At 46.8% G+C, this 71,060-nt stretch overlaps 1 protein-coding gene across 1 annotated transcript; it reads left to right on the top strand.

Annotated features, from left to right (window-relative positions):
* The first annotated feature begins 22,390 nt into the window (after window positions 1–22,390).
* Vangl2 (VANGL planar cell polarity protein 2) lies at window positions 22,391–50,363 on the top strand. Its single transcript, XM_075989146.1, has 9 exons — window positions 22,391–22,690; window positions 27,238–27,355; window positions 35,990–36,251; window positions 36,384–36,504; window positions 39,245–39,852; window positions 40,598–40,734; window positions 41,219–41,354; window positions 45,509–45,740; window positions 46,608–50,363. Exons 3-9 carry the CDS (start codon window positions 36,181–36,183, stop codon window positions 46,866–46,868), a joined length of 1,566 nt encoding a protein of 521 aa, XP_075845261.1. The 5' UTR covers window positions 22,391–22,690; window positions 27,238–27,355; window positions 35,990–36,180; the 3' UTR covers window positions 46,869–50,363.
* The last annotated feature ends 20,697 nt before the right edge of the window (window positions 50,364–71,060 follow it).

The following is a 71,060-nucleotide window of genomic DNA, read 5'->3' as shown; positions in this document are numbered from 1 at the left end:
ACACAGCTCAGTTCATACTGCTCCAGAACCCCGCTCCAAAACAGGGCATGGTGACTCAGGCTTGGAATCCCAGCACCAGGAAGGCAGAGACAGGATGATCCCAAGTTCGAGAGGCCAGTTTGGGCTATATAGAGAGTTCTGGGCCAACCAGGGTTACATAGCAAGACCCAATCTCAAAAAACCAAAAGAAGAAACAAAATGAAATCACAAGACAAAAAGCAAAACCCGGGTCCAGAGCCGGCAGGATGTGAGCGAAGCGGGCTGTCGGGTGAGGGGGAGGTTACTTGGAGCCCCAGATGATGGACAGTCTGACACATCATCCCTTTCCTCTTCGAGGGCCCGTGCACAGCGCAGTCTCTTGCAGTTGTTCATCCCCTGGTGGCCACAGGCCCTAATCTTCTAGTCCTGCCTGCAATATAATTGCGTCCCTGCCTTCTATCTCAGAAAGCCTTAACTCAGTGACAGCAGAAGGCAAGGCCCCAAGGGCTTCAGAATGGGGTCTCTGAGCCAGTCCTCTCTGGACGAGCGCGCGCTCGCGTGCACACACACACACACACACACACACACACACTGAGGTAGACTGGCAGACATATGGCTTCTTTGTGCCCTCACAATGGAGTCCCTGTTTGTACCCCTTTACAGCCTGGGCATAGAATGCGGTGCTTCTCTCTCTCTCTCCCTCTCTCTCTCAGCTCACCCACCCCTTCCTTCTCCAGGCCCCATAGAGCGCTTGTCTTGTTAACTCCTCTCCTCTCCCTTCATCTTTCTGCTTCTTTCTAATGATCTTTCCTGTGCTTTCAAATTCGACCAAGCATGGAGGGTGAGTTAGCAAGAAAGTCGCCACCGCAGGTCATTAATACAGGAGAAGAATACACAAAACCATTTGTCTGTAAGATTGGGAGGCATGGGGTGCCGGGGGTGGGGTGGGGTGGAGAAACAGGGCCAGGCAGCAGCAACACTGTGCAGAGGGCGAGAGAGCCCAGCCCATACCCGACAGCCAGGGGACTGGTGGTGACCCAGTTCCCTTCCCTCTCTCCCTGTCTTCCTTCCCCTCCTCCTCTTCATCCTAATTAGTGTTGTTGAGATAGAAAACTTGCTACCATCCTCCTGCCTCAGCCCCAAGTTCTGGGAATACAGGTGTAGGCCTTTGCTTCATTTTTACTGTTTATTACTTTAAACTGTAATAAACAAACTGTCTTCATCTGTAAAGTGGGAAGGCAGTTAAGACCTGCCAGAGCGCTAGGAGGATTAAATGAGATTTGCATGAAAGTGTTCCATATGCCCGCCAGTGGTGGCACCTGCTTTTAATCTCAGCGTTCAGGAGGCAGAGGCAGGTGAAACTCTGTGAGTTTGAGGCCGGTCTGGTCCATAGAGCGAGTTCTCCAGGACAGGCTCTAAAGCTACACAGAAACGCTGTCTCAAAGGTCAAAAAAAAAAAAAAAAGAAAGAAAGAAAGAAAGAAAGAAAGAAAGAAAGAAAGAAAGAAAAAGCAAGCAAGCTGAGGGATACACTAAACTAAGACTGGAGAAATTATAGCCAGGGGAGTGGGGGTGGGGCTGGGATGGGGGCTTAAGAAATAGAATAGGGAGTCAGAGAAATAGAAAAGAAAAAATGAAATAGAAAAGCGTTTGAGAACCCGTTTTGTTGGTTTCCTTCTCCAGGCCCAATTTCTGTAAACCTTGACCATTGCTTGTTGAACACTGCCCCCTGCTGGTCACTAACAGAGATGGTCTTCAGACTTCATCTTCCTGAAGGAGAGCAGCTAATAAACCGAAAAAAAACCAAAACAACAACAACAACAACAAAAAACCGAGGAAACTATCAGACTTGGGGAGAAAGAGCAGAGAAAACGCTGGTGGGGTGTGCAACACAGGATTCTGTTCTTGGACGATAAGAGAATGTGGGGTGCTGACTAGGCACATAGACTAGACCTCGTGTTTTATTACATCTATTCATTGACAAGAATTTCAAATCATTTTTGTCTGTGGCTGTATCATTTGGTGTGGGTACACACCTGTGCCTTGATGCTTGTTTCTTGTGGGTGCATACACACACACACACACACACACACACACACACACACCCCAGTGCAGATGCTAGTGGAGGCCAGAAGTGCTGGATGCCCCGGAGCTGGAGTTCCAGGTGATTGTGAGCCACCTGAAGTGGGTGCTGGGTACCAAACTCTGGTACTGCACAAGAACAGTGTGCACTCATATGCTCTGAGCCACTGTCCAGTCCCTTCATGCCTTTCTTTATGTAGGAATCTGGGTGGTGGCTGTTAGGTGGGCAGCAAGAACAAGGCACTGTTTTCTCCTCTTTCCTGGAGGCCCCTTCTTTCTCTGAGTTTCACTTCTCCCTTCTGAAAGGCTCTATCATCCATGTGGCTGTTTGCAGGTTGCAGATTTTGTTTTTTCTGATCCCTGTTCCACTTCATTCTCAGCTCAGATACTTGATTTCCTCTAACATGAAAGACTTGGATCTTCCAAGAGAAGCAAGGGAGAGATAAGAGTCTGAGAACACAGTCTGTCTGCTAGCTACCTTTCCCCCCCTTTCTTTTATCCTTTATGGCATTCAAGTCCAACTTTCCCATTTATTTATTTGTTTTATTTATTTATTAAGTATACAGTATTCTGTCTGTGTGTATGCCTACAGGCCAGAAGAGGGCACCAGACCTCATTACAGATGGTTGTGAGCCACCACATGGTTGCTGGCAATTGAACTCAAGACCTTTGGAAGAGCAGGCAGTGCTCTTAACCTCTGAGCCATCTCTCCAGCCCCCCATTTATTATTTGTTTATTTATTATGTTTTTCGAGACAGGGTTTCTCTGTGTAGCTTTGGAGCCTATTTTGGAACTCGCTCTGTAGATCAAGCTGGCCAAGAACTCACAGAGATCTGCCTGTCTCTGCCTCCTGAGTGCTAGGATTAAAGGCATGCGCCACCACCACCCGGAAAGCTTTCCCTTGTATAATCTTAGAGGGTTGTCTATTCCATCCAGTGCAACACATATCTACCGAAACTCCAAGTGCATCCAGCATGGCTGCAGGTTCTCATACAGGCTCACAACCACCTTTGATGAGATCTGGCGCCCTCTTCTGGCTGTCAGGGACACATGCAGGCAGAACACTGTATACATAACAAACAAATGAATCTTAAAAAAAAAAAAAAGTAGTGGTGTGAGGAAGACCGCTGAGGATGGGAACAGGTAAATCCGTGCTGGGTTCTGAAGGTCAAGGGCCTCTCAGGTCAGCAAGGTGATTAAAGTGGCTGCTATAGCCAAGAAGCCTTCTTCATTGGACAGAGGCACTTTCTTCCTAGGTGTAGGCATGTGGGTGTAGGCGTGCTGACTCACAGGTGAGTCTCTCCAGGACGTGCCCTGGGAGGAAGATGGCTCTCTCCTGGGGGCATCTGAATGCAATGATTGGCCGGTGTGGGCTATCCCAAGCCCGAGAATCCTTGCGGGATCACCAGAGGCCTCTGTAGCCATCCTGTCATTACCCCACACCTGAACAAAGTTCACTCCTGCGAGCCCTTGCCTGCGTTCAATGTCAGAATCAAAGGACCCCATTCCCACCACAGGTGTGGTTCAGTAATAGGATGCTCACTTACGATGTCTGTGTGAGGCCCTGGGTTCAGTCTCCAACAGTGAAAACAACTAGCAGAAAACATAGAACAAAACCGAAACAAAACAGTGTTTTGGCATGGTGTGGACAATCCCAGTGCTTTTGAAGCTAAGGGGGGAGAAACAGGAGATGGATGGACAATGGTCAGTAGGTAGGTAGCATCCAGTCCTCTGCTGTGCACGGATGGGAGAGCAAACAGTGGAAGGCTCTAATAGGGTACATAGGTGCCACCATCATCTCATATCTTAAAAATGTCACTTTAAGAGGCTGGGCAGATGGTTCAGCAGTTAGAGTACCTACTGCTGACTTCAAACTCTACTACAGAGCTACAGTGCTGAAAACAGCCTGGTATTGGCATAAACAGACAGGAGGACCAATGGAACCAAATAGAAGACCTGGATACCAATCCACACACTTTCGAACACCTGATTTTTGACAAAGAAGCAAAAAAATATCAAACGGAGAGAAGAAAACATTTAACAAATGGTGCTGGCATAACTGGATATCAACATGTAGAAGAATGAAAATAGACCCATTTCTATCACCATGCACAAAACTCAAGTCCAAATGGATCAAAGACCTCAACATAAAGCCAGCCACATTGAACCTCATAGAAGAGAAAGTGGGAAGTACACTTGAACGCATTGGCACAGAGAGCCACTTCCTAACTAGAACCCCAGCAGCACAGAAAGAAACAATTAATAAATGGGACCTCCTGAAACCGAAAAGCTTCTGTAAAGCAGGACATGGTCACCACCGCCCAGCTCTCTTCTTGGGTTTGTACCAGAGATCACTCCAGAAATCTCCAACTCTACATGCCCGGAAGGAGTTATTTTACCTTCTTCCCGCTCCCTGACCGCAGTGCTGCCAGTACACCAGAGCTCCATTGCCCTGGCTACCACACGTTCCTTCTCTCTCCTCCCACCTATGTCTTTTCACCTCCCCAAAGCAGTTGTACTCGAATCTACTGCTGTTTTAGCCAGAAGTGTCGTTCTGCAGTTACTGGCCTGTGTCCCACCTGATCCCCCTCCTGCTGTTGCTACCACCAAATGTAGTTTTTAACCTAAATCTCTATTGTTCTATGTATTAATAAGACTCAGGAGTCAGAGGCTGGGATGAAAACTTGCTAGCTCAGAGAGGCTGAGGGACAGCTAACTGAACTTTCCTCTTCACGGTTGTCTTAGAAGGGGAGCCTCCTGCTCTGCCAAACCAAAAAAGGACCGCCATACTCAAAGTCCCTCCCTACTACTTCCTGTGTGTTTCTCTACCCATCTTCCAGATCCCCTCTGACTCTCTATGGTTACTTCCTGTCAACTAGTTGCTGACTCCGCCTCCTGACCGAAGGTTGATTTTATTTAATTAATGCAAACTCAAGCTCAGGGTTTATAGTGTGATTGAATATCCTGTAACACCTGCAGCCTGTCATCACAGGCTACATTTTTACCTCTTAAATGAGGCTTGAACCGTCTTATATATCCGTTAATACCTCTCTTTTCTTTCCATAGAGCTTTAGCGGTTGCTTAGATGCCCACCCCTTACTTCCCAGGTCCCTCTTCTTGAGTCCACAGTGCAGTCTGACATCACACTTGCCCCATCACAATGCAAATCTAACCAGGATTCATCTGTATCAGGTCTTTCCCTTGGCTCCCCATGATTTCCAGAAGAAAACTCATTCTTCCACTTGGGATGAGACTTCCTTCCGGGTGCCTCTCCTGCCACTCTGCCCAGCCTCGCATGCCATTCCATCCTTGTGCTTTAGGGTCTGGCAGTTCTCGCGAGATCAGCATCCTTCGGCGTATTCCAAAGCATTTCCCACTTCTGTGTCTACACTAGCATGGTTTCTCTACCTGTCCTTTACCCAGGAGTTCCTGTGTTCTGTCCTTCATCTCCCATGCTCTGCACTTCCTCTGTGGCTTGCTCACCTTTCAGGATAACACAGATGTCTTCATCTCCAAAACTCTCTTAGAAGGGGTGTGGTCCCCCAATAGCCCCAAGTCTGACCCTGCTCCTCTGTGCTCCTTTCATGGAACACCTGTTTCCATGACTGCCCTCTGTCTTAGGGTGTCTATTGCTGTGAAGAGACGCCATAGCCACAGCAACTCATCCAAAGGAAAGCATTTAATTGGGGCTGCCTTACAGTTTAGAGGTTTAGTCCATTTTTGTCATGGTGCGAAGCATGATTCCATGCTGGCAAACATGGTGCTGGAGAGGTAGCCGAGACTTCTGGATCATCAGGCAGCAGGAAGAGAGAGAGAGAGTTACACAGGGCCTAGCTCGAGCATCTGAAACCTCAAAGCCCACCCCCCATTGTCACACTTTCTCCAATAATGTCACACTTTCTCCAGTAATGTCACACTTCTTAGCAGTGTGACTCCCCATGAACCTCTGGGGGCCATTTTCACTCAAATGCCACATTCCACTCCCCAGCCCTCATAGACTTGTGGCCATATCATAATTGAAAAACTGCATTTGGTCCAACTTCAAAAGTCCCCATGATCTGCCACAGTCTCAACAATGTTTAAAAAGTTCAAAGTCTCTTCTACAATTCATACCATCTCTTAACTGTAATTCCTAGTAAAAGCAAAATAAGAAGCAGATCACACAGTTCCAACACACAATGGTGCAGGAAACATATTACCATTTCATCAGGGAGGAAAGGGAGCACAGTGACCCGGATCAAAGCAAGACCGAAAAACCAGCTGGGCGAACTCCAAAGTCTGCATTTCCGTGCCTGATGTCAAAGCGCTCTTCAGATCTCCAAGTCTTTCAACTCTGTTGACTGCAACACATTTCTTCTCTTAGGCTTGTTCCATTCCTGTTAGCGGCTTTCCTCTGCAGGCATCCCATGAATCTGGCATCTCCAGTTTCTTAGGGTCTCCAAGGCTTCACAGCATCACGCAGTGACCTCTCTAGGCCTCTTAGTTGCAGAGGGAAATTCTATAACCCCTTTTTTGTATCCTTGACTCTAAGCCAGAGCCATGTGGCTGAAGCTGCCAAGTTCTGCTGCTTGCTGGGGCTGGAACATGGCCCCCTCATTCAATTACATCGTCACCAGCGTTCTGTCTTTTGCTAAGTTTGGCTGTCCTGGAACTTGCTCTGTAGACCAGGCTGGCCTTGAACTCAGAGATCTGCCAGCCTTTGCCTTCTGAGCTCTGAGATTAAAGATGTGTACCATCATATCTAGCCCCAAACTTTTTTTAAATTCCTTTTTACTTTTCTTTAATTCCTTTTCACAAATTGGAAGCTTAGCTAGGTGGGGGGGGGGTCTCACTTTGAGGTCACCACTCCCTTTATTCCATTTAACATCAGGATTTTCTTTGTTTATCTCCTTGAAGACAGCATTTAGCTCCATTCCTCTTCCTGGTACCCCTTTGCTCTTCAAACTGTACATTTTGTGTTTTTACTTTCTTAGCTTGCTCCTTTTCACTATAGATCTGCATAAGAGTGAACACTAATAACGACATGACCGAGTTCATACTAGGCTGTTTTGAGATTTGCCTCTGCCAACACGGTTAATCCAAAACTATTCAATTCAGCCTCAGGCAGACTTTTTGAACAGGGGCAAAAAGAAGCTACATTTTTTTTCATCAAAATATCACATAACAGTCTCTAGGCCACACCCTAAAATTTTTCTCCTCTGAAAACTCTTGAGTTGACCCCCACCATTCAAATTACTCTAAACACTACTATCTTTCATGCTTCTACCAGTACGGCCCATTAAGCCCTGTGCTCAAAGTGTCCAGTTGCTTTTCTAGTTCAAAGCCTTAAAGTGTTCCATTGTCCTCCAGGCAAAAAAGGAATTATGTCTATCACAACAAGCCCCCACTCCTGGTCCAGCTTCTGTCTTAGCTACCATCTCTATTGCTGTGAAGAGACACCATAGCCACAGCAACTCTTTCAATTTAACAGTTTAATTGGGGCTGGCTCACAGTTCAGAGGTTTAGTCCATCATTGTCATGCCAGGAAGCATGATGGCGTGCAAGCAGACAAGGTGCTGGAGGGGTCGCTGAATGTTCTACATCTGGATCCACAGGCAGCCGGAAGAGAGAGGGACACTGGGCCTGGCTTGAGCATCTGACACCTCAAAGCCCACTCCCACTTCTTCCAGCAAGGCCACACTTCTTGATGGTGTCACTTCCTATAAGCCTAGAGGGGCCACTTTCACTCAACCACTACACCCTCACCACATGGAATTTTATTGACATCACCTCTATACTCACACATGGATTTCTGTGTGAACCAGAATAAATTATTGAGATACCATGTTCAGCCCTATGCTGGTGCAGAATGGTGCTCAACAAATGGCATCTGTGTTAGGTAGTTAATGCTTTTACTGTCTAGAGTTTCAGTTGCTGAGTTGTCCCTGTATCTGCCTGTTGTCATCCACCTTGAGAATATGGGTTTGTTTCTCTCTTCCAACATTCATTTCAGATGGGGCTTTCGTAAGCTATTTCCTCCAGAGCTGTGTTTTGTTCTTTCCACTTCATTGGAATCTACATGACCTAGAGGGATGAGGATTTTCACCCCCGGTTCAAATAGAAGACATGTAAACCACCATGATTGCATCTCCCTACAGTCTCAACGCTTGGGAAGCAGAGGCAAAGGGCAACCCTGCAAGTCTGGCGCTGTCCAGTGCTGCACAGGGAGACCCTGACTCAGAAAAGATAAAATAAAATACTGTTCTTTTTGAGGAACGATTGTCACCACCTATCAAAATTTTAAATGTGGGGTCAGGAAGGTGGTTTCAATAACACGGCCTGATGCTTTGAATTAATCCCCGGAATTCGTGGAGAACGTTGGAAGTGGTGGCGCAAATCTGTCATCCCAGCACTGCCTCAGCAAGATAGGAGGCAGACTCAAAAAAAAAAAAATAGACCAGAAGCTCCTAGACCAGGTAACCTGGAGTGTACGATACAGCAACAGAAATACAACAAAGTCTGCCTCAACAAGGTGACCAACAGTTGTCCTCCACAAATGTGCCGTGTCATGTGAAGGCCTGCACACACACACACACACACACACACACACACGAACAACTAAATTTAAAACTTTAAATATACATTCTTTGGTGGTTTGAATGGGAATGGCCCCCATGAACTCATGTGTTTGAATGCTTGGTCACCAAGGAGAGGCTCTATTAGGCAATGGCTTTGTTGGAGTAGTTTGTCATGGGGGCAGGCTTTGAGAAGTCCAATGCTCAAGTCAGGCCCAGTGTGGCAGTCTCTTCCTGCTGCCTGCCAATCTGGATGTAGGACTCTCAGCTCCTTCTCCAGCACCACGTCTGCCTGCACACTGCCATGTTTCCTACCATGATGATAATGGACTAAATGTTTTTCTTTATAAGAGTTGCCATGGTCATGGTTTCTCTTCACAGCAATAGAAGCTATTCTCTCTGGGCAGTGGTGACGCACGCTGTTAATCCCAGCATGCAGGAGGCAGAGGCAGGCGAATCTTTGTGAGTTAGAGGCCATCCTGGTCTACAAAGCTAGTTTCAGAACAGCCAGGGCTACACATAGAAATTGTATCGAAACCACCTCCCCCCAAAAAAAGACACATTACACTCTTATGTTATTGTGACATGTTGGCCATTGTTGTGGTTCATAGGTGTCATAACTGGGTAGGACTGTTGGTTTCTTCTCTCTCTTGGAGGCTTGGATGACACATTCTGGTACTCCGAAAGCTGTTCTTCAGGGAGGAGACTTTCAGGTCAGATCCAGCTCAGGTCCTCTGAGTCCTGTGTCCAAAGTGTATTTATCTCCAGCAATAGGGACTTACCTTTCATCTCTGGGAGACACCCAAAGGCAACAGCAAATAGCCAATAATGTTTTGGAAGTCTTTTGGACAGCTCTGACCAGCAATTCAAAGTGAACCTTGTAAATGGAGACTTTTCTCCCCACTAGACCAGTTTCTCTCTCCACCCACCAGTCCCCACAGCTGCTGATGAAATAATCTCTCGAGGCTAACATATTAAATATAATTGTTTGGCCAATGGCTGAGGCTTCTTACTGGCTAGCTCTACCTATAAATTAACCCATTTCTACTGATCTATGTATCATCACATGGCGGTGATGTTACCTCTGTTCGGGCATCTTTCCCCTTTGGCTGCTACTGGCATCTCTCTTTTCGGGTGATTACATGGCATCTCTCTCAACTCTGACTTCTTTGTCCCTGTATTCACTTTGGCTTTCCTGCCTAGCTATATTCTGCCCTGCTGTAGGCCACAGCAACTTTATTCATCAACCAATAAAAGCAACACGTATTCTCAGCCTACAGAAGGGCATTCCATGTCAGAGTCTCTCATGCCCGCTATTGAGATTTTTGTTAGTCTATGGATTTTTTTTTTTTTTGATTTTCGAGACAGGGTTTCTCCATAACTTTTGGTTCCTGTCCTGGAACTAGCTCTTGTAAACCAGGCTGGTTTCGAACTCACAGAGATCCGCCTGCCTCTGCCTCTCGAATGCTGGGATTAAAGGCATGCGCCACCACCGCCTGGCTAGTCTATGGATTTTTTAAATTGATTTTTATTGAGCTCTACATATTTCTCTGCTCCCCTCCCTGCCTCTCCCCTCCCCTTCAGCCCTCTCCCAAGGTCCTCATGCTCCCAATTTACTCATGAGATCTTGCCTTTTTCAATTTCCTATGTATATTAGATCCATGTATGTCTCTCTTAGAGTCCTCATTGTTGTCTAGGTTCTCTGGTATTGTGATTTGTAGGGTGGTTTTCTTTGCTTTTTTTTTAAAAAAACCACTTATGAGGGAGTACATATGATATTTGTCTTTCTGGGTCTAGGTTACCTCACTCAATATGATGTTTTCTAGCTCCATCCATTTCCCTGCAAATCTCAAGATGCCGTTATTTTTTTCTGCTGTGTAGTAAGTACTCCATTGTGTACCTGTACCATATTTTCCTTATCCATTCTTTGGTCGAAGAGCATTTAGGTTGTTTCCAGGTTCTGGCTATAACAAACAATGCTACTATGAACAGATTGCTGGCTCAGTCTTACCTCCGCAAATGTCCCTGGTCTAGATCCACTCCTGATCCCATGGAGTTCACCTCTCCAGGCCTGCTCTGGCCTAGGTTGCTGGCTCAGTCCTAGTCTATGGATCTTTTTTTTTTTTTTTTGGTTTTTCGAGACAGGGTTTCTCTGTGGTTTTGGAGCCTGTCCTGGAACTAGCTCTTGTAGACCAGGCTGGTCTCGAACTCACAGAGATCCGCCTGCCTCTGCCTCCCGAGTGCTGGGATTAAAGGCGTGCGCCACCACCGCCCGGCCTAGTCTATGGATCTTGAGGAGAACATTATTAACCCAACAATTCTCTTTTTATACAGGAGATGGAATTTCAAATGTAACATATGGCATAGAGTTCATCTTTTGTATCTCTATATACTATGTATATGTTCTGCAATCTACCATATAAGATTTCCCTCATTTTCTGCAATAGACACCCTTGATTGTGCTATTTTGTGTGTCATTTGCAGGGTTGGTTAATAATATATTCCTAAAAGTGGAACTGGATCATAGACTATACATGTATTCAATTTTAATAGATACTTCTAAATTGTCCTATAAAACATACAGATTTATATACACACCAGTAGCTCATTTTGGGATCCATTTCCTTGGTAGGAAAACTTCATTAACATTTTATATTATTCAACTATTAAATTTTACTACTTAGGTAAAGTGATATAAAGTGAAAGATATTATTTTTCTGTTTGGTTGTTTGGAATTTTCTAACTCACTCTAAGATCTTTAGGATTATAAAATTGCAGGAGTCACAGGATTATAGATAGTAACCTTGCCATGCCAAATTTAGTTAGATATTAATTTATGTGTTGCCTGGAATTAAAAGCAGAAGTAGACAAGTGATGTGAAGTAGATATCCAGTCCTATTTTTATTTTCTATTTTGAGTCAAAGTCTTAGCAAGTTGTCCAGACTCGACTTAAATTCACACAGCCCAGGTAGGCTTTGTACGTGAGATCTTCTTGCCTCAGCCTCCTGAGTAGATGGCATTGCAGGGTAGGGTCACCAGTCCCAGTTTAGAAAGAAAATGGCTGCCGGGCGGTGGTGGCGCACGCCTTTAATCCCAGCACTCGGGAGGCAGAGGCAGGCGGATCTCTGTGAGTTCGAGACCAGCCTGGTCTACAAGAGCTAGTTCTAGGACAGGCTCCAAAACCACAGAGAAACCCTGTCTCGAAAACCGAAAGAAAGAAAATGATTGCATTTTGGGTCTTAGTCTTCTCTGCTCTAAAAATCATAACAGAAAAACCCTACATATTCCATTATAATTATTATTATTGTTTAGCTGTTGTTCTTGTCCTTTGGCACTTGGGGTGGAACCCAGATCTTTATGCCTGCTAAGTACGTGTTCTACCACTGAGCTTCATTCTCAGATCCACTATCTGTATTTCATTAGATGTAAAATCCAGGCAGCAACCCAACTTTATTTTCTCCACAGGTCACCCAGTTATCCCATTCATATAATAAAACATCAACACTAAAAAAAAAAATTTCTTCCATTGTATTTTTTAAATAGTTTTGCCATTTTCTAGCCTTCTTATTTTAGTTTTTTTTTGAGACAGGGTCTCATGTTGTCCAGGTTGGCCTCTAATTTCCTATGTAGTCAAGGATGCCCTTGAACTTCTGATTCTCCTGTTTCCAGGCCTGTGCTGGGATTATAGGTGCACAGAGCCATGCCCAGTGTATGCAGTGTCACAGATTGAAGCCAGGGATTCACTCACGCTGGGCAAGTACTTTACCACCTGAACCACATCCCTAGCCCCTGTTTTAGTTTTGGGATATTAAAAAATGTTTTAAAAATTTTAAATATTTGTTTTGTATATATGCACACACACACACATATGTGTACATGTGCCATGGTGAACATGTGGTAAGACACTCTCCTTCCACTCTCACTTTTCCATCACATGGGTTCCATGAATCAAACTCAGGTCATTAGGCTTTGGCAGGCAGTAAGTTCCCATGCTTCACTGAGACGGGACTGTAAGCAAACTTGTAGGGCATTTTCTTTATTAGTGATTGATATGGGAAGGCCCAGTCCATTGTGGGTGGGGCCATCCCTGCCTGGGCTGGTGATCCTGGGTTCTATGAGAAAGTAGACTGAGCAACCGTGAGAAGCAAGCCAGTAAGCAGCACCCGTCCATGGCCTCTTCATCAGCTCCTGCCTCCAGGTTCCAGCCCTGCTTGAGTCCCTGTACTGACTTCCTTTGATGGTGAACAGTACTGTGGAAGTAAGTGTAACCTGAGTAAACCCTTTCCTCCCCAAGTTACTTTGGTCATGGTGTTTCATCACAGCAATAAAACACTAAGTGCTCTTACTTGCTAAGCTATTTCACTGGCCTTTAAGAATTATTTTTAATACCGCAGTTATATGCTCTATTAAATGTGCTCTTCACCTCTCTTCTCCCTAGTCTGCAGCCGAAGTGTCTTGACCTCAGCACTCAGGAAGCAAAGACGGACAGATCTCTATGAGTTTGAGGGCAGCCTGACTCACGTAGGGTTTCCAGGCCTGTTAAGAATACATAGCGAGATTCCATCTGAAAACAAATCAACAAACAAAACAAGTGGCTTGAGAATAGAAATTCTTTTTGGGGTTTTCAAGACAGGGTTTCTCTGTGTGGCCCTGGCTGTCCTGAAACTTGCTCTGTAGACCAGGCTGGCCTTGAGCTCAGAGCTCTGACTGTCTCTGCCTCCTGAGTGCTAGGATTAAAGGCATGGGCTACCATTGCCCTGCTCAAAAATGGAAATTCTTAATTTAGATAAATTCTAATTTCTCATTTTCTTTTGTGTATCCTGTTCTTAGCATCGTAGCTAAGAAAATTTTGTCTATCCCCAAGTTACAAAGATTTTCATCCTACTTTTTTTTGTTGCTGTCTTGAGGCAGGGTCTCCAGTTAGACCTGACTATCACCGGACTTCAGATGGTCTTCTGCTTCTGCCCTCATAGTGCACTAGAGGCGTGGCCTACCATGCCTCTTCTCCCTTGTTTTCTTCTAGGAGTTTCTGTGTGTGTGTGTATGTGTACTTGCATACACGGTGCTGGGAGCCTAGCCCAGGGCCTCACGCATGCTGCCTGTCACTAGACTAGACTCCAGTTCTAGTTTTGTGATCAATTTTGGGTTAATCCTTATGCCTGGGGTGAGTTATTAATTTCTGCATGTGGATGTCCTTCTGCCTTAGTAAAAAATCGGCCATTTGTAGGTGGACTTGTTTTTAGACTTCCTATTGTACCCTGTTCAACTTGTCTGTCTTTATACTTAGGCCCCTACTGTCCTGATTCGTTGGTTACATAAGTCCACTTTATTCTCCCTCAAAGTTGTTTTGTTCCTTTGAATTTCTATGTTGTTGTGGAATAGTCTTTTTGTACACTATAAAGATGTGTCACTTGGATTGGTTTAATAAAAAGCTGAACCGCCAATAGCTAGGCAGGATTTTTGATGCAGAGGGGAATGCTGGGAAGAAGGTGACGACCTGAGGGGAGACGCCATAAGACGCAGAGTGAACATGATGGGTAAGTGCATAGATGAAGTCGATGAGCCTCAGGGAAGCACATAGACTAATGGAAATGAGTTAATTTAAGTTATAAGAGCTGGTGAAAAACAAGCCTAAGCTATCGGCCAAGCTTTCATAATTAATAAGTTTCTGTGTTGTTTGTTTGGGAGCTGGCAGGCAGGACAGAAAAATCCGCCAACTCTATGTCATGTTTAGAATCACTTTTGTTAGTTTTTTCCTTCTCCCTTGCCCTGCTTTATTTCTATTTATTTATTTTTTTAAAAATATTTGTCAATTATGTATACAATTTATTTTTAGCTTTAAATTATGTGTGTGTCTGCATGACTCTGTACATGTGTGTACAGGTATTCTTAGATTTCCTAGAACTGGAGTTACAAGCATGTGTGAGTCTCCATGTGGGTACTGGGAATGGAACCCAGGTCTTCTGGAAGAGCAGCTAGTGCTCTTATCTGCTGAGCTTCTCTCCAGTCCATTTATTCTATGTGCATAGGTACTCAGTTTGCATGCATGTCTCTGTTCCACTGTGTGCCCAGTGCCCACAAAGGCCATAAGAGGACATCAGATTTTTTGGTACTGAATCTACACATGATTGTGAGCTGCTATATGGGTGCTGATAATTGGACCCCGAGTCCTCTGGAAGAATCACCAGTGCTCTTAACTAAGCCATCCACCCACCTCCCCACCATGCCCTTCTGAGACAGTCTCACTTTGTAGCCCAGGCTGGCTAGGTACTTACTATGTAATCCTACAACTCATGGCAGTCCTCCTGCCTTTTCTCCCTGTTTGATTCATAGACATGAGCTAGTGGCCCATCTTGTCAATTTATATTGTTTTTAAAGGAGTGTTATGATTTTGTTTGGATTGAATTTATTCTATAGATTCAATTTGTGGAGAATAAAATATTTTCTTTCTTTTTAAAATATTTTGCGTCACGCTGGGCAATGGTGGTGCACGCCTTTAATCCCAGCACTCGGGAGGCAGAGGCAGGCGGATCTCTGTGAGTTCGAGACCAGCCTGGTCTACAGAGCTAGTTCCAGGACAGGCTCCAAAGCCACAGAGAAACCCTGTCTCGAAAAACCAAAAAAAAAAAAAATATTTTGCGTCAAGTTCTTACTCTGTATCCCTAGCTGGTCTTGGACTTGCTGTGACCCTCCTGTCTTAGTCTTCCATGTGCTGGGATTTCAAGTGTGTGCCATCACACTCAACTGAAAATTAAATCTTTTTTTTTTCTTTTTCGAGACAGGATTTCTCTGTGGTTTTGGAGCCTGTCCTGGAACTAGCTCTTGTAGACCAGGCTGGTCTCGAACTCACAGAGATCCGCCTGCCTCTACCTCCCAAGTGCTGGGATTAAAGGCTGAAAATTAAATCTTAATATTACTGAGTCCTTCAATTCATGAAAGTGTACACCCGTCCATTTATTTAGATCTTCCTTGATTGTTCTGATTAGTATTTTGTAGTTTTCAGTAAACTTGATTTGAACACCTTTTGTTAGATGTATTCCTAAAGAACATTTTATTTTATTCACATTATATTTATATATGTGTGTGCGTTTAATACTATGTAAATGGTATTAAACTATTAATAGTATTAAACTATTTTATAGTATGTTACATAATCCAGGGCCTCACGATCTCTACCCTTGCGGTATATCTTCAAGCCCCACTCATCTTCTTGCTTTCAAGACGGGGATCTTTCTATGACCTCTAGGCTGGCCTTGCACGCCTAAACTCCAGCCACCATTTTGCCACAGTTTCCTAAGTAGTTGGGAACATAGACTCAAAACACTGTATGCAACCAAACTGTATTTTTCATTGTGTGTGTATTCATTGCTAATGTTAAGGGTCATATTGTCTTCTTTTCAGAGATCACTTGCCAACTGGAGAGATGGTGCAGGTTAATAGCACTGGATGCTCTTCCAGAGGGTCTAGGTTTGCTTCCAGTGCCCACATGGTAGTTTGCAACTGTCTGTAACTCCAGTTGAACTCAGGACCTCTATGAGAACAACCAGTGCTCTTTACTTCTGAGCCATCTCTCCAGGTCCCAAAACAATTTTTTTTTTGAAAAGAAAAATTCCGTTGGCAATCGATAAGAGGGACTGGAAGAGATGAAACAAGTTAAGAAGTGGTAAAGTTCTGAATAAATCAAGTTGGTCATGATTTCTGAAGGAAGATAATATATTTCTTTGAAAATTTTTACATTTTAGGTACTGTGCTGTCTAGTTTTATGTCAGTTTGACACAAGGTAGAGTTACTGGAGAGGAGTGACCCTCAGCTGAGAAAATACCTCCCTAAGATTGAACTGTAGGCAAGTCTCTAGGGCAGTTGGTTCTCAACCTTCCTAATGTTTTGACTTTTAATACAGTTCCTCATGTTGTGGTGACCCCCAATCCTTGTAGGCGAATGTTTCTTTCCCAGTCCTGGCCATCAGTCCCAAATAACTACAAGAGACTTAATATAAATTATAATTGCTCAGCCAATAGCTCAGGCTTATTACTACCTAGCTCTTACAACTTAACCCATTTCTATTAATTTATGTGCTGCCCTAGGATCATGGCTTGTACCACTATCCCATTTTTTATGTCCATCTGGATGGTGACACCTCTGACTCTTTTCTTTCTTATCCCATTATTTTCGGTCTGTCTTTCCTGCCTAACTTTATCCTGTTCAGCTATTGGCCAGTTAACTTGTTTATTAAACTAATCATAGTGACACATATTCACACAGCGAACAGGATTAGTCCACAGCAAGCCATAAAATTATTCTCGTTTCTACTTCATAACTGTAATTTTACTACTGTTATTAATGGTAACGTAAATATCAGATATGCAGGATGGTCTTAGGCATCCCTGTGAAAGGGTCATTCAACCCCCAAAGGGTTCGAGACCTGTAGGTTGAGAATTGATGCTATAGGGCATTTTCTTAATTGGTGATTGATATGGGAAGGCCTGGCCCATTGTGGGTGGGACCACCCCTGGACTGGTGATCCTGGATTCTATAAGAAGCAATCCACAAGGAGCAAGCTAGTAAGCAGCACTCCTCCGTGGCCTCTGCATCAGTGCCTGCTTCTAGGTTCCTGCCCTCTTTGAGTTTCTGTTCTGACTTCTTTGGATGATGAACAGTGATGTGAAAGCAGAAGACAAATAAACCCTTTCTTTCCCAACTTGTTTTTGGTCATGGTGTTTCATCACAGCAATAGTAATCTTGACGAGAACAGGTACCCAAAGAATGTATATGCCTGAATGCCTAGTAGGAAGTTGGAAACTTGAATCTGCTGCTTAGATGAGAGACCTGGAGTCTGAAGTGTCAGTAAGTGAGCACTGGTTGAATTGACAGGAGAGAACGACATGGTTCGGGGAGAGCAGTGTGAAGGCTGAAGGAACATGGGGATGGAGTCCAGGCATGGAAGAGGAGGCAGCCATCCCAGAAAGCTTTGTAGTGAAGGTAGAAGAAAGGATACTGATGGGGAATCTATCCCTTTAAAATGGTAACGTGAGTCTGTGGGTATAGCTCAGTTAGCAGAGTGCTTACCAAGCATGCATGACACCCTGTTCTCAGTCCCCAGGACCATATAAACGAGCCATCGTAGCACATACCAGTAGTCCTGGCACTTAGCACTTAGGAGGTGGAGCAGGATCCTTGGGTACACAGTTGTGACTAGTGGGTGGGTTGTGGTGGGGGGAAAAAGTAGAATGAGAAGGAAGAGAAAGCTGAAACAAAGATGGGTACTGAATGGAGGGAGGTATTTGGTTTGTTTGTTTGTTTCAAGATAGGGTTTTTCTGTGTAGCCCTGGCTGTCCTGGAACTGTTTTTGTTTTACCAGGCTGGCCAGAGCGATCCACCTGCCTCTGCTTCCCAAGTGCTAGGATTAAAAGTCTGAGCTACCTCCATTTGTTATTTGATTTTGTTATGTGAGATGCAGATGAGGGAAGAGGTCAAAGTCAGGTGTGGGAGACACTGGGGATAACTGACAGAAGTGGAAAGGGACAAGACCCACCTCCCAAGAAAAGCAGGACCGTCATTTATTTTCCCAGAGGGGGGAAGGAATCAAAAAGTGGTAGTGAATAAGATGTCCTCTCTACTACCTGGCAGTTGAGTGCTTTTTCCCCAGTTGGTGGCACTGTTTGGAGAGGCTCTGGCTGTGGCCTTATTGGAGAAATGATGTCACTGGAGGCAGACTTTAAGAGTTTAAAACCTGGTGCCATTTTCCATTTGCTGTCTCTGCTTCCTACTGTCTGTTCAAGATGTGAGCCCTCAGCTTCTGTCCAGCCACCATACCTGCCCCATTTCTCTACCATGATGGATTTTCACCCCTTTAGAACCATAAGTCAAATAAACCCTCCCTTTGAAAGACCCCGGAGTGGGGAGACTCTCATTCACTCAAGTCTCAGGATAACACAAACCCCCAGGAACTCATGGGAGACTGTCCTTGCTGCAATCACACAAGGTTTATTGACAGGAACCAGCGTGCTGGGGCCGAAACTCATTTCCCATGCAGGGGAAGAGGAGTTTGACCCCGAGTAGCTGGGAGAAGAGGTATTTAGGAGAAGAAACCGCAACCCAAAGGGGGTAGGGGGGTGTCATTGGAAAATTCCGTAAATACCAGTGATAATCACAAGGGGGTAACTCTCCATTTCTCAAGATTATACTCAAGATTATAATCTAACTTTATGGTCAGCTAGTTCCTAGAACAGAGTCACGGAATGGGCTAACCTAGATTTTTGGCTCTTCTCTTCCTGCTAGATTTTTGGCTCTATTTTTCCTGCTAGATTTTTGGCTCTATTCTTCCTGCTAGAAGGGTCTGTATTTATTTATCCAGGTCTTTCACCTTCTATAAGTTGCTTTGGTCACAGTGTTCTATCACAGGACCAGAAAAGTAACAAAACAAAGCTACAGTAGCGATTTTTACATTAGAGTAATCACTAAGGAAACAAACCAAACAAAGAGACAAACAAAAAAGCCCATAGTTGGATAACACCTTGGAAGTTTCTGGTTTAATTAGTATGGGATGAGTCCTGGGCATTGCAATATTTTCAAAGTTCCACATGAGATTATTATCTATGATGAAGGTTGAGAATCACCCATTTAATTTGTAGGTAACTTTTTAGATTAGTGATAATGGGATTGGATTCAAGGAAACTCAAAATTAAGAAGCACTGAATGAGTAGAGAGCCACAAAAGTTTGAGACGGATGAAAATGGAGAAAAGAAAGATATTAGAAAGGAAAGACATGGACAGTAACCTACTGGTTTTTTTCTTTCTTTCTGGGATTAGAGGAGTGTGCCACTTTCGCCCGGCCAGGGACAGCTTTATTGATGCAGGAAAGCAGGCATTTTCTATATCCTGATTGTCTTCCTGAAGAGAAACTATTCTCACTTTTTGAATCTTCTCTGAAAGACAAACCTCCCAGGGTTTCTGAGACACCTCTGGGATGTCTGCTTGCTCCATCTCTACTGCCCACGACCCTGAGCTGGCAAGGACTTAGAAGAGATTTTACTGAAGGCCTTGACTTTGGACTGGGAATCACTTCCCTGAAGAAGAATCCCGAAAGACCCAGGGGTGGGAAGAGGAACTTGACTGGGAATTCACTGGTTCTATCGACCTTGTGGATCTACAGAGGGGACGCCTTCTGTTACCTCATTAGTGTGCTTTACACGAATAGAATTGAGGTTTGAATAAATAAGTTGTTTGTGCATTCAACATCCAGGAATGCTAGGTCAGACATGGTGGTATTTGGGAGGCTGAGGCAGGAGGGTTTTTAATTCCAAGTTAGCTTGACTACATAAAGAGATCTGGACTATGTAATGAAACAAAGTCCAATTGTCCCTCTACATGGTCCTTCAGGTTCCTGACCTCCTTAGTTTCCAGCCCTGCTCTGCCTCAGCATGTTGTTCTTGGGAAATTGTGGTTAGATATCACCTGTCTCGGTAGGTGCTCTTCTTCCTAAAGAATTAGGCTAGGATCTGAATGCATGACTGACTCTTGTCTTTGGGCCTTGGCTTCCACTCTGTGATGTGAGGATGTGTGAAATTCATCCAATGGGTGAGAGTGGAGGGTTGTTCAGAGAGCTGCATGTAGAACAGTTACATTTAAAGTCGGACAGTTCTATAAGACGGTATTTTCATCATTGCAGATACAGTTTATAAATTACATTTCATCCTCAGAAGAGAAAAAGAGGAATGGAGTGTATTCCAGGCTCATGCCTTATGGACATTAATTTTAAAGTCTCGTGTACTGACCTGGCATCTTGACTGACATTTCAAGCTTTAACTGGGGCCAGTCTACAAAATCATCTATAATCTAGCTAGGCAGTGGTAGCACACGCCTTTACTCCAGCATTCACAAGGCAGAGGCAGGCAGATCTCTGTGAGTTCAAGGCCAGCCTGGTCTACAGGACAGTCAAGACTGTACAGAGAGACCTTGTATCAAAAAAATAAAAACAAACAAACAACAACAAACAAAAAAATCGACTGTGATTCTCACATCAGATACTTGTTTCCAATTCTTTGAGGGTCTTCTGAGGTTTGGGGAAAAAACTGGCAGAATATGAATATAATACACACTAAACATAGCAGAGGACCTCCAGTGACATGGCAGCCCCAGCTCTGTCAAATTATAAACTTGTGTTCAACACTGGAGGTATGCTTTGGATGGGGCAGGGGACTCTGATGTCTTTACTATCTCTTTTTATGGTCTCCTGCTCTCCTGCCGTGTGTCCTTCCCTTACATTCCTGGTGTTATGGGACCCCCACAACAGCCCAGTGTCGGCACAAGATAGACGTAGGTGAATGAGGGCCACTGTGTTTGCACAGGCTGTGGTACTTGAAATGATGACTATTGAAGTCTTGGTGTTAAATTTTTTGCTAACCCATAATGGTTAGCAAAAAAACTAGTGGCTGAGGAAAAGCAAGGGTTTGGGCAAGGTGGACAGGACACATTTGTTTTGGTTCTTCACCTTCCAACGGTCATAACGCAGATAAAGACAACCTGTCCTCATTTGGGGACCGGTTAGATGTACAGCAGCGACAAGAGGGAGTTTTCGGAAAGACTATCAGAGAAAGGAGGCTGGGAGTCGCCTTGCCTGGGATTTCTTAATCACAGGGTTGGGAGGGCAGGTATCAGAATTGAAAGGTGGAGATGGTGGGGGTGTTGAGACGTGTGTGAAGATGCTTTTGAAGCCATACTGTTCAAGGTAAGTGGCAGGTTACAGGGTAAATAATACTAGCGGCGATATAATAATACTTCTGCTTTCACTCACTCCGAAGGCAACCTGGCCTTCCCACAGCCACTTTATGGTAGGCTCTCCCCTGTTGGGTTCTTTCCCGCTTTAGGAACTCTGTTTTTTAGTGTGCTCTGAAGTGGAAATGCCAGATATTTTGTGCTAACCTACATTCTCTGGGACCTACTTGCAACGCCAAACTACCCAAAAGTCCATGGGTGGAGAGCTAGGAATTCCGCACCGACCCAGGCATTTTTTACTCGAGGTTCCTGGGAGAAGGCCCCCCTCTCCTCCGCCGCCTGAAGTCGCGGGCCCTCGTCGTCGATTCTCCCTCCCCCGTTCCCGTAGGGCAGGATTCCCTTTGTAATTAATCCCAACACTCAAACCAGAGGGGAGGAATACGTGTTAATGAGCGAGCGTCCCAGTCTGACTAGGCGGTCGTCGCTCACAGCTAGAACACCGAGTAATTAAATTATTTTTGGAAGAAGGGGGGTATGGTGGTGATGGTGTCAGGGAAATTCCGTATACATGGGAGAGGGGCCTGTCTCTTGTCACTAATTAAAATCAGGGATGACCCTTTTCGCAGCTCTGGGCCGGGGGGATCAATCTTCCCACGTCTCAGATTCCAATGGATTTCGTGTGGCCGGGTTTGTGGTCCCAAAGAAGAGAATATGGCCAGCATCAGGGCCTAGGGGAAAGGTCTTCAACGGGGGGTCGAAGGAGACAGTTCCAAGAGGGGCTTCGGGCTGGACCAAAGCCAAGAATCGAGGCAGTATCAAGCCCACCTTCCTGGCCAGGTTCGCAAACCCGGAGCGGATTCCCAGGATCCCGAGGGCGCAGGGCATGGCCAGGCGCAGAGCTGGGGGTGCCACGACTTGGGGAAGAGCCGGGCCGCAGACAATGGACGCAGCGGCGGGAGGGGCGGCGGCTGCGGGAACAGCCGGGAGGCGGCACCTGGGAGCAGGCTCCCCGCCCCCTGCCCCCCTCCGGTCCCCTCCCCCTCTGTCCCCTCCCCCTCCGCCGCCGGCTGGAGATCTGATTCCTGATCCCCGATTGCTTGGTCCTCCTCGGTCCCGCCATGGGAGCCTGAGCGCCCTGCAGTTCCCCCGGCCCCCTGCCCCCGGGGCCTCGAGGGGGAAAGAGGCGAGTGGTCTGGGACGGAGCCGGGGTGAACGACCTCAGGAGCCCCCCTCAACAACCCCCATCGGCCGCGCTGCCGGTCCTGGAGCGCGGAGTTCGGAGCGACCCGGTGCGCTGCGGATACAAAGGCGCGGAGCGGAGCGGGGCGTGCGCCCAGTCCAGCCGACTGTTCGCAGCGGCGGGTGAGTGGCGGGCCGCGGGGGCGCGGGCAAAGTTTGCAAAAAAAGAAAAAAAGAAAGAAAGAAAGCAGCAGAAAGAAAGGAGATCATGCAAAAGATCAGGGAGCGCCCGGCCCTGGAGAAAGCGGGGTGGCTTCTGGGGGAAGGGGGGCTTGAGGCAACCCCCTTCCGGTCTGTTCTCTACTGCCCAGCGGAGTACCCCCAACTTTGGGGAGGGGAAAGGGTGCGTGGGGAAGGGGCGGAGCCCAGGCCTTAAGAGCCGGGGACTTTCCTGGGCTGGGGGCCCGGGTCGGTCGCTTGAACGATCCTCAGGGAGCCCATTGAAGCTGGGGTTTGGGAAGCGTGTGTTGGAGGTGGTGGGAGAGGCCATGGAAGGATCGGAGGTTGGAGGTATTGGAAGCTAAAGGTATGTAGGGCTGCGTATACACCTTTGAAGTGTCGGGAGGGAAGGGGCAGGTTCATGAACTCTGTGTACATGGTGTGGAGTGGATCCCTGAGAGATGGCCCTGGACAGCAGTGTGTGTGTGTGTGTGTGTGTGTGTGTGTGTGTGTAAGAGAGAGAGAGAGAGAGAGAGAGAGAGAGAGAGAGAGAGAGAGAGAGAGAGCGCCAAGGATGGGACTTGCAGCGATACCGGGGAATGTGTGTCGGGGTGGGTTGTGGGAAACGACATCATCTCTCCCTCGTCCTATTTACTCATCGAAGGTCTTGGACACTGCGTTAGTGAGTTTTAAAGGGTTGGTTGGGGGATCAGTATGCATGATTCTTTGTTTTTGTGTGTGTGTGCACGCCTTGACGTGCTGCGTGTTCCTGCAGGTGGGCCCTGGGTTGTAGATGGTTCTCTCTCTCTCTCTCTCTCTCTCTCTCTCTCTCTCTCTCTCTGTGTGTGTGTGTGTGTGTGTGTGTGTGTGAGAGAGAGAGAGAGAGAGAGAGAGAGAGAGAGAGAGCTGGCCACATATCTGTTGTGTGTTTGGTATGTATTTGTGTGTATACTCTAGGGAAGGGGTGTGTATCTGTGTATGTGTTGAGAGAGGGGCTTATAGGAAAGAGGTGGGTGGGTATTAGAGAAGATGGGTTTATAAGAGCAGAATGGGTGGTATATGTAGATAGTTGTGTGTGCACCGGTGTGGTGGGAATGTGTGTGTGTGTGTGAATCTGTGCTCTCGTGAGTAACCTGTACTGATGGGTAGATGTCAATGTGTGTGATGTCAATGTGTGTGCCTGCCTTTGCTAGGGTGTGTATTTTTGAGTATGTATTGGGGGTACCTCTTGTCTCTGCAGGCAGATTTTCCTGGCCGAAAGCCCACAGGGAAGGCTGTGCAGGATTTGAATGGCTCTGCCTAGATTCAAGGGTAGTGTCTTGAGGATCTGAGACCCTCATGGGGATCGTGCATTTGGGGGGTAGTGAGCTTTATGAGGTGGTGCATATTTGGGAAGGTAGACTTTTCTGGAAGATGGCGTGTATTGTGAGGGAGTGGGGAATAGGCTCAGGAGAGGTGGAGGGGCTCTGTAGTCCTAAAGGAATTTTGGGGTTCAGTGAGTCAAGGACACAAATAAGAGTAGCGACCTTCCCCACTGTTCTAGGCTGGGCTCTAGTGTTCTTTGAGGCCACATGCATGGCTTCTCTGCCCCAGTTCCTTCTCTGAGGCCGCAGCTCTCTTGGAAAGCTGTCTTGAAGGTGACTACTTCAGAGCCCTCCAACTCTGCCCTACCTTTAGGATCCGGAGACGTGTGTGTGTGTGTGTGTGTGTGTGTGTGTGTGTGTGTGTGTGCTGGGGGGTGAGAAGAAGCATGCACACAGCATGAGACCTGGTAGGGAGGTGCAGGGTTGAGAAAGTGACATGGGGTGCTTCTCTGGGAGTTTCTGCAGGTGTCCGAGTAGTGTGTCCTGTAGTTTCTTGATGAGAAGCCTTCCTTGTGTGTGTACATGTGTGTACATGTTTGTGTGTGCACATATGTGTGAATGTGTGAGTTCATATGTACACGTGTGCTTGTGTTTGTGTTTCTGTGTGAATGTGTCTGTGTGTGAGTTCGTGTGTATGTGTGCTTATGTTCGTGTGTGTGTGTGTGTGTGTTGGCGCTGAGTGTGCCAGGGGCCAGATTGTACACATTGTGGGAAAGGTCTGCCTTCATCATTATGAGTCAGAGACCATGAGGGGAACATCTCTTTTCTGAGGAGTAGCAGCGGCTACCTCCTTTCTTTCTCTCTTTGCTCTTGTTCATTCTCCTTTGGGGTGAAAGGAAGACCGGGGTGATCATCTCCTCTGGGACCCAAGTCTTGTTCCCAGCTGCACGTTCTCAACCATTTCCCACTTGCTGCCAGAGGTTAGTTAGGCGGGGACACCGGTTTTAAGACAGGGGCCCATTAGAGTCCCTGGGTAATTGCAACTGGAATGTTGGTCTCTAATGGGCATGTGCAGTTGGAATGTTCCATCTTTAGCCCTCAGAGCTCCCTACCCTTCATAAAGCCTTTGGAAAGAGTGGAGAGGTTTAGAAAATGTTGGACTAGGAAGAGGAGCAGGCTAGGAAAGGATTAGATGTCCCCTTCCCCACCCCACTGCTCCATTCCTTCAAATCAGACACCAATCAGATGGTTTTCCCCAAACCTGCAAAGTGCTTATGTCTAAGACAAGTGCCTGACTTTTTGGCATGCCTCATTTGCTCAGTTTATGCTCACCACCAGTAGGAGTTGCCTTCCAAGCAGGAGGAACTGTGGTTAGACAATAGGAAGTGCCATTTCAGAAAGTACTTCCAGACTGGAAACCAGTGGCCACATTGGCCCCTCCTTCTCTATTGTCTTGGTCCTGCTTTTTACTTTCTCTAATTCCTACAGGGCTGCCTTCCTTTCTCTTCCTATGCTCCCTCACCTTCTTGTAGGACTTGAGGAGAGAGATCCCCTTTCCCTGGCCCTTCGTTCCTTCTGAGCTTTAGGGACTCTGGTTTTCTCTTTTACTGGCTCCCACACTGTGAGACAAAAGGAAGAGTCAGACAGTTTCACTTAGTCTAAGAGCCATGTGACCGGATGCATGTAATTAAGTTCCATTCCTTAGCCGCCTAGGTGTTCTAAGACGCCATCCTCCAAGGCCGCCCTGAACCCATCCACAAGGAATTCCAAGTACCCCTCCTGGTACTGTGACCTCTCTCCTGTTGACAATTTGCTCTTAACTTCTAGCTTTTCCTAATTCTGTGACCTCAGACAAAACAGAGAAGTTTTGTAAAGCCTCACCTGTTTGTTACATGGCTTGATGATAAGCCCCACCGCTTAGGTTCATGAGGACCAAGTGAAATAACCTGGGAAGAGTATGTTCCTCAGTGCCAGGCACAGGGAAAATGACTTAGTACGTCCTGGCTGGCATGGCTTGAATTTTAATCCATGGCTGTAGTAAGCAATGGAGGTCCGGGCAGTGAGGCAGGGGAGTGAGCTAGCTTGCTTTGTGCTCTCCTCTGGCGGATCACAGTCAGTGCGGTCCACTTTCTGCTAGGTGTTGTGAGAAGCACGGGGGATGGAAGGGTGAAGAAGACACTGTTCACAGGGGAAGCATGCTTGAACACGTCGATCCCCGTAAGCCCCTGAGTGCCGGATGGAGGTGTATTCTGGAGGCCCTTACAGCATAGAGTTTGGTTCTGAGGTGGAGTATTGGGCAAGGTTCCTGAAGGAGATGTGTTGGCCGCTGGAATTTTAGAAGTTAACATGAAATGAACATTAAAGAGAGTGGAGTTTTGTGCACACACACAATACTCTGCAGCCATTTCTGTTGAGTTGTGGGACATTTTTGCTAGTCCTGAAGGAACTGCATGCACACTAAGTTCCCAATGCCCTCTTGTTCAGTTCTTGGCCACCCCTAACCTGCATTCTGTTTCTGTGGAGTTACCTGCTCTGGCTATTTCCTCCAAATTTCATCATTTATGTCTGGATTCCTCCACTCAACATGTTTGAAAGGCTTAGTCATGTGGCAGCATGTATGTACATTGCTCCTTTTTATGGCTTAGTAATATTCTACTACACACATATTTCTTAGAAGACCCCATTTATCTCTCACTATCCTCTATCATCTACCTATCTACCTATCTACTATCTACCTACCATCTATCTATCTATCTATCTATCTATCTATCTATCTATCTATCTATCTATCTATCTATCTATCTATCTCTCTGCAAAGTCTTGCTTTTTATCTTTGCTGACCTGGAACTCGTAGAGATCTGCTTGCCTCTCTGCCTCAGTCCTGTGCCATCACGCCTGGCCCCTAGCAGTCTTTCAAGGAAAGAAAGACGGAGAGACCTGAGGAGGGCTTGCTGGTAGAGGCTGGTAGAGGCTGAGCATGAGCAGGAAGGAGTGGGGGGTTTGGTCCTGCTGGATCTTGAAGTACGAAGTGAGGATTTGGTCTCAGTTTCCCTAGCTATAAAACAAAATTAACGATCCCCTTTCCTTCCTGTCTGTGGTGTTTGTTGGTAGAAGTGGCTGCATCAGGGAGAGAGACTGGGATGATAGTCTGTCTCTTCTCAGATCTTTTTTTTTTTTAACCTACTGTTTCCTCCTCTCTCCTCGAAGCTCCCACCTGTGCCCTGTGCGCTTCTACTCTCGTCCCTGTGCGAATTCGTCTTCCTGCTTTGCCTCCAATCAATTTCCTCCCTCTCTGAGTTGACCCGAAGCCTCTCGCCCTCTGCAGGTGGGTAGTCCTGTGCTGCGTGTGATTTGATAGCAGAGATGTGACAGGCTCTATTGTGTTTGGTCTTCGACAGCGACAGCCGTTTGTCACTTTCTCAACGGTGACCTGGGCAGAACTTTTCATCTCTTTTATTCCCCCTTCTGCGTGGTGCAGAGTGGGAGGCAGAGGCTTCTGTGGTGGGGCCCTTTGGAAATGAGCTGTTGCATTGCCAGTCTGATGCCCCTGGCAAGGTTGGTAATTACAGACAAGACAGCTGGGGATGGGCTTGGGAGAAGCAAGCTTGGAATCAGCAGCACTGGGGCTATCCTGGTAATCAGGGTGGGGCCCTGAGAGGGGCGAGTAGGCAGTAGCTGGGGGGCTGGGGTGGGGCAAGGAGCCTTGGGGTCTCCTTCCTCTTCCCATTGATGAGTAGCTAGGGTGAGAGACTGGAGAAGAGGGGCAAGACATTGGATCCCAGGCCTGACCTCACTGAAGAAGAGGGAGGAGCAGAAGAGAGAAGCTGGAGACCCAAGAGCTCCCAAGGAAATGGATCACTGTAGGATTAGTTCTGGCTGAGGCCCATGTTGGGGAAGAACCACCTCTGCATCCTCCTTATTCTGAGTGGAATCTATTTTTTATAATGAGGTTAGAGGAAAAGAAGTCGAAGGATTGACTATCCGGTACCTAAAAGAGCTGGGAAACAAACCTTTCACTGAGCATCAATTTTTAATCTATCATCTATAGGTCTAGCTACCTTCTGTTTTTTTGAAACAGGGTCTCACTCACTGTGTGGCCCTGACTGGCCTGAAACTTTCTTTGTAGACCACATTGGCCTCAAACTCACATAGGTCTGCCTGCCTTTGCCTCTGAAGTGCCTGGATCACAAAAACATGTGACTGTCATACCTGGCCTGATGGAGCATCTTGTATATTACAGCTTCTTTGACTTACCAGATACATTATATGGAAAACTGTTGTCCCCATTTTACAGCCAGGAAAATAAGCATAGAGAAGGCAAGGAAGTCTTTAAGATGGTGTAGCCCCTAAAGGCTAGGTTTGATCTCTGTAATTTCTGTGCTCTTTGGTCTTCCCTTTCCCAAAGTGCTCTTGTCATGTCTGCACTGTCATCCCAATTTTATCTGATTGCTCCTTCTTGGCTTTAATCTTGAACGTGACTAATTCCTCTTCCGCCTTAGAAAGCTAACTCGAGTCCATATAGCCTGATGAGTAGAGACACCTTCTAAGGATGAGAACCAGATGGGGCCTTATTGGAGAAAGCCAGGCTTTCCTGGGGGTGGGCACCTCATTGTCTAAGCCATGGCAGGACTCCTGTTGGAGCTGAAGCTCTTCCCTTCTGTGTGGAGCAGGCGCTCAGCCAAGGGAATAAGCTTCGCTACCGTAGCTCATGGAGTCTTGTGTGGAGGGGGATCTTGCCATCCTCGTCATAGGATTTTCTCACAGTCGTTACTGTAGTCCCTCAAGTTCTGCTCTCACTGGCGCCTGGCTCCCTCCGCCTGGATGGAAGACAAGAGGGGGTTTGTGAATGGGGGCTCTAGCTTTTTAGGATAAGCGGAGGAGGTCAGGCAGAAACAGGTGCTGAGCCTGACGCGTGATGTGGTAACTCAGAAAACAGCCAAGTGTGAACAGAAACACATATTTTGTCACCTGCTCTACTCCAGGAATGGAAGTGGCAGATATAAGGATGGGGGAGTTGATCATCTTCAGAAAGAGCGAGAATCTGAATCTCGGGTGAGGGAGGTGGGTGTTGTCAGGAGGGCGGAGGCTGGTTGGAACTCAGACCTTTCGGCCTGCTCAGTATTCCTCGATATGAGTGGCCCTGGGCTGAGGTGGGTGGAGGAGGTTTTATGGAGAAGCCCAGGCCTACCCGCCCCCCAACACACACACTGTGTCTCACACCTTGAGGCTCACTCTACTGCTTCCCCATACAATCCGGCCTTCACCCACAGTGTCCCATATGTCTCTTCCCCCACACTCCTTCCCCACGTCTCAGCGCTCCTGGTCGACATTGCCAGCCTGAGGTTGGCTGACTTCCCCTTCCTAAATAACTCTTCCTGCCTTGAGGCAGGGGCTGAGTGAACAGGCGTCGAGGTCCCTTGGGGTCAGGGACAGTTGAGGCCTCCTTAGGATAGCTTCAAGATGGCATTTAGTATGACCGTGTATGGGGGAAGTGGGCCTGTGGGTCAGCACAGCTCACCTCCTTCCTCTTATCCTTCCGTTTTTCCTCCTTAGTCTGTCCACACCTCACCTGGCATGTGGGGAGGGGCCTCTTTTGCCACAACCTGGGAGGCAGCAGCTCAAAACCCAGTGGGTGGTGAAAATTAAGTAGGACATCCTGGCATTTCAGTCCCGGTTGCCTCCGTACAAGTTCTGTGTCCTCTCTCTCTCCCTACAGCCTCAACCTGGGAAAGATGCCCAAGGGAATGTTCACCCCTCAACATCCTGCTCGAGATTGACCAGGGATGAGTCTAGGAGAAACTAGAGAATGGGATGCTATGGGCTGTGCGTGTGTTTGTATGACTGCATGCGTGTGTGTGTGTGTGTGTGTGTGTGTGTGTGTGCTGGATTGGGGGTAGGGACTCTGAGAGCCGGGTGGGGGTAGGGGTGCCAGAGAGAGCAGAACAGGTCTCTACAGAACCTGCCTAGCCAGGGTGGGTGGAGCTGGGTGGGGCAGGCAGGAACCATTCCAGGTTTCAGAAGGGGAACTAGAATGTATGCGCGTGTGTATATGTGTCGGTGTTTCGTGTCTGGGTTTGGAGGGTATCCTCCACGCTGATCTGCTTTACATCGAGGGAAATTACAGAAGGTGGAAAGGGGCGTGGCTCTGCTTTCTAGCACCTTCCTTCCTAGTTAGTATCTGGTACCCTGGCAAGAGCCCATCTGTGGGCTCTTCCCTGCTACTCTGCCCCTCCCCTGCGAGGGGAAGGCTCCTGCCCCCTCCCTGGGGCTGTGAGGATGATGAGCTCATGTCTGGCCCTCCTAGGAGAGTGCTTGGTTAGCAGTACGGGGGTGGGGCACCTGGTGCCAGCTCCTGGGCACCTGGTCTTGTAGCCTTCCCACTGGGCCCCCTGAGATCCAGCTGCCTTCTTGGCCTCTTGGGTCACTAGAGTCACTGGGTCTATTCTGACTACTTAAAAGAGTGAGTCGGGAGCCCATTTTTAGGCTGAGGGTGGTCCTCACCCATTCTGTGCCTTGGTTCTTTCTGTGATGGGAAGGACCTGGCATGAGCCTCTTGGAATGGGAGGCTTGCCCATGTCCAAGGCCGGATGCGGAGGAATGAAGGTGTGCTGATGTTCTTTGGAGCCGTGGCTGGTTACGTAGGGATTCTTTGCTATTGGGTTTAGGCCTGCCTGACCTCTGATCGTTTTTACTGGTGGGAAGGCTCAAGGCAGGAGTCAGCAAATCTTCCCCTTCCCTCAGATTCTTCTAGTGTTGTCTGTTGAAAGGGCAAGAGGGAGGCTCGCAGAAGAATCTGATTGCTCTTCAAGAGAAATTTTCCCAGCAATAAGAGGCCAGAATGGGCTGTCATGGAAGCAGTGAGCACTGGCCAGCCATTTCCTTCCCTTCACTGGGCCTTACTGTAAAACTTGGTTGGTTTTAGGGCTCCGAGTTACCATTCAGCTAATGCTTGCAGTAGCTGAAAGAATTGGGTGGGTCAGTTCACTGTCTCCCGGTGTAGGAGAGACGAGGAGAGGGAGTAGAGATCCGAGTTAGGTGTCTGTATTTTCACCCACATCAAAAGCCTTGAGTCTCTACTGACAGGGCCACCTGTTTGGATGCATCTCAGACATCCAAGGGATAGTGTGGTAAAGACCAAAGGAACCTCTAAACCTTCTCTCTGCCTCTTGATGATGAGCTTTATGACTAGGTGCTCCGCTTCCGGCCAGATAGCTAATCAGTAAACCCCCACTCCCAAAGTAGGTACTCAGCAGTTGTGAGAGCTACCTAGGAGTCCCTCACCTCTCTACGGGCTGTGGTTCAGAAGTGGGGCCAGGCCAGATACAGGACGACCGTGACTCTTGTGTAGGAATCAGAAGGCTGTAATGGGCAAGCTCCCACAGATGGATGCCACTCCAGGAGACCTCCTGGTCCCTGGCTGGGAAGGGGGAATGTGCTCTCCTAGAGACAGACTCCTGTCTAAGCAGCACTTTTAGCTTCTCCTCCTACTTTCCTCTCCTCAGGAACAGGTACCTCCGCCCTGCAGGCCTGCTACTTCCAACCCTGTCATACGGGTATAGACGAAGAACGCCGCTTCTGAGGTGTGCATTGGGCATCTGTCCCTTCCCTACCTTTCTCTGGCTGAGTCACCCAGGCCCTCAGATTCTCCCCAGATGTGTCCTCGTTGTGTTTTGCCTCATGTCCCCATGCTGGGTCTAAGGCCGGGGCTACTGCAGTGGCAGAAGGAGGTGGTGACCATAGGCTCCCATGCCTGGTTGTTGTCCTGAGCACCTGCCACATGTGGGGTGCCTGTGTGTGTGTGCACGTGTGCGCACATGCAGAACACTCGATTGACACTCAGCTGTTCCTGCCAGTGGCGAATGAGGAAGGCTCATTTTGTCCTGGTCTGTATTTACCTGGCACCCATATCTACCCACGTACCATGTACCCCAGGGCCCTCTTGCCAAGTTTTCAGTTTATTTTTTTTTTCTAGAGGCCTCCAATTGTTTTTTGAAGAAACCCGATCCCAAGCTTAGACAAAAGCTGGGACTGCCAGAGGAGAAACCCCATTCTCTCCCCCTCTGTCTCATTCTCCCACCTCTATAACCTTTCTCGCTTTGGATGCTGGGTATGGGTTCCAGGACCTGGCTGCCATCACCTAGGCAACAGGGGGCTTTGGTTGCTATGGTGATCAATGTGGGAGAAGCTGGGCAGCCGGGACAAAAGCCCCCACATTCCCCTCAGCCCTCCCCCCCCAATTCCCTTGGGGTGATACTGAGACACATTCCATTAATTTTATTTCTGAAAGGCCTTTGGAGGGGAGAAGGGTCTCCTTTTTGTGTGGGGCTCTCTTTGCTCTCTCCCTCTCCTCTTTGGCCTCCTTTTAACCCCAGATAATCCATGGCTGGTTTGAGTAGGGGACAAGGTGCCTGTGTTTGTGTCTTGAGGAGTGTGTGGGGGGGGTGAGTTGAAAAACAGTGGGGCATATTCCCTTTTTACAGCCTCCCACCCTCTGCCCCTTAGCTGGTGCAGCTCTCTGCCCTGTGCCAAGTCCAGACTTCTCTCCTGTCTTTTCATCGCTCTGACATTTCTACTTGTTGATCTCATCCACTGATCCCCTCCCCCACCTTGTTTCCTGGGAACACTGCCCACCCGGGAGACCCTCCAAACCTGATCCTTGAGACCGATTAAGTGTGGGGGGGGTGGATCTTCTGCCCATCTTTTTGCCTACCTTTCATCCCTTCCCAATGCTGCGATTAGCTAGCTCCCTTGGGTACCCAAAGGGACAGCAGGCAAAGGCTTCAGAAGTGGTCCTTTGTGGCCCCTGTGTTTGGTAGTTGACGGAGGAGCACTTTTTATTGCATTTTGGGGAGCCCTCTGTATTCCAGGGCTTCGGGGTTTGTCTTTTGCTAGTGAGGAAGGAAGTGGATCCAGGCTAAGTAACTCAGAACAAAGACTTGGGAGATGGCTGGCACCCTGTCTGGCTTGACATTTATCTGTAGGGGAAACAGTGGCTTCACCTCACATCTGGGTGTGTTTGAAGTAGTGGATCTGGTTGGGATGTGTGTGTGCGCGCGCGAGTTCTTTATTTAGTCGTACAATTTATTTATACCACCATCTTCCCTAGTTTCAGAGGAAGTGGTTGGGGACTGGAGTTTGAGAGCTTATTAATTGCTTAACTATTGGTAGCTGTACAGCGTATGAAAGCACTCCTTTCATCCCCGTGTTCCTTGCTGCTACCCCATGAAGGAGGTATCATCACCTCATTTTACCCAAGGGCTCACCGGGCCACTAGCACAAAAGGGTTAGTAACTTGCCCACAGCTAAGACAGCTCAGCAATGGGAGAGGGAGCCTTTAAAGCCAGGTCTTTGTGTAAATCCAGGCTCTTTCTGCTGTTGGCTCTGGCAGACAGAGTGCAGGTATTTGGGGATGGGGATGGCGAAGGAGAGGGCTCTAGTGTCTGTCTGGATCTAATCCATGGCATTTCTTTGTCCTTTTATTTCACCCCCCTTCCCTCAATCTGCTGGTTTCAGAGCCTCCTGGCAAAGTTCAGTGTTTAAGAGGAGAACTAGAAAGAATAGGTGGGAACCACATCAAAAAGTGGTGTGGCCGCGACTGTCTGAGCCACATGGAGGAGTAAACCAGTAGAGTGGGTCCCCAGGGGAGGGGCGGAGAAATCCAACATGTGATTTGCAGACGGAGGGATGAGCATCGGACGGGCCCTGTTTATGGTTCTGTTTAGAGAGGTTCAGGTTCGGGCTGAATTATATTTGTCCCAAAGTATGTCTCTATCGCATAGTGCTTTGATGTGGGGTATTGATATCACTGGCTCATGGATCGCTTCCATAGGCGGAGAAATGAATAGATTTCACACTGATGCTTATCTCTCTGCAGTGGCAGTTTCCCTGACAGTCAGACAAGTGTGTTCGTTGACTAGGTGGGTATCGGTTACTTGCCCTGTACCCACAGGAGGAGAGATGTCTGCGAATATGTATGACTTAATCTGCACCTTCGCTTGTTGGTGATTTAAAGTGGTTGGAAAAAAGGTAACTCCACAAAGCAAGTCTGTTTCAGTGTGTAAGACAGTGGGCTTCTCAGTGGTGTTGGACCTGGTTGTGTTTATTCCTCCCTGGAAGTCCACTTGTCTTATTGGTCGCCCGAGATTACATTCTACTGACCTCTGGACTCTCCTTTTAAACCTCTATGCTGGACACCCTCCCTTCCATTTCTTGCATCTAATTATGAAGTTTTCTCCTGAGCTCAGTGCAGTGTCTCTGCCTGTGGCCCCTACATCCAGCTCAGACTCCAGTTCCTTGGATGCCAAACTGTCCAGTTCCTCATAGGCATGACCTTCAATGCGTGGGGCATAGTCCTTAGAGCCCTTCTGTTCACACATAATTCTTCAGAAACACTGTCCCCCAACCATGTCTTCTAATAATCTGCCTTACCAGAGTCTCAGCACCTTCTCCCTTGCTCAGGCTAGGTTTATTTATTTATTTATTTATTTTTATTTTGGTTGTGTTTTACTTATTTTATGTGCTTTATTAGGTGTTTTTGTTGCTCCTCACCCCCTCAGCCAGACTTTCACCAGGTCTGGTTGGTTCTGGGAGTCCATTTCTTTCCTCCTTCTTGGTTCTGGTGGCCAAGTCTTCCTGCCGTGGACCCTCCTCACTGATCTCTCCATTTCTGCTGCTTCTTCTTTCCAACCCAAATCTGTACAGCAAAATAGTCTCCTGATAACCTTGGAATAAAACCCGACCTCTTCACTTGCCGCCTGCTGCTTCTGTCTTCCTCTCTTGTCCTCAGCTGTGTTGGTGGCTGTGCCTTAAATTCACAAGCGCTTTCTTGACTTGACCTTCCCTGGTGTGGTGTCACTTCTTCCCTTCCTGGAACTTTTTCTTCCTTTCTTCAGCTTCCATTTAAGTGTTGTTTTCCAATGTTTCCAGACACTCAGTTTAAAGCATCTCCGTGGGGCTGGAAATGTAGCTAGCTCAGTGGTAGAATGCCTGCTTAGAACACAGGGTTCGGTACTTGACACCTTTGCCTGTTGTCGGCTAAGCTCCACCACACTGACGTGGCTGCTTGTATTTATTGGCTTAGTTGCTTAGCGTACATCTTCCCCCAAACTATAAACTCAGAGTCAGTTACTACTCCACAGTACCCAGGGCATAGCAAAGTATATAGTTCAAAGTAGGTGTGTTAGAGAGGTTTGCTCAATCACTGAGTGAAGACGGGAAGTTCTCAGGGCAGGGTGATGGCTTAAGTTAGTGTTGGCAGCATCAGTGGAGAAGATGGCCCTAGTTGCTAGAGGAGCTGGGACTTCTGTGAGAGCTGGGGCTGGGCTCTGAAGGATGGGTGGTGCTTAGAGATTCGGGGAGGAGATACCGTCCTCTGCTGCAGAGTTGTGCGGTGTAGAGAAGGGAGGCTGCCCACCAGCCCAAAGTGGAGATAGATTTGGATCTTGCTTGTCCAGAGATTTCAGGTGTTTGGAAGATGCTTCTGTTTGTTTTCTGCTGACAGGCTACATCCTCCATCCACCCATCAATGAGAGAGAGAGAGAGAGAGAGAGAGAGAGAGAGAGAGAGAGAGAGAGAGAGAGAGAGAGAGAGAGAGAGAATGTTTGTGAGTTCGTACATACGTCCATGTGTCTCTAAGTCTCTGTCTTCCTGGCTGAGAATAGGAGAGTACTGCTTTGATTCTTCCCAATGGGGCATCCAAGCTGGATTATTCGGGGTGTCCTTGCCCTGGGAGCCGGTGCCAGTATTTCCCCCAGCCCTGAATACTGGGCACACTGTGGGTGAAGGATTTTTCTAGCTGGCGGAGCAGGAGGAGCTGAGCCCATTGAACAGAACAGGAACCAAAAATGAGGTAGTCTCGGGTAGTGTCTGGGCTTACCTGAGCTTCTGGTGACATTTGGGCATGGTTTTCTTTTCTGTCTTCACCCATGGCTTCCCCTAAGCAACTGCTTTATCTCCTCAGTTGTCGCCGCTTGAATTTCTCTGAGATAAGCCCACTCGTCCAGCAAAATAGAGTCCCTCAGGGTGACAGTTGACTTCCTAAAGGTGCCTCTTGGCCTGAAGAAGCCTGTGCTAAAGGAGGTGGCTGTGGGGCCCCCCAAGAGGCCCCAGCCCGCGACCCTGGAGCGCTACAAGGCACGGCGTTCAGACGCCATGGACACCGAGTCCCAGTACTCGGGCTACTCTTACAAGTCGGGCCATTCCCGCAGCTCCAGAAAGCACAGGTGTGTCCGGCTGAATGGTGGGGAGGGCCCGGCTGGTAGAGAGGTGGTGTGTGCTGAGATGGTGGTGGGTGGGCAGGGTAAGGGTCTCCCCTCTTGACCTTTTGTGCCTGTTTCTCCGACTTCCTGCTGCAGGGACCGCCGGGACCGACACCGCTCTAAGAGCCGGGATGGGAGCCGTGGAGATAAATCAGTGACGATCCAGGCTCCAGGAGAGCCCCTGCTGGACAATGAGTCCACGAGGGGAGATGAGCGGGTGAGCATTAGGAGTGAAATGGTTTAGAGCTAACATTTTCTGATCCCTTGAGGGAGTTCGAGGCTCCACTAGGCAAGGGAAGGGCCGAGATAAATATCTGGTCTCCTAGGACAGTTACAGGATCCAGAAGGGTATCTTTTCGTTTGTTTTTCAAGACAAGGCCTCTTTTTGTAACCCAGGCTAGACTTGGACTCATTATGTAGCCCAATCAGGTCTTAGGTTTTCTTTTGTTTTGTTGTTACGGTTGTGAGATAGGGCCTCATAGTGTAGCCCACGCTAGCGTCAAACTCAAAGAGATCCGCCTGCCTCTGCCCCGAGTGCTGGGATTAAAGGTGTGCGCCACTATCCCTGGTCCCCAGACTGGTTTAAAAATGGTACCCTCGTGTCTCTGACTCCCAGATGTCGGGGTTACAGCTGTGCGCTACTATTCCCTTCCTTAGTTTAAGGTTCCAAGGTGGGGCCCTGTTGGAATTCAGGGAATTTTAATGGAAAACTACCCCTCTCAAGCGGTGGAGGGGGTTTAGCTGAGTAAGGAGAAGTGGGCCGCTCCTGTGAGGCTCCGGTTAGTCTGGCAGGCTGGTGCAGGTTGGAGTAGGAGGGCAGCCGTCTTCGTGGGAATACCACAGGTTTCCCTTGAGTCTGAGGATTGCGCCCCCTGCTGTCAGCATATGGAAATAGCATCACCTAGGTCCTAGGTAAAGAGGACAGCCTGAGCAGTTAAGGAAGGTACCTTGGAAAAGAATTCTCCAGGACAGTGGGAACTGCTGTTTCTGTTCTAACTTCTGGCTCATTGCACTCCCTGGGTCGAGAGGACAGTCCTGGAATTGAGGAGCAACAGGGTTTGCAGTGACAGAGGTTGCTTAAATCTTCTTATTCCTGAACTTCCTTCTTGGGAGTATCTTAGGCAATTGAGACTCTTAGCTTTTTTTTTTTCCTCAAAAAGGGGGGGGGCACGGAGGGCAGACCTGTCTGACATTGGAAGCTCATTTCTTTCCGTGATATCAAGGTTCACAGATTTTTGAAGTGATCTTGATCACTCCTGTTGGGGTGGGGTTCCCTAGGCCTTGATCCTTGAGAGGGTAGACAGTGTATCTGGGGTCACCGGGTGAGGGTGTGGTTCCACCCCCACAGCTGACAGTGGCCAGCGCTTCTACTTTCTACATTCAGTTTGGGTTCTTCCCCCCTCCTTGGGAGAGGACATTCCTCAGCCTCTAGTCACTGGCTCTTCTAGGCCACCCCGCTTCACTGCACTGTGTGACTCAGTCCTGTGGCCTTCATCCCCTGGGCTTCAGGTTATGACTCCATATGCCCAGGCTGTCCAGGAAGTGAATTGTGGGTACTGGAGTCCTGGTGTCCTGGGACTTCTTTGGAGGATGGTCTCTAGCCACTGCAAAGAAGCAAATGTGGGCAGATCACACTCTGGAGAGCACCTGAGGCACCCAGCCTGTCCACGGCTTACCTCCACAGACCCAAACCGTAATTGTTCAGATGGCTACCCCATGTAGCCTGGGGTCTCCCATGGTGACCCTGAGTCTGCAGTGTGTTTCCCATATCCTATTTAGATCACTCGCCAGCCGTCTTGTCTCCCTTTATCCCTTGTGGGAACACCGCAGTAGCTGCTCGTGGTTGAAGAATAGATGGCTTTTTCAAAAGATGAGGTCTCCCGTAGCTCAGGCTGGCCTTGAACTTACTAATATAATTGAGGATGGCTTTGACCCGCTGACATTTCTTCCTCCACCTCCCCAAGTGATAGGATTACAGGCATGTAAAAGCCCCTGGCTTTTTTTTTTCTTCCCTCTTTGAGACTGTCTTGATCTGTGGTCCAGGCTAATCTTGAGCTGACACGATCCTCCAGCTTCAATCTCCTGTGCGCTGGGATCATAGTCATGCATTACCTCACTTGACCAGGATAGATGCCTGTTGCTTAGCCTGGCATTGCCACATGGCCTGCACAAGTGGCTTTTGACTTGCCCTTCCCAGGCACTTCCAAGCCCCTGATTTTGGATCCTCAGCCCTCTGAATCTCTGCCCTGAATGTCTGTCTCTGGCTTTTATTGAAATTGTGGACTTCTGTTCCTGGGCATCTTGTTGAAGTGCAGACTGTGGCTTGGTAAATGTGGGGTGGGCCTGTGGTTCTGCGTTTCTCACGTGCTCCCAGGTGACTGCCATACTGCTGGTCCACAGGGTGTTCTGACTAGCAGCCCCTGGGGATCATTTAGTTCAGAGTTCCCAATCTTGGCTGAACATTATAATCATCTCGGGACTGTTTTAAAAAAAGGTTGACAAGCAGATCTCACTTTGCATAATTGGTATGTTTTCCAAGCTCCCCAGGGTGATTCTAATGTGTGCAGCTGGGGTTGGGAACCACTAATTCAGAAGAGCTTTTGCATGTCACCCGCTGCTGGGGGGTCAGCTCGGGAAACTGCCTGTTTTGCCTGGCAAGCCTGCCCCTGGGTCATTGTTACTGTCCCAAGATGTTCCCTTGGCAGTTGTCCTGTGCTCTGTTTTCTGAGGGTCACTGCTGCATACGTGGCGTTTCCCTCCCCAGTCTCTGTGCAGCTCCCCAAGGATTTGGGTTTTATATTGCAATTCCTGCAGCAACAAGATGGGCGCATGGTGGAGCTCAGCATCCTCCGATGACGGTGTATTTGTTGATTCCCCTTCTTTCTGCTGTCTCCTTTCTCCTGTGCGCCCCGTCTTCTCTGCTTATCTTTTCTCCTTCGTCCTCTTCCCGACTGTAGGATGACAACTGGGGAGAGACAACAACGGTGGTCACAGGCACCTCCGAGCACAGTATCTCCCACGATGACCTCACGCGCATCGCCAAGGACATGGAGGACAGTGTGCCGCTGGACTGTTCACGCCACTTGGGCGTGGCAGCAGGGGCCACTCTGGCGCTCCTCTCTTTCCTCACCCCGCTGGCTTTCCTGCTTCTGCCTCCACTACTGTGGCGGGAGGAGCTGGAGCCGTGTGGGACAGCGTGTGAGGGCCTCTTCATCTCCGTGGCCTTCAAGCTGCTCATCTTGCTCTTGGGCAGCTGGGCTCTGTTCTTCCGCCGGCCCAAGGCCTCGTTGCCCCGAGTCTTTGTGTTACGCGCCCTGCTCATGGTGCTCGTCTTTCTGCTTGTTATCTCCTACTGGCTCTTCTACGGCGTGCGTATCTTGGATGCGCGGGAGCGCAGCTACCAGGGCGTGGTTCAGTTTGCTGTTTCGCTAGTGGACGCCCTACTCTTCGTGCACTACCTGGCTGTAGTTCTGCTGGAGTTGCGCCAACTCCAGCCCCAGTTCACGCTTAAGGTCGTGCGGTCGACGGACGGGGCCAGCCGCTTCTACAATGTCGGCCATCTCAGGTACGGGTGCGTGGCAGTAGGTGGGACAATGCTTAGGACAAAGATGAGACCTGAAAGGGCTTGAAGGGAGGGGGAGGGTGTGGTGGTGGGAACAGTAAGTGATGGATGGAAGGGGCTGGATGGAAGGGAGCGTGCACACAGTAAGAGATCAGCGATATTTTCAACCTGATGGCAAAGTCATATGGAGACTCGTGGGCAAGATGCCTGTGGGAGTTGTGAACTGTGAGGGATAGGCAGTTCAAAATCAGGAGCCTTGGGGGAGGATGGACCAAAGGAGAGAGAGATATGGGATACCAACAGAAGGTTTCTAACCTTTTCTTGGAGGCACAGCTTCCTGAAAGTAGTCAGCGAGATGAACTGGTCAGAGGATGGGCTGCCTGAGGGAGGGATAGAAAGTAACCTCCTACCAGGCTTATGGGCAGGATGTCTCCCTCCCTCCCCCTGGCTGTGCGGAGCATCAGTGACACCTCCCAGGTTCTGTCAGTAACCTTGGGAGAATGTTGGAGGGGGATGAGGAGACCTCTGACTGGGGCCCATTTTACCCCTGGGCTTCAGCATGGTAGGAAATGTCTTGGGAAAGGTTAGGGGCCTGGTAAGTAGACCCCAGGCTTGAGCCAGGCTTCCTGGAAGCAGCTTGTCCCTGTCATGTGTCCTCTCCAGCCCTGCCGACCTGCCCTGATGTGTCCCTTCCCCTGTGCCCCTTGTCTGTCCCTTTTCCCTCCCCCTCCTGCCGTCTCCCCAACAGCATCCAGCGAGTGGCTGTGTGGATCCTGGAGAAGTATTACCATGACTTCCCTGTCTACAACCCCGCCCTCCTCAACCTGCCCAAGTCCGTCCTGGCCAAGAAAGTGTCTGGCTTCAAGGTGTATTCTCTCGGAGAGGGTGAGCGGCCCTGCTCCTCCGCCCCTCCCGGCCTCTTCCTAAACAGGACTCCAAGCTACTTCCCTTGCCTTTTCCTTTCTCTGGCCTGTGTCCCAGCCCCCTCTGTTCTGTCATTTCCCTTGACTTCAGGTAGCTGGTCTTAGCTGCTGATCCTTTTTATGCTACGGTGTGTCCCCTGGTTTAGCGCCTGTGTCTTCTCATACCCCTGGTCTCTACCCTTCGGCCCTGAGCTGCAAAGTCTCCTGCCTCGGGAGGCATATATGCAGGACTTCTGCCCTTCCAATGCCTTCCTGGTTGCTTTCCTGCAGCTTCTCCCAGAGGTAGCCAGGAGGGCTGGGACTGGGAGGTATTGCTGGGTGGGTGGGGGGGACGAATCCTTTGGATGTGTCAGGCTTTTTCCCAGAGCTCCAGCAAAGTGTGGAGGCTACACTCTTTTTTCCTTTGTTTTTTTTTTGACCATCTCCTCCATCCTGCTCCTGTGCAGAAAACAGCACCAATAACTCCACTGGCCAGTCAAGGGCTGTGATTGCGGCAGCGGCGCGGAGGCGGGACAACAGCCACAATGAGTACTACTACGAGGAAGCCGAGCACGAGCGCAGAGTGCGGAAGCGCAGGGCCAGGTGGGTCCTGGCCGTGAGTTCAGGGCCTGGCGAGTGCCCGAAGGAGGGAAGAGCCAGGAGGATGGGGAGGGCGAGCCTCTGGGATGGACTGGGGAGAGGGAGCATAAGAGGCCCCTAGACCTGCTGGAGGTAGAGCAGTGATGATACAGGTTTGTGTAGTCATTTTCTAGTGCTTCCGTGACTGATTGCCACAGACTCAGCTGCTGTAAAACAGCACATTTATTATTGCTCTGTTCCGTGGGTCAGCTTCGGGTTTGCTGGACCATCTGCTTTGACCTTGCAGGATAAATCTGTGTGGCTCTCCTGTGAGCCCGGGCTTCTTTTCCAAGTTCCCTGGCTTTTGATGGGATCACTTTCATGTCATGAAACTCCCCACAGGTTCTAGCTTTTTCTAATAGGAGACTGCTCTTTCTGACTTTTGCTGCCTACAGGGAAAAGTGGTTTTCAGGCCTCAATGGATTATTTATTTGTTTGTTTGTCTGTTCATTATTTATTTATTTGTGTGTGTGTGTGTGTGTGTGTGTGTGTGTGTGTGTGTATTTATGTGTGCATGCGTGTGGAGGCCAGAGGACAGTCTGGGCTATTGTTCCTCAGGTGTCATCCACTTTGTGTTTTGAGATGGTCTCTTCCTTGCTTTGGAGCTCACCAAGTAGGCTAGACCAAGCTGGCTGGCTTCCAGATGCCAGGGATCTGCTGGTCTTTGTTTCCCTGATGTTGAGATTCAAAGTATAGGATATCGACTTTGAGTTTTTTGTTTGTTTATTTTGTTGAGACAGGGCCTTGCTATGTAGCCCTGGCTGTCCAGAAGCTCACTGTGTAGCTCAGGCTGGCCCCAAACTCACAGAGATCTGATGATATCTTGCTCTCAAGAGCTGGGATTAAAGACGTGTTCCGCCACGCCTGACCTCATTGGTAAATTCTTAAATGCTGTCTTCACGTCTCCCTTTGTCATAGGAACTTAAATCATGTCTGAAGACTCTTTCTCAGTGCCTGCTGCTACCAGGTTCCACCTGAAGCTTCTAGGATTTCACTGGAGAAGAGAGGAGCAGAAATATAGGACTAGAACATTTACCCTGCCCTCCGCCCACTTCCCATCTCTAGGTTTCAAGGCAGAGAGACGGCCCAATCTTGGTCTTAATGTAGCTTGGTGTCCCCTGGAGAGCAGAGACCACCAGCTCTAATTCTGTGACATTGCCTGTTGTCTTGGAAATGGTGCTTGTTGGAAAGAAACCAGTGAAGGCCCTTTTGCCATTTCCCCTGATTAGGGTCTTGGATATCACGGCTTGCCTGTCCCTCTTGGCACACGGGTTTATTTTCTTCTCCCTGTTACTTTTCTTGTAGCTGGTAGGAAACTCTGGTTCACCTGAAACAAAAATGTCTTTTCTAAAGAAACTTTACCAAGAAACGTAGGGAGGCATAAGGATGTACAGAAAGGAGACCTGCAGACAAAGGCATGTACTAGCCCAGAGTTCCATCCTGAGCTTATGGAGGGTCCCCAGGTGCCTGGATTCTGGCATCCAGGCCTCACATCCTTTCTTGTCCTGTCACTTCTGGCCATTCCTACTTTCACGTCAAGGGTTTTGTTTCAGTTTTTAGACTTAGTGGGTACGACACGACGCTCCTCGCTGTCCTTGGCTCTTACCACCTGGGGTCATAGTTCCTTCACAGTCTTTCCTCATCTACTTGAGCCTGGCTTGAGGTCCTTAGAATCTGTTTATGTTTTTGTAGAAATGATATGTTGGCCTGTGCGGCTCGGTGCTATTAGTGTTGACTGACTTCTTTGTTTGTGTTTTTGAGATAAAATCATCTTTGTAGCCTTGACTGGCCTGGAACTCATTATGCAGACAGACTGACCTCAAACTCATCCAGGCCCTTTGCTAAACTGACTTTTCTCTTCTTCCTCTGTAATGTGTTTTGAGATTCACCTATGTGTTCTCTGTGTCCCCCTCGTTGCATGTTATTGCTGCACTGTGGTTCATAGAATGCCCCTTGTTGTCTGAGGTTACTGTTCTGCCCGGTTCCCACAGTCGTTAAGTCCCAAAGAAATCACACAGAGGTCTACATTAATCATAAACTGATTGGTCCATTAGCTCAGGCTTCTTATTAACTCATAATTTACATTAGCCCATTATTCTTATCTGTGTTAGCTACATGGCTCAGTACCTTTTTCAGCAGCATAGTCACATCTTGCTTCTTCTGTGTCTGGACAGGACTGCATAGGGAGCTTCCCTCTTCCCAGAATTCTCCTGTTCCCATTGACCTGCCTCTACTTCCTGTCTGGTTGTTCTGCCCATACTTCCTGCCTGGCTACTGGCCAATCAGCATTTATATAAAACATAATTGACAGAATATAGACAGTTGTCGCGCACCAGCCCCTGACTTGCTGTCCAGTGTTAGGATTATAGTTTTCTTCCATCTTGATTGAAGAAGCATCTTTTTAATGTTTCATTTATTTTTAAAAATTAAAAAAAATATTTTAGGGGCTGGATTGATGACTCAGTGATCAAGAGCACTGACTGCTGTTCCAGAGGATCCAGGTTCAGTTCCCAGCACCCACATGGCAGCTCACTGCTGTCTGTAACTCCAGTTCCAGTTCTGGGGATTGAACTCAGGTCATCAGACTTGCCAGCAAGAGCCTTTACTCCTGGCTCTGAAAATGACATTTCTATTCAGCCACAGTAGGACAGGCCGTGCTGACACCTGATTGGGGGGTGGGGGAGAACGAGACAATGGACAGACACTCAAAAAGATTATTTTATGTGTATTAGTGTTTTGCCTGCATGTATGAATACTATGTGTGTGCCTGCTGCCCAGGGAGGTACAAAAAGACATGGGATCCCTTGGACCTGGAGTTACATGCAGCTGAGACCTGTCATGTGAGTGCTAGGAACTGAACCTGGGTCCTATGCAAGAACAACAGGTGTGCTTAACCACCGAGCTGTCCTCTCTAGCCCCTGATTAGTGTTCAGTTTGTATCTCTACTTGCCTGGTGTCCTTCAGGTTTCATATGAATCCTTTACTTCCTTGGTCTGATTTTATTTGAATGTACTTAGTTTTTTGAGATAGAGTCTCACTAAGTAGACCAGCCTGGTCTGGAACCTGTGATTCTTCTGCCTCCGTTTACCAAGTACTGGGATTATAGGAATATGTCATCTTTCCTGGCTCCCTTGCCAGTAATTAAAGAATTACATTTATTTATTTATATGTCTATGTGGCCATGCACACTTCAGAGTTTATATGGAGCTTGGAGGACAATTTTTGCATGTGGGTTTTGTTCTTCCACCATGTAAGTTCAGGGATGGAACTCGGGTGTCAGTCTTGGTGGCAAGTCCCTCTCCCGGCTGAGCTCTCTTACCAGCCTCCTCTTTTATTCATTATTTTAAAGGTTTTACCATTTCCTTCCTTATTTGTAGTGAATTCTTTGTGTATTTTAGATAGCAGTTCTTTGTTGGCTTTAGGCTACTGTAGATGTCCTGTGTTGTGTCTGTATTGTGTCCCCCTACCCCCACTCTGGTCCCAGTCAAGTGTCAGCGCTGCCTGTCCCACTGTGGCTGAATAGAAATAGTATTTCCAGGGCCAGGAGTAAAGGCTCTTGCTGCCAAGCCTGATGATCTGAGTTCAATCTCCAGAATCCATATGTTATATGTTAGAAAGAGAAGGGATTTCTCAAACCTCCACAGAAGACATATGCATGCCTACACACACACACATAAATAACTTTAATAGTAATAATAAATGATGATGATAACGGTAAATAAATAATAATGATGATAATGAGCCATTTCCCTTTACTCATATCTATTAATGTTTTTACATAGTATAGTGTGGTGTGGTATGGAGACTTTTCCTAGGGTACGGTGGGATACTTGGCCTTTTCAGTAACATAGTTCCTAGGTGTCTTTCTGGATTTAATGTCAGGCCTGTTCACTTTAAGTCCCTTGTCTGAGTCCACTGAGTTCTACAACTGTTTCTTGTTGCCTGTGAGAAAAACATCCCCCCCATCTCTTAATCTGCAGGCGCTTGGCTCCAAATGGGCTTCTGTGACTTCAGGGAGAGCAGGGAGGCCTGACCTCGCTCTGACTGCAGCAGTCAGAGCCAATGGGTGGAGGGTGGGACCGCACTGGGCATCTGCTCCAGCTACTGCCTGTCCCCAGGCTTGTGGTGGCTGTGGAGGAGGCCTTCACTCATATTAAGCGGCTGCAGGAAGAGGAGCAGAAGAACCCCAGGGAGGTGATGGATCCCCGGGAAGCAGCCCAAGCCATCTTTGCGTCCATGGCCCGTGCTATGCAGAAGTACCTCCGGACCACCAAGCAGCAGCCTTACCATACCATGGAGAGCATCCTACAGCACTTGGAGTTCTGCATCACTCACGACATGACACCCAAGGTAGGCCTGCCACCTCGAGCCCTTCCCCTGGGTCCAGCTTCCGGTTCCCTTTGCTCATGGCTACTCTTCCTTCCCTCTTCTTCCCTCTCTTTGTCTCTTCCTTACTTCTTTTCTGTAATCTCTTTTCTTGTCCCCACTCCACCTAGCCTGTCTGTGTGGAGTGGAGGAGGCAAGGGTAGGCTTTTGAACCATTTGGGGGGATGTCAGAGGCCTGTTGCTCCTCTTCATAAGGCTCTGGAATTTCTACATTCCAAGTCTCACCTTTACCCTCCTGACCCTTCGCCCTCCAAGTAAGCTTTCTGCCTGTGCTTACTTTTAGCCATTGCTTGCCTCAACCCAGTTGCCAGCTTCCTAGAATGGCTTTCTCAGAGCCTTCTTTGGTGAGTGGGTGCTTAAGAGGCTGGGGATGTAGCTCAGTGCTAGAGCAGGCCCAAGTTCTTGACTTCAGTTACTAGCACAACACACAGGCACATACACACGCACACACACACAGTCTGTTGCATGTATACCTTTGCTTGGCCCTCTTCTGTCTGTGTGCAGACCTATATGGCGTTAATCATATAAGCTGTATGGAAGGGGAGAAATAAAGAAGGAAGAATGAGGGTCGAGTTGCCCGGGACGCAACCTGGTGCAGGGAACAGAGTGAGTTCTGGTCCTGACTGGAGCACTCTCTCCTCTGCATGCCATCCTCCTCATCTGAATAGTAAGCTTCTCGCAGGCTTTCTTCTGCGCACACATTTGAAGATACTTGTCCATGTGTATAGAATGAGCTCAGAACATCATGGCTGCCTTTGAAAGCTGTGTGGCAGAGGATGAAGGATGGGCGGGTGGGAGAGATGCCCAGGCAGTGTCTTTTCCCCTCCTCAGGCCTTCCTGGAGCGATATCTGGCAGCTGGACCCACCATCCAGTACCACAAGGAACGGTGGCTGGCCAAACAGTGGACATTGGTGAGCGAGGAGCCGGTGACCAATGGGCTTAAGGACGGCATCGTTTTCCTCTTGAAACGCCAGGACTTCAGCCTGGTGGTGAGCACCAAGAAGGTGCCATTCTTCAAACTCTCTGAGGAATTTGTGGATCCCAAGTCCCACAAGTTTGTCATGCGGCTGCAGTCGGAGACCTCTGTGTGACTCTACAGCAGTAGCAGGGCAGGGGGTATGTGGGGGGCTCGGGCAGAGTGGGCGTGGCTTGGGGCTTCGGCCCTGCCACTTTTCTGCTGCCCTACTTCCTCTTGCTCTTGTTTTTGTTTTGTTTTGTTTTTTACTTGAATTAACTTATCCTGTATCTGGTCTCCACCCCTCTTCCTCAGTTTTCCCATGTAAATCTGGAGAGACCACCTTGCTTTAACAATATTTGGGAACCACCCTGCCTCCCCCACAAGTTTGTATCACTCCAGGCTCTGCAGGAAACAGTGCCTCTTACCCTGTTCTTTCCCAAAGTGTCCCCCTGGATGGAAGTCCCTTCTCAAAGGGCGCAGGACCTTCTTGATCTTGATTGTACCTTAACCCTGAGCTTCCACTTAACAAACCTAAGTTCTTAGAGCCCTGCTCTCCAGTGGTCCCTAATAGGATTTCTCTGGGGTGGGGGTGGGGGTGGGGGTGGGGGACAGAGCTTTGACCCCAGAGAGCCATGGTGCCAAACTCTTGCGGGACAGCAGCTAACCCTATTCCCTGTGCCCACTCATAGCCCCGAGTCCCTGGGCAGGGATGGACCTGTGACAAGTCCCAGAGTTAGGATTCTCCCTGCGTGTTAACTTGCTTCCCGCTGTTACAGCTGTACTTTCCTGGTCCACACACAGACAGAACAAGTGGGAAGTCCCACTCAGGAGTCTTCTATGCTATTTCTGACTTGTGGGATCACGTGATCATAGGCAAATTGAGGTGAAAACCTCTTTGACCACTTTACTAGGGCTGTGGGGGAGGTTCGGTATTTCTTTTTTGGGCAACTTCTAAGGGGAAGGGCGGGACAACCCCTTCAAGTTGGAGAGACGCTTGTCACTGGCCCCTTATCCCTCTGAACCACTGACCCTTATCCCTCTGAGCAGTTCTTTTCCACCCTTACCCGTGAAGGATGCGTGTTGACTTCTGTAGGGACTTTATGATATGCAGACCCTGACCAACCCTAAGATGTGGTCTAAGACCATGGCCTAAGACATTTTTCTTTTCTGCACTAGCTACCCCAGTCCTGCTGACTTCCAACTCTAGAGACCTGTGGCCTCATCTCTTCTTAGGGGAGGGCCCAGCAGCTCCTTCTCATCCCCTGCCTTAAGTCCGGTTCTTTGCCTCAGGGGTCTCTTTTCCATGGCCTTCCAGGGTCCCATCCTCTTCTCTCCCTGCCTCGCTTTCTAGGCTCTATATTGGGGTGACGAACCAGGATTCCTGCCTTTTGTAGGTCTTAGCTCCTCACCCCATTTTAACTAACACAGCCTTTGCACCACATCTGAATCTCAGTAATTGAAAGCTCCTTTTGAGCAGGATTCATTAACCCTCTAGTGGATATTTTCAGAGCAAATTTAAGCCCTTAAATCAGACACCTTTAAATTATCTTTTATCACAAGAAAGTAGAAACAGGAAATGTCCACATCCATCCTTCCAGGAGTCCGTGTGGGGGATGGTTCTGATGGCTGGGACGGAGCAGTGCCCCTGGGTCACGTCTCTTAAACAACTCCCAAAGCCCCTGCATAGGCCTTTCACTTCCCTGGAAATTTTGCTGGTGTTTGCCGTCCACTGAGATGAGGTACCCATTGATCTCTATGTGAGGCTGTGGGATCCATAGCCAACCACCCCTTACTGTTCCCACAGGAATGGGCTTTTGGAGCTGACTTAGGCAGGGCCTCAAGGTTAGCCTAGGGCTCTGGTAGAGGTTCCTGGATAGACTCCAGGGAAATAAATCTGTACTTGAGTCATGGGAAGGTATCTTTTCTTTTCTTTTCTTTTCTTTTCTTTTCTTTTCTTTCTTTCTTTCTTTCTTTCTTTCTTTCTTTCTTTCTTTCTTTCTTTCTTTCTTTCTTTCTTTTAAAGCAGGTTTCAGAGGAGTCCTTTTGGGTCACATAAATACCTCACTATCCTGGAAAGCAGGGCCTGGATGGTGATTGGGGATCACTGCCTTTTTGGGCAAGAATGGGGTGTGGTGTTGGTTTGGTTTAAGCAGTGGGTGGGGGTGGGCAGAAGGAAAATATTTGGGGTCTTAGTTGATGCCCTAGGTTAGGGGCGCAGGGGCATTTATTTTAAGAACCTGCCATGTTTTTTAATCACTGTGATATTTTCATTCCTTTTCCCTAAAATGAAAAAGAAAAAAGTCTCTCCGACTCTCTGTCAAAGCACTAAGGGCTGTGACTAAGAATGGTCTAGCGTTTTGGTCCTTTGTGTCAGAACTGTGGTATCTTTGTCTACTTTGGTTATTATGTTTTTTAAAATGTCAGGATGAATTGTCAAGAGTATAGCTCTGTGTGTGTGTGTATGTGTGTGTGTGTGTGTGTGTGTGAGAGAGAGAGAGAGAGAGAGAGAGAGAGAGAGAGAGAGAGAGAGAGAGGTGTGTGTGTATCTGTGTCTTTTGCTTCTCCAGAATAGGAAGTTGTCTTCATGCTGTGAACTGCTATGTGTGGGCGGCTGACTCAGTCCCTCTGAGCAGTTTCCCCCACCAATCTTGTCCCACCACTCACTCGGTTTCTATTCTTCCACTGGAGGAATGTGCCTACCCAGCCCAGCACTATCACCGCAGGGGATGCTGTGCTGGCCTACTTCAGTGCCCTCGCTTCTCCATCTGTGTGGCGTCCTAGCTCATCCTGCTGCACACCTCGGCCTTTGTTTTCATGACCTTGGAGTGCTTACCTCTCTTTCCTCCACGCCAGGACACCGTGCCTAAGTCCTTCACCTACCTCACCACTCTGTCGCTATCCCCATCGGTCCCTTCCTGGTTTCTCCTAAATAAGTGTCTTTGTTCGCTCTGTTTTTATTTTATGTCCTCCCAGTTCTTTCCATCTCTTCCCTTCTGCTTTTGGTCCTAGCCAGCCACAGCATTCCCACTGTAAACCCTGATTTAATAAAGACAAAGAGGCAGGATCCTGGGAGGTCCTCACTCCAAATGTCTGGTTTCCAGGGTTTGTGCTTGCCCTGTTGGTTGGGCCTCGCTCTGCCTTGTCCGTTCCTGGTGTCTGTCAGTCTCTTTTTGCCCCCTCTGTTCTCCTCGTGGGACAACATCTACTGATGGATTCTGTTCTGATGTGTGATTGTTGTAATTTGTTCTTCTGTGTGCAAAAGGAAGGGCCTACTTGAATCTCTTCCAAGTGAGAATGTAATTTAGAATTTTCCATTGTTGGATCTAGATTTTTTATTCCTTTTCTTCCCCCCCTTTTCTTTTTTCTTTCTCTCTCTCTTTCTTTCTTTCCTTTTTTCTTTTCTTTTTCCTTCTTTTTTTTTTTGGTTACAGAGCTGAGATCTTGTGCATGCGTGTAGAAAATTGTAAAATGTAAATTTTTTTTAATATATAAAAAGCTTGTTTTTACAGTTTGCAGTGGATTAAACATTATGGCAATTTTAGGGATTTTTTTTTCTTAAACATAGGAACTAAAACTGTACAAATTTTTTTTATATATAAAAATAAAGACATTTGACTTTTGTGGGGGTATGCTGTTGCTTTTCTTTTTTCAAAGTGGGATAAAGGTGGTCGAGGAAGAGAGACTGTGTGGCTGGGCAGCAGGGGGCAGTGTGAACTTTGTCTTGCTGCAGGCCTCAGGCAGCGTGGAGGAGAATGAGGGAAAATGAGAAAGGAAACTGCTTGCTGCTAACCCTCATTCTGAGGAGAGCTGTGATGGATAATCTCTGGGTCCTGGGGGCGGGTGGAGGAGGAAGGGGAGGGAGGGGGGTTGCTCTCAGCCCCTGTCTTCTCAAGTAAGTGTGTGTGTGTGTGTGTGTGTGTGTGTGTGTGTGTGTGTGTGTGCGTGTGCACCCGGCCTCCAAGTGAGAACTGGAGTGGGCTCTCAACCAGAAGATGCTGATGTGACGGCTTCTCACGTTTCACTTATGAAAGTCCCCAAACTTCACCGCTGGTTTTATTTATTTTTAAACTGTGGATTCCTGGGGCTGAAGAGATGGCTCAGTGTTAAGAGCACTTGTTGTTCCTACAGAGGACTCAAGTTTGGTTCCCAGCACCTACGTTGGCAGTGGCTCATAACCACCAGCTCCAGGGGATCTGGTGCCCTCTTCTGGCCTTCTGCATGTGTGTGCACGTGTGTATACAATCTTTTTCTTTTTTTTAATTCTTTTCTCACACAATACATCCCAACCACAGTTTCCCTTCCCTGCATTCCTCCTAGTCATATCGAACAACCGTAACATGTATTCAGAGGAGCCTTGCAGACGCTGTGGTTGTTGATTTAGTGTCTGTGAGCCCCTATGAGCCCTGCTTAGTTGCTTCTCTGGACCATGTTCTCCTGCCCACCTTGACCCCTCTGGCTCCTATAAATGTTTCTCCCCGCCCCACTTGGGTTCCCCAAGTTTAACCTAATGTTTGGCTGTGGGTGTTATCTGCTCCCACCAACTGCCAGAGGAAACCTCTCTGTTGATAATTGGCCTAGGCACCAATCTTGTTTGTCTTTCTGGGTTACATGACTCAGAATGATATTTTTTTTCTAGTTCCATTCATTTGCCTACAAATTTCATGATGTTATTTTTTCTAATAGCCATGTATAAATGCACCACATTTTCTTTATCCATTCTTTGATTGAGGGATATGTAGGCTGTTTATAGTTTCTGGCTATTATGGATAAAGCCACTGTGAACATAATTGATCAAGTGTTCTTGTGGTAGGATGGAGCATCTTTTGGGTTTATGTCCAAGAGTGGTTTAGTTGGGTCTTGAGGTAGATTAATTCTCAATTTTCTGAGGAATTGCCATATTGATTTCCATAGTGGCTGTACAAGTTTGCACTCCCATCAGCAATGGAGGAGTGTTCCCCTTGTTCCACATCCTCACCAGCATGAGCTGTCACGTGTGTTGTTGATCTTAGCCATTCTGACAGGTGTAAGATGGAATCTCAAGTAATTTTCATTTGTATTTCCCTGATGGCTAAAAGCCATATTTATCAATGGGATCAAGTCAAAGATTCGGATATAAATCCACACACCTATGGACACATGATTTTTGATAAGCCAGAAATACACAACGGGAAAAAGAAAGCATCTTTATGTGCTGACATAACTGGATGTCTGCATGTAGAAGAATGCAAATAGATCATATTTATCACCCTGTACAAAACTCAAGTCCAAGTGGATCAAAGACCTCAACATAAAACCAGATGTACTGAGCCTGATAGAAGAGAAAGTGGATAGTAGCATTGAGTGCATTGGCGCAGGAGACAACTTCCAGAACAGAACATCAATAGTGCAAGCACTCAGGTGGACAATAAGTGGGACCTCATGAAACCGAAAAGCTGCAAGGTAAAAAACAAAACAGTAGCCTGCAGAATGGGAAAAGGTTTTCCCCAAGTCCACATCTGATAGAGGGCTAATATCCAAAATAAATGAAGAACTCAAGAAACTAGACATCAACAAACCAAATAATCCAATTAAAAAACGGGGCACAGATCTAAACAGAATTCTCAATGGAGGAATCTCAAATGGCCGAGAAACACTTAAATGTTAAAAAAAATCTTAAAGGAGGGAAGTCTTTTAAGCTGGCTTTAAATTCCTGGGTTTCAGATACTTATTCCCTCAATTTACAGAGTGCTGAGTAAAAGAGTGCACCTCTGCTGGGCAGTGATGGAGCAGTCTTTAATCCCAGGATTTAGGAGGCAGAGGAAGGCAGATCTCTGAGTTCAAGGCCAGCCTGGTCCGATATTAGAATGAGTTCTTGAACAGCCAGGGCTACACAGAAAAATCCGGTCTCCGCAAACAAACACCACCAACAGCAAAAAGAATGCACTTCCGTATATCAGGTTCTTTATGGGTGTTTGTGTGCTCGCCTTCTTCCCTCTTCCTCCCCTGCCCCTGCCCCCATGTAATCTGGCTGGTCTCACACTTGCTATCCTCCTGTTACCACTGGCATAGTCCTGGTGTGCTCCAGGCTGGGCCCCTTGTCTTCTCCGGTTTAAAACAAACCTATACTTTCCTCCGTGGAGATGACACACTTATTAGATATTGTCTTCCTTTGCCCCTGCCTCATGGCTTTTCCAGGCTTTGTGGATGCAAATACAAGACACAATCTATTGGAGATGCCAGAGGGAGGCCCAATCAGTCTTCAGCAGTGTGGAGGGCTGTGTAGCAGGGAGCTTTTCTTCTTTAAGACTTCAGAGGGGAGTACCACAGCCTTGAGATTAAGTGTTATTTCTCTAAACATTACTGTCGTCTGCTCCAATTCACATAGTGTTAGTGCTCAACAAAAATATTCTTAATGGGGCTGACAAGAAGGCAGGGGAGTTAAGAGCACTGGATATTTTTCTAGACGACCCAGGTTTGATTCCCAGCACCCACAGGGCAGCTCACAGCTGTCTGTAATTCCAGTTCAGGGGATAGAATATTCCTTCCTGGCCCCCGAGGACACCAGGAATGCATGTGGTTCACAGACACACATGTAGGCAAAAAACCCATATGTATTAAAAAAAAAAAGCCCCAATAAAGTTAAAAATATTGCTAAATGAGCCGGGCGGTGGTGGCGCACGCCTTTAATCCCAGCACTCGGGAGGCAGAGGCAGGCGGATCTCTGTGAGTTCGAGACCAGCCTGGTCTACAGAGCTAGTTCCAGGACAGGCCCCAAAGCCACAGAGAAACCCTGTCTCGAAAACCAAAAAAAAAAAAAAAAAATATTGCTAAATGAACAATGAGTTAGATTAACATGATAAGGACTAGAAAGATGGCTTAGTCAGTAAAGTGGCCACCATACACGCATGAAGACCTGTGTTCAAATCCCCAGGGGTTCATGTAAAAAACTGGGTAGCCACAGTGGTTTTGCTTGGGGAGGAAGGGAGACAGACAGATCCATGGAGTTCATTGGCTAGCTAGCCAGCTTAACTAAATAAACCAATGAGCGGGGCTGGAGAGATGGCTCAGTGGTTAAGAGCACTGACTGCTCTTCCAGAGGTCCTGAGTTCAAGTCCCAACAACCACATGGTGGCTCACAACCATCTGTAATGAGACCTGGCGCCCCCTTCTGGCATGCGGGCACACATGGAAGGCTGTACACATAATAAATAAATAAATAAATAAATAAATAAATAAAATAAAAAAAAATAAACCAATGAGCTCCAACCCTGCCTAAAAAATAAGGCGAAGAGCATCAAGGAAGACACCACCTCCACATGTGTGCCCACACAAACTCAACCCCCTCACACACACAAGGGCACACATAGTGCCATTAGATTTTGTTTTGCCTGAGATAAGATCTCCTGTATCCCAGCCTGTCCTGGGGATGACCTTTAATTCCTGATTGCCCCACTTTTACCCCCAGTTCGTGCTTATAGGCTTGTACAACCATGTTTAATCTAGGTGGTGCTAGGGATTGAACCCAGGGCTTTCATGGATACGAGGCAAGCACTCTACCAATTGAGCTGTACCCCAGCCCCTTGCTTCTCCTTTTAAACATCTTTCTTATATGGCCACAAAAATTCTTCTCTAGAAACTACACCACTGTCCTCTTTATACTTCGGCTTATGGAAGAAATACTTCTATTTATTGTTTTCAGTTCACCTCATAGTCAAGTTTTGATTTAGTATGACCAGATTTCTACCTTTGAAATTATTGAAATATAGAATAAATGCCATTTAGTATACTAAGCTTTTGTTTGATGCCTTGACGTCCCCAGTCTGGTACTAAAGTGCCTTGCCTTGGGTGGTAAAGATAGTGGCCATGATCCTGCTCTCACTGAACTGACCTTTGTGAACCTTGGAGCAGTGTCCATTTAACATAATGGACCTCGTTCCTTAAACGTTGGTCCAGGCTAGGAATGGGATGCACACCTTTAGTCCCAGCACCCTTGAGGCAGAGGCAGGTGGATCTCTGAGTTTGAGGCGGGCATGATCTATAAACCGAGTTCCAGGTGAAATCAGGGCTACAAAGAGAAACCCTGACTCAAAAAGCCAAAAAACAAAACCAACCAACCAACCAACCAAAAAGGCTGGTCCAGGAACTAATCAACTTAAGACCAGCCTCAATGCTGTCAGTAAGACCTTATTTTCTTCAGGGGTTTGCTAAAAGTGAAAGTCAGCCCTTTGTCATGTAAACAAAGGGTATTTGTAACCCTTAGTTGAGAAGGGACAGTTTGGAAGCACTTCCCTATCACTGAAGAAGATAGGTACTCAGCTTAATTGATTGTCAAGGTCATGACCAAGACTTCTTGATGTTGTTCCTCAAATGTGCTGGTCTAGCCTTTGACTTTGCAACGTAGCTGGGGGGCGGAGTGGGGAGGGGAGCAGGCTGTGGCTCTTGGTGAAGTGACACAATGTTACACTCAGTTTTTAGTGATTTGTCACTAGTGTTTTGGAGGAGCCGGATAGTTCAATCACTTGCTGAGAACTGAGAGCCAGCTACTCAAAATAGTGTCTCATTTTATTTATTAGTTTAAGCAAATGATGCAAAAGCTCTTCCAACTGCTGGGAAGGTTGGGTGGGGGAATGTCAGCTCATGGAAAGCCATTGCAGCATTAATGCATTTTAAAGTGGTAGGAAGGAAGGGGCAGGGAGAGAGGGAGAGAGAAACCCCTGGGCGCACAGTAGAAAGAGCTCTGTAGCTCCTCACCTTTTAAAGTAGGGAACGGAATTCATTACAAAAGGCAGGACAGGCATGATACATAGCAAGTGCCACATTTCAGTGGAATGGGGGGAAAGATACTGGCTTAAATGATCTGCGAAACTTGGGCAACACAATGGTTTCTCTTACCTCTGCAAGTTTCGGGAAGACATTTCTTTGTGATAGTGATACTGGGATGCAAAGGGAAATCAAGGGTCACTCGCATTCCCTAGGAGCTTTGCTAGTACAAGTGGGAAATACCATTATTGTCATTTTGTCTCCTACCGTTGACAACTAAGGAAATACATCCAACTTTCCCCTAGAGGAGGATGGCATAGGCAAGAGACAGACTATCATGAAGCCACTACTTGCAAGGCTGTCTGAACTGATATTCTGTAAGAGAATCTGTGGTTGGGAAAAAGTTTGGATATGGTTGTATCTTATTCATTCTTCCTTTTACACAACTAACCAGTGCTGCTTGCTGCTTAACCAGGCAACTGTGTTGTTAGCACTGGGAAAGAAGGCTTTTAGGGCAGTGAAACTAGATATATAGTGGTGATGGATGTTACCGTAGTGAACACAGTATCATAATTTGTTCAGATCCATACTGGACCTTACCAAGACTGAACCCCAATGTTAATTATGGGCTTTGATAATGTGCATCATTGCAAGTTTGCCGGTTGTGACCCCTGTCTCACTCCAGAGCAGGGCGCTGAACGGGGGAGGCTGTGCATGTGAGGGACGGGGCAGGAGACAGTTAAGGAAAATCTCCGAATTAGATTCAATTTTCCTGAGAAACTGCAGCTCTTAGAAAAATGAAGTTCATGTAACACAAGCAAAAACCTAAGCAAAACACCAAATACAGCCATGTGTAGTTCTAGACATAGATTGAGCAATAAAAGCACTGGTGTAGGACTTAAGATAGCAGATAAAAAATGTGGAAATGCAACAAAAACATCCGAAGAGGAAAGGGAGGGCCTCGTGATCTACCACAGATGCCAAAAATTTGCATGGGCCTCACTGTGTTGGGAGATAAAGTGGATAGGGCTGGGTTTTGCTCTTTACCAGTTCCTGTTAACATTAGTTTCCATTGACACCTTCACGTGTAATTTTAGAGTGGAATAGACTGGGAGAGTTTTGACAGTCTAGATGGATTCCAGTTGGGTCATTGTCTTCTGCCCTTCTCCCCTACCACAGCACCCTGCTCCGCAGGATGGGGCTGAGCTGAAAAGAAAACAGACACAGCTCACTGTGTAGATTTCATTTGCGAAGACGGCTATGGAATCCGATGCCTCTTGAATTGGAGCATATCAAAGAGCTGGACAGCAGGGATCTTTCCTTCATGGATCGAAATGTTCCGGCGGATCTAGTCTATCTTGAGGCAGCTCCCCCAAATAGAGCTTCTCACACTGTCACTGTACCTAGGACATGTGTAGATCACTCCAGCATCTTCCAGATATGCAGCTTCTGTGTGTGTGTGTATGAACTTGTGCATGCATTCATGTAAATGTAAGTGTGCTCATACCATCGTGTACATCATCGTGTACATGTGGTCTTAGGACCTTACACATAAGGTCTGGGATGGGCCCAGGGTTTCTCTGTGTAGCCTTGGCTGTCCTGGAACTCACTCTGAAGACCAGGTAAGCCTCAGACTCAGAGATATGCCTGCTTCTGCTTCTGGGATTAAAGGTGTGGGACCCCACTACCAGCCTGGGAGTATACATCTTGAGGGTATACACATCTGGTTTCTTAGTCAGCTTGGGCTGTCACAACAAAATAGCACAGATTGGGTGGCATAAATAGAACTTCTTCATTTCTTATTGTTCTGGGAGCTTAAACTCCAAGGTTTACATGGTTGTGATCTGGAGAAGAGGGTTAGGTTGTAGACCAGTTTCCTCTTACTATGACATCATATCCCATTGGGGGCGGAGAGAGAGAGACTAGGTTTCTGAATTCTAGCCAGGTCATTAATTCCATGATGAGGCCCCTCTTTTATGCCCTCATCTTATCCCAATTTCTCCTCAAAGAACATCAAATCAGATGAGGCTTCAGCACCTGAATTCTGATCACGCAATTCAGTCTGCAGTGCCAGAAGACATTGTTGATACTGTTAGGCAGACCTTACTTGGAGTAGCAAGGCTGTAAGAGAAAGCTTTTGTACTCATGAAGTTGAAGGGGACCGAACTTGCCTTAATAAGAAATAATGCTTGATGCAAGAGTTCAAAATTGTTTGCTGAGTGCGGTGGTGCACATCTGTGATCTCAGCACTTAAGACGCGGAGGCAGGAGGATCACTATATAATGTCTTCCAGGCTAGCTTGGTCCGTATAATGAGACCCTATCTCAAAAATTAAAAATTATTATTAGTAGGCTTCATGACCATAATAAATATCTTGATAAAGTCATTGTTGCTCATGTTATATGATTGCATATATGCATCAAACTGATTTCAGTGAGACATTTAAATACTAATATATGAGATGGGCTTATGTGTGGGGTTTATGCAAGAGCAGTTGGCTTCTTGGTATAATGGTTCAAAGAAGAGCCATGATGCTGGGATTTTTAGCACTAAAATCCTCTGCCTGCAGCGGACCTGAGTTAGCTTACTAGCTAGCATCCATGTGTGGTAGTTCACGAGCACCTGTAACTCTGATCACACACACACACACACACACACACACACACACACTTTAAATAGTTAAAAGTAAATCTTGAAAAACACCAAAGCGTTAAAGCAGCAACGTGCATACTGTTTGAATTAATTATCTTCCTCCAGAAACTTCTTGTCAACACTGCTGATAGAACAAAGGATATTTAGGTCTTCTACTGTATTTAACGGATTCCAGATAAGATGCTGTGATACACTCGAATATTTATATTATTGCAATAAGTATAGAATGAGAATAAAGACAGAGACAGGGGGAAGTCCCAAGAGCCTGAGGACCCGCTAGCCTGGCTCTACACACATAGTGGGAAGACAAGAGGAGACCCTGCCTCTGGGTGGTGGGGGTGCCAGCACTTGGGAGGCAGAGCCAGGGGGATCTCTGTGAGTTCAAGGCCAGTCTGGTCTCCAGAGCAAGCACAGCTAGGGCTATACAGAGAAATCCTGTCTCAAAACAAACCGGAAACCAAAACTCCAAAACCAAAAAAACAGGAAGAGACCCTGCTGTAAATAAGGTAATCAAGGTGGCAGGTGAGATGGGCACCTGAAATTGTCCTCTGACCACATGTGCACCCTGGCACGTGTGGACCCTGGCGTGAGCACACTTACCTCACATGAAGGCACGCATAGATTCACACACACACACACATACACACACACACACACACACACACACACACACGTTAAAAAGCAAAACAAACAAAAAGCACCCCGTTTTATCAGAGAGACCTTATTCTTTCTGTTCTGTGATGACATTGTCCACATAGTTGTTATGGAGTGAGTGCTGAAGTCACTGAACCTTCGAAAGTTACTCAAAGATTTCTCAGCATTAGAACTAAGGTGGCGCATGCCTTTAATCTTAGCACTTGGGAGGCAGAGGGCAGGCGGATCTCTGTGAGTCTGAGGTCAGCCTGGTCTACAGAGTGAGATCCAGACAGCCAGGGCTGTTACACAGAAAAAGCTTGTGTTTAAAAACAAACAACAAACAAACAAAGAGTAGGATGTTATTACGACCAGTGATGGCGTCATCGTGGTCCTGCACTGAGGCCCTGGTTAGGGAGAGAGATGCTAAGGAGAGATGCTTGCCATTTTCCCTTTGTTCACTTATAAAATTAGTATTTTCAACAGGAATGCAGGAGGCTGGAGCTTGAAGCTAGCCTCCAGAGATACAAAAGGCTTCCATTTTGCGCAGGGCTAAGACTTCTTTGAGGACAAACTTCATCCATGCACTGAGAGGAGGGCTTTTCCCGGGAGCCTTCGTAAGTTCGTCACATAAAACTTCAACATCCTAAGCACCTGCGGGGGAGCAGTGCATCGCAGACAGGAGGGCTGGGCAGGCTGATGTTTTCTTTAATAATTATGGGTTAAAACCTTAACTGTGGCTCTCATCCACTGCAGGGTAATTATTAGACCTAAATAATAGTGCAGACAGCCCTGGCATCCCTGAAGTGGACCAAGCAAAGTGTTCATTAATGTTTTCCAGGTCTCCCATCACTGACAGCTTGCTACTCCAAGCTCATCAGTCAGATCCTCTCAAGTGATATGGGGTGATATCACTCACATTTATCTTCACGATTACCATCCAAGAATGAATTTAGGATTTAATAGGTAAGAATGCGCTTGCCTGGACTCTGAGTTTGATCCCCAGCATCATATAAACCAGTCTTGGTGGCACGTACCTGTAATCTGGCACACGAGAGGTGGAGGTAGGAGGATCAGGGAGTCAAGGTTGTTCTTGGTTAGCGTAAAGATTCCAGGTCAGTGTAGGATACAAGAGACCCTGTCTCAGAAAGCTCTTTATGCGGTACTGAGGCTGGGTCCGTGGCTGGGTCATCATTGCCAGTTAACAGGAGATAAAGCACTCAGAAGGCCTTCCTGCTGGACCACACTTTCTAGGGCTCACCAGAATCACGACATAAAGCATTGAACATTCATGATTAAGTTAAGCCACTGTATACAGATTCATGTGTATTTCCACAAATGTCTGGATAAATAAAATAGAAATAGTGAGAACAGAGTAAACGCTCAGCCTTAGTATTTATTTATTTACTTTGTTTGTTTTGTGCCAAGATCTCATTGTGTAACTGTGGCCTGGAACTTGCTATGTAGATCACGCTGGCCTGGAACTCACAGAGATCCGCCTGTCTCTGCCTCTCAAGTGCTGGGATTAAAGGTATGCACCACCACTCCTGGCCTTTGGTAATTATATTTCTTTTGTCCTGAGTTTATTAATTTTGATCATAATTTATAATGGAAGCTTCCAGGGGTATTTTTCATATCAATAAAGGGTTAACCCAATAAAACAGTGTCTCAGAAATTAGACTTAAATATCTGTGCCATTAGAGTTTAGGCCCTACGTAGTTCTCAATCTTCCTATTGCTGTGACCCTTTAATACAGTTCCTTATGTTGTGGCAACCCCAGCCTTAAAATTATTTTTGTTACTACTTCATAACTGTAATTTTGCTACTGTTATGAATCGTAATATAAATATCTGGTATGCATGATGGTCTCAGACAACCCCTGTGAAAAGGTCATTCTACTTCCCCAAAGGGCGTCACGACTCACAGGTTGAGAACTGGCTTAGGGGATTATCATCATTTTGAACACTGGCTGGCCCAGAACGCACAGAAATCTGTCTCCCTGGCACCGCCTCCCCAAGTGCTGGCATCAAAGGTGTGAACCACTGTGCCCAGCAACATGCCTCTTTTATTAATTTTTATTTTAGACAGCATAAAAACTAATGGGTTTAATGCAATTTTTTAAAAACACACTTTATATGTTGTTCCTGTTGTTTTAAGACTAAGCTTGTTGAGTCCAAGGATTGTAAATTTTCTTGTTCGTCTGGATGTCGTCTGAACTTCCCACCTTTCATGCTGCTTGCATTAGTTGTGCGATGGAATAGTTTTGGGTGGGGTGGGGTGGGGTGGGGTGGTGGCTATTGTTACAGCCCATTCTGCTTTCATAGAAGGTACCTCCTACTTCCTATGTGGTATAGAAATAGTTTGAAAAAGGTTTTGCTTTTGTTTTTAGTTGTTTCAGAGTAGAACAACCAGGCCGTTTGCTAGCCCTGGCAAGACAGAAAGACCCCCCAAAAGAAAGCAGCCTGTAGGTGTCAGTAAAAGGATCTCGCAGACCCCAGCACTTGCCCCTTGTGCCCTTGTGAATGCCTGGGGTTGCCCTGGCTCAACCTGACATTTCTGTTGCTATCCTTAACCCTAGCGTCTAGAGAGCTCAGTTGGTGGAGTGGAAAACTGTAGGTTGGTATAGTAAAATATCTTCTAAAGAAATCTCTTATTAAGCTGAAGCCAGGAAGGTCTTCTGTGGTTCTTTAAAGATCAGAGAGCGTCTTTTCAGACCATTGTTTTGTCAGCATTCCTGGAATTCAGAGCCCTGTAGGCTGACAAGTAGAGCAGAGGGAGATCCACTTCTTTTAAGGGAATTTATTAAGCAAAGCAAAAGTTCTTCCCCCTCCACTACCGCCTCTGCTGTTTATCAGTTTCCTGTTGTTTTTTGCAGTCTGAGTCATCCGTGTTCCCTGTGCAATTCAAGAGTAATGGAATTGCTAACTGTGTGTCCGTTCTTTTTCCTTCCCCATTTATTGTTTCCCTGTGGCCATTTTGCGGCTTTTGCGTAGTGAAGACACCTCAATACACTCAGTACCCAGTGCTTCTTAGCTGCCCAGAGATAGCTTGAGGCGAATCAGCATGATCAGGAGGACTCTAGTTCCCTTTCACACCTTCTGAGGGGCTGCCACCAAGTCAAACAAATGAGAATCACCTGCTTGTGCTATTTTAAGGAGTGTAAGGGATGGTTTAAGTCACCAAGCAGAGAATTGTGACAGAAATCCAGTGAGCAGTGCCTGTCGAAATAGAGTGCTGGTCATAGATGCATGAAAATGTAGGGGTTTTTTTCTTTCTGTTTTTTTTTGTGCGTGACTCAATTTTGTTTAAGTGTTGGACTACATGAACTTCAGTGTCTCTCTGAATACAACAGGACTCTGTGCCCGTCTTCCTGTGTGGATAGAGGACTCTCAGTGTCCATTGGTTTCTTTTGCCATTGCTCCAGATGTTCTCCTGGCAGCTGTTCAGATTGTGTGCTCAACACACATTTGATTTCTTTCTGCTTTAGGGAGAATAGTTCAGATCCACCTAAGGAGAAACAGGAAAGGAAGCCGCCTACTTAGGGTAAATGCAGAGCTGAGAAGCAGGGGTGAGAAAAGCCCACGCAAGTCTGCTGTAGGAGTCATTGGGAGGCACGCATGTTTGGCTCACTTACAAATAAGGAAAGCACAATAGTGGTTTTGTTTTTTATATGCGCTTGTTGGGACGTGCAAATGGGGTAGTAGATATGCAAATGGTTAAGTATTGGGCAGGAGATGTAGCTCAGTGGTAGAGTGCTTGCCTAGCAGTGTGAGGTCCTGGGTTACATATCCACCACATTATACATTATACATTACCACCACCACAAAAAAAGTATTTAAAAAAATAGCACTTTTATAGACACTCACTGGGTACCATTCTGGTCATCCTACACCATATAACACATGACATCGGCCTCAAGCAACTCATGGTTGGTCCTTATTTCCCCATGCTATGGGGTGGCCAGTGAAACCCTGGAGTAGAAGCAAGAAGCCTGTTTTCTTAGTTTCTTCAAGCACACGCTTTTGTGTTTGTAAAATGAAGTATGATGAACTGGTTAGTTTTTGTTAACTTGGTACAATCTAGAGTTACCTGGGAAGGGGGAGCCCCCAACTGAGGAATTACCTCCATCAGATTGGTCTGTGGAAATTAGTTTTCTTGGTTAATGATGGATGTGGGAGGACCCAGCCCACTATGGGCAGTGCCATCCCTAGGCAGGTGGTCTTGGGTTGTATGAAAAAGCAAGCAAAGCAAGCCATGCAGAGCAAAGCAATGACTAATATTCCTCTGTGTTCCCTGCTTCAGTTCTTGGCTTGAGTTTCTGCTTTGGCTTTCCTTGATGTAACCTACAACCTGTAAGTCAAGTAAACCCTTCCCTTCCCCAAGCTGCTTTCAGCTGATGTTTTTATTACAGCAACAGAGAAACAAACTTGGAAACATGGGAAAGATAAACCAGACAGTTGGTAATCTCCTTCTAAAATTTTCTCAGTCTGTGTCCTTGGACAAACTACCAGTGTTCCTAATTTCTTTTTCTTTTTGAGTAGGTAAATTGTAAGGGTAAATTGAGATGTGCGTGAAAGGGCTTTCAGACCCTACAAGGTTGTTCAACTGTGGTGTGTGCCCATTGCTACTGCTCTTGTCTCCTGATTCTTGTCTCCTAAGGTGTGAATGGGCCTCATAGCTGGCTATGGAACTGCCAAGATGAAAACAGAGCAGAGTCCTTTGTTAAAACATTATTAAGAGCTTCAGACATGCATCAGTAGCTAAATAAGAGGCTGAGGCAAGGAGATTGTGTGAGCCCAGGAATTTAGGGCCAGCCTGGAGCAAAAAACTAAGACCCTGCCTAAATGAATAAAATAAATCATACATGAGTGAGTGACAACAGACCCTGTGTGATAACATATGTCACAACCCGTGACTCCAGACCTAACAATGTTGTTTCCAGGCGACAGTTTCTAGACACCCAGGATATATGCTCTCCTTGATACCTTTGGTGGCTTATGGAATTAATGAACTTTCCCTGGTCTTTTCACACATTTAAGGCGGTATACAAGAGCCAGCCGTGCAAGTTATTAGCCACTTAGTAGAAAGTGTGACATTCATCCGATGGGATTACGTAAGCAATCCTAGTTTTAGATTCCGTTTTAATTACACAGCAGTAGCTTTGGTTCACTTCACTGGTAGGCCGTCTGGACTCAGTTGACACAAAACGTTCTGCCTCGAGTGGCTCTAAGCAGTTGCCTGAACCTTTCCATTAGCGTCAACTAGCATCTTAGTCTGTTGTCCTTTTGTTTTCTACCCAGACATGCTCCTGGCCATACTCCAGCTCCCCGCCTGTCTTGAAAGCAGTGCTCCATCCCTTGGCCTCCCTGCTGGTTTAATGCTTGCAGCTTTCTTTTATTTGCTTCAAGTTTCTGTTTTCCTGGCCTGCTAATGCAATCATCAATCCTAGACACTGTCATATGCACACATCTCCCCGCCCCCTTGCCCAACAGAGCTACTTTTGAGTTTTTACAAAATTTCAAGAGTGCTGGAGTTGGGACTTTCTGAAGTTTGGGCATATGGAGGGCCCATGAAAGCGTCAGTGCTTCAAGGCGAAGAATAGTTGTGGGATGTATAGACCTGGGCAAGGGTGAAATGAGTTGCTAACTAAGACGGTCACTCTCGCATCACTCTGTTGAACTGCTAGGCACAGTGACAGCACAACAGACCTTATGTAGGAGTGTCAGCCTGGCTGGCTGTGACCTTCTGGGGCTAGAAATTGGGTCATTCTATGATAGCAAGCTTGTCATTGGGCCTGCTTGCCTTTTCCTTTATTTTTTGGAAATCTGTTAAACTGAAAAATGGGCATGAGGATTTTATGGGGTGATGAAGTGATCAAAAATTAAATTGAGACGATGACAATACAACTCTAAATTCACCTGATTCTGCATGGAGAATTATATGGTATGTAAAGTATACCTCAATAGGTGTTTCTCTCTTTTTCTTTTCGTTTTCTTTTCTTTTCTTTCTTTTTTTTCCCCTTTAAAACAGATTCTTACTATGCAGCTCTGGCTATTCTGGAACTCAGCCAGCTGTCCTCGAACTCACAGAGATCTGCTGACCTCTGCCTCCCTAGTGTTGGGATTAAAGGTGTGTACAACTATACCTGGCTTTTAGTAAGTGTTTTTAACGATGGTTTTAAAGGCATTTAATTTTTATCTTACGTGTGCAAATGTTTGCCTGCAGGCATGTCTGTGCACCTCCTGTGTGCATGATGTCTGCAGAGACCAGAGGAGGGCATCGAATCCCCTGGAACTGGATTTACAGATGGTAGTGAGTGCCATGTAGGTTCTGGAAATTGAACCCGGGTCCTCTGGAAGAGCAGTCAGTGCTAACAAACACTGAGCCATCTCTCCACCCCACGATGCTTCCGAAAATGCAATGAGCATAGTTTTAAAAGTATACCCTTTTTTATGTTTGAAGTAATCGAGATTCTCTTAAGAGACTAAATGCTCAAAGTAAAACTTAAATTTAATACCTGGAAAGTTATCTAGGGCATATTAAAATGACGCAAGCTTAGAAAAGATGGATATGAAATCACCACTGGCGCTGCTGCTCGAGTTGTTTAAAAATACCATTCATTTTGAATTTCAGCACATTGAAATGCAAGCTTATCGTATGTACTTTTATAGGTCTTCACAAAGGAATGCAGTCATAAAACCACCCTTGTGATGAAGATACTGAACAGCTCTACTATGCTGAAAGGTCCCTGGGCCTGGCATGGTGGTACACATTGGAACCCCAGCACCCAGCTCACGGATGACAGTTTGAGGTTAGCTCAGTTACATAGTGAGTGAGATACTGTCTTTAAAAAATTTTCTCAGTGCCATCAATTTGTGGTTGACACTGCTCTCCCTACTAAACCCTAGTCAGTTCTCTGAACTATAATTTGATGTGTTCTGGGACAATGTATTATGTGGACAGCTTGAAAATTTTTTTGGGGGGCTGGAGAGATGGCTCAGTGGTCAAGAGCACCACCTGCTCTTCCAAAGGTCCTGAGTTCAATTCCCAGCAGCCCCATGATGGCTCACAACCATCTGTAGTGAGATCTGTGCCCTCTTCTGGCTTGCAGGCAGAGTACTGAGAATACTGTATACTAATAAATAAATAAATCTTTTAAAAAATATTTATTTATTTATTATGTATACAATATTCTATCTGTGTGTATGTCTGCAGGCCAGAAGAGGGCACCAGACCTCATTACAGATGGTTGTGAGCCACCATGTGGTTGCCAGGAATTGAACTCAGGACCTTTGGACGAGCAGGCAATGCTCTTAACCACTGAGCCATCTCTCCAGCCCCTAAATAAATAATTCTTAAAAAAAAAAGAAGAAAATATTTTTTCTTGGGCCGGGCCGTGGTGGCACATGCCTTTAATCCCAGGACTTGGGAGGCAGAGGCAGATGAATACCTGTGAGTTCGAGGCCAGCCTGGTCTACAAGATCTGGTTCCAGGACAGCTAGGACTGTTAAACAGGGAAATCATGTCTCAAAACACAAAAAAAAAAGAAGAAGAAATATTTTTTCTTTTATTTATTATCATTGTTTGTGAGGAGGTGTGTGAGTATATGTTTTTGAAGATTCCTCCTAATATTACCATTTAAACTGTGTCTCAATTATTCCCACACCTCCACTCAGGTACGAGAAATGATTTATGTTGGGGCTGGACTCCAACAATGTCTGTGTGTGTGTTTGGGGGGGAGAGAACACATGTATGTACGTATGCTGTGTGCACACATGTGGAGGTCAGAAGACATCTTTGGGAGTTGTTTCTCTTTTTCCACTGTGTGCTCTAGGCCTTGAACTCAGGCTGCCAGATTTGCTGGCTGCTGCATCCTGTGTGGCTTGGGCCCTTGGCTGGGGTTGTGAGGGAATGAATAAAGGACAGACACACATACAGAAAAGCTGGGATTACGTGGGACAGGCACACTCTGATGGAGTGGCACCAACTTCTACCCAACACCCTGCAACATGTACAGCTCAGAGGGAGGAGGTAGCTTGTCTGGGGAGGAGGCTTCTGTAGGCAGCAGTTTCAGGTTATATACATCTGGGATGAGAAACCTGCCATCGCTACTTTTTGCGCACACTGGTCAATCATTTATAAACACTCATACTTGCTTTACACTGTCAACATCTGCCCTTGGACCAATGTCAACATTCACACTTGGACCAGAGGAAGGTTCTGCCATCCCTCTGAGACTCCATACATGGAGTAAGGTTTTGCCATTCCTATGAGTCTGAGACATTGGGTTCTTGAGACAACTGTGCTCATGTCAAACACTACACATCCACTCAGACATCACCTGCTTTTTATACAATCACTCAAGGCTTCTTTGACATCCCTTCCCCCAGTCAGCCTTGAAGAGATCTTTCTTTCTCCTTCCTTCCTTCCTTCCTTCCTTCCTTCCTTCCTTCCTTCCTCCCTCCCTCCCTCCCTCCCTCCCTCCCTCCCTCCCTCCCTCTCTCTCTCTTTCTTTCCTTCCTCCCTGCCTCCTTGCTTCCCTCCCTCCTTCCCTCCCTCCCTTATTCCTTCATTCGTTCCTTCCTTTCTTTTTCTTTATTTTTTGAGATAGGATCTTTCCATGTAGTCCTGGCTATCCTGGAACTTACTCTTTAGACCAGGCTGGCCTCACACTCGCAGAGATCCTCTGTATCTGCCTCCCAAACACTGGGAGTAAAGGCATGAGCCACCATGCCCGGCCTTGAAAAGATTTTCAAATGCAAAATATGAATCTTCATTTTCAAATTACACTAGTGACGGTTATTTTGGGGTTGTGGGAATTTCCCGCTCACCTTGTCATACTGAGAAGGATTTAAAGTGGTCAGACGTGTAACTTCAGCCATGTTCATAGAAGCACAGGCTCACAGAGCCAGCCGTTAGCTATACATATGAGGAAACTGAGATTCAGAAGAGAAGAATAAGCTCCAAACTTACATAACCCTACATAGATCCACGGAGGGGAATACCCCAGCATTCTTTCCCAAGGGTCAACTTCTCTATACTTTTGACTACAACTGCTGAGATTTTTGTTATCATCTTTTCCCTCGATTGAATGAGCTCTAGCAAACATTCGCTCCTTTCTGACTCCCTCACCATATCCCTGATTACTAATGATTTTAACAATACTCTGTCTATACCACGAGTACTGGAAAAAGACAGTTTTGGATTATCACCTCACTAAGTTATTGTTAATATTCGTATCATAAAACCCTAACTATTCACCCTAGCTACCTTTCTATTGCTGTGATAAAAAGCCAAGGCCAGACACAGCTTACAGGAGGAAGAGGTCTTTTAGGCTTATGACTGCAGAGATGGGAATCCATCATGGAAGGGAGGCACGGCCGCTGCAGCGGGAAGCTGAGAGCTCATGACTTGAACTGCAAGCAGGAAGCAGAGGCCGCAACTAGAAGTGGTGTGAGTCTTTAGACCCTCAAAGTCCATCTGTAGTGACATACGTCCTCCAACAAGCCTGCATTTCCTAAACCTCCCCAAACAGCGCTACCACCTAGGGGCCAAGTGTTCTAATCCATGAGCCCATGGGAGACATTTCATTCAAATTAACACACTCATCTATTGCTATTATTAATGTGTGTCCTACCTAAGAGAACATATGTTCTAAAATAGCCTTGTTTAAAGGGGGGAACAGGAAAGGCCCTTAGAGTTCACTGGAGGTGGCTCTGAAGTTTTCCTTGGCAACCTCAGAGTCCCCACCTGGGCACTTCGGGAGAAGGTAGGGGAAGGCTCAGAGGTGTCTGTGTCACTCCTGATTAGAGCACCTGTCACCATTTTCGTTCTTTCTGAAGGGTTTTCTGTAATTTCTTGTAGTGCTGGTATGCTAATGATGACTTCTTTCTGGTTTTGTGTGTATGAAAATGTTGTGTGTGGAAGTTATGCTCAGAGTCCAGACTTGTAGGGTGATGGATGCTGCGGACGGTTGCTCCTTCCACAGTCTCCTGTCAGCTGTCACTCTTGTCTTTCTTCTTTTGTATTTCCCAGGTTCCCCCCCCCCCTCTGGTCACTAAATAACTTTCTTTTTAGCACCAGTTTTAAGAAAATTAAAAAAAAAATTACTTTTAATTATGTGTGTGTGTGTTGGGGTGCAGGGCAGAAGCTGTATATTCATGTGTGAGTGCAGGTACTTGTGGTGTCCAGAAGAGGGCACTGGATCACCTGGAGCTGGAGTTACAGGCAGTTCTGAGCTGCCTGATGTGGGTGCTGGGAAATGAACCAGAGTCCTCTGGGAGAACAATATATGCTCCTCGTCACCTCTTCAGCCCCACATAGTTGATATTTTTTTTTATTGGATGTCAGGTATCATGACAATATAAAATTTTAGATTTGAAAGTTTTGCACTTCTTTAAATACTTTCAAGTGTTGTGGGTACAACTAATTTACTTGGAAATTGTTGACTACTTTGAGATTTGTTTTTAACCATTGCGAGGTGAGATTAGATTCAGGGCTCTTAATCCTTTTCTATATATCTGAACTTATATCTGGGGCCCTTTAATTTTGGCCTCAAGAACTTCCTTTAACACTTCATATTGCATGTCTTCTAGCCATAAATTTTTTTGATTTCTTTGCTAACATTTTACTTACTTTCCTGATATATTTTCTTTGCATAGAACTTTAGACTTAGTGTTTTCATTTTTACTTTCCCTAAATCTCTAGAGATTTTTTTTTTCTGGATTAACATTGTGCTTTACTAGAATTTTGCACCCCTGCCCTCCCAAATCCTCCCACCTCTGTGAGTTCCCTTGTTTGCCATTTTCTTTTTTCCTTAGGTTACTTTTAAGACTTTCTTTTTATAGCTCTTCTTTTTTCTGTCTGGTCTTATTACTTGGTTCAGTTTGCATTATGTTTCTCTTGTCTGAGGTTCACTGAGCACCTCAGATGGCTCTGTTTGGAAATATTTTAAGCTATTGATTTTTCCAATTATTTTTTGTTCCTTCCTCTTTGGGGGGTCTCTGATTCCATTTATATTATATCGCTTAACAGTGCTTCTCTTCATTGATGCTTTTCTTTATTCATAATTAGATGGTTTGCACTGAATACCATCAAGTTTACTGTTCATTTTCTGCTCCAGTTAGCTCTACCTAGTGAATCTTATTTCAGATATTGTATTTTTCAGCTGTATAGCTTAGTTTGTTTCCATATCAACACAATGAGGAAAGATATATAATATATATATATATATATAATATATATATCCAAATGAGATTTCTCTTTTAAAATCTTTTTTATTGAGTCGGCGAGAAAGGACACTGCTCAAATCCTTTGTTTTGAGAAAGTCTAAGTGATGGATGACCTAGCAGCTGGTCTCTGAATTCACCATTGTGTTTCTACTTTTAATGGGGCTTTCCTAGCCGGTGCTCAGGGCGGCATGAATATTAATGGCGGTCTTTGCCTGCAAGATGCAGACTCCTTTGATGGGTGCCTTTGACTTGATGACTCCCCAGTGGCCTGGCTAAAACTTTCTTAGAATGGCCCAGCAGTCTGAGACCCAGCTAATCTAATCCTCCCTGTGCTCTCTTTCTCCCAGGGGTCCGATCTCCAGCACAATCTCCCTGTTCTCTCCAGCTCTTGTGATTTTTCTCTCACCGGCATCTTCTCAGCACAGTTTTGGCATCTGCTTCTTGGATGACCTGAATTAGCCTGTTTATTATTGTTGTTATTTTAGTTTTTATTTATAGTCAGAAGAAGGGCTTCCAGACTGGCGTTTGATGACTGCTCATCTACTTTTCACCGTTTTAAGGTCGAGGGACTAAAGAGCAGAGGTCCTTTTAATTCATGAACTTTAAAAATGAATTTATTCCTTGGCGGGTTCCCTCATGTGTGACACATTCATGTCACAGCCATCCCGCCACTCTCAGCCTGTGTCTCACCGTTTGCCAAGTCCCTGTCTCGCTTCCATGTCTTTCTGCTTTGCTTTTTTCCCCATGAATTAGTTATTAATTAATTAAATAATCAATTAATTGTGTAAGTATGTTGGGAGAGGTGTCTATAGCAAGTGAGGTCAGACAACAATGTTCAGGAGTCTATTCTCCTTCCGCCCAGTGGGTCTCGGGATCAAATCCAGGCCAGCAGGCTTAACAGCAAGCGTCTTTAACTGCTGATCCACCTTACCGGTTCTTCTTCCCACGCCCCTTTGTTTTGTTTCTGTGTTTGTTTTGTGACCCCGTGGATTTAACCCAGGCTACTCACAAGGTCATGGGTGTGAAGCTACCCACTGGAATATGGGTAACTGGTCAGTAGCTTCTTCATT

The sequence above is a fragment of the Microtus pennsylvanicus genome, chromosome 10 (assembly GCF_037038515.1).
Source record: "Microtus pennsylvanicus isolate mMicPen1 chromosome 10, mMicPen1.hap1, whole genome shotgun sequence".
Taxonomy (NCBI): Eukaryota; Metazoa; Chordata; class Mammalia; order Rodentia; family Cricetidae; genus Microtus; species Microtus pennsylvanicus.
Note: the sequence above shows the minus strand (reverse complement) of the source record. Positions and strands in the feature narration are given on the sequence as shown.

What these genes read in the sequence shown, in the direction of transcription:
- Vangl2 (XM_075989146.1), top strand. Translation starts at nt 36,181, where the DNA reads ATGGACACCGAGTCCCAGTACTCGGGCTACTCTTACAAGTCGGGCCAT. An exon ending in CGCAGCTCCAGAAAGCACAG is followed by an intron (nt 36,252 to 36,383) that starts GTGTGTCCGGCT and finishes TTCCTGCTGCAG; the next exon opens with GGACCGCCGGGACCGACACC. An exon ending in CCACGAGGGGAGATGAGCGG is followed by an intron (nt 36,505 to 39,244) that starts GTGAGCATTAGG and finishes TCCCGACTGTAG; the next exon opens with GATGACAACTGGGGAGAGAC.